The sequence below is a fragment of the Homalodisca vitripennis genome, chromosome 8 (assembly GCF_021130785.1).
Source record: "Homalodisca vitripennis isolate AUS2020 chromosome 8, UT_GWSS_2.1, whole genome shotgun sequence".
NCBI classification, from domain to species: domain Eukaryota; kingdom Metazoa; phylum Arthropoda; class Insecta; order Hemiptera; family Cicadellidae; genus Homalodisca; species Homalodisca vitripennis.
The window spans coordinates 22791969-22864057 of NC_060214.1; the positions used below are offsets into that span (position 1 = coordinate 22791969).

The following is a 72089-nucleotide window of genomic DNA, read 5'->3' on the forward strand; positions in this document are numbered from 1 at the left end:
TGACAGCATGAGGCCAAAAGACCTCAACAAATCAGACAAACGTTTTGTGGATGGGTGGCATCTGTCCAAGGCGTCAATATTGAAGTCACCCATAATGACAAATTCCTGTTTGCGATTTGTTAGGTCATTTTTATTTTGTATCTAAAATTCATTACTGACCGAGCACTGCATTCATAACCTACAGTTGAAAATATATTTTACTGAAACTTTTAATTTTCTTATCTAATTAACTCTGTGCTCAACAGCGATTTCAGGACAAATAGAAAAAAGAAGTATTGTTACTAAGCATCTTACCCTATGCCTTAAAGACTATAAATGTTAACTAGTAGAAAGCAGCGATTAAATTAATTAAACGTATGGTTGTGCTGTCATAAAGCAATGTTTATATAGAACAGTTGCTTAAATTTAACAGGCTCTTTCAATCTATATATATATATATATATAAAATTGAATGTTTGTGTGTTTGTCCTTTATGGAATCGTAAACTATTTAATCGACCATTATGAAAATTTGTATTTATATGTATTTTTCCACAGAAAAGGGGTTATATACTATGCCCATTGATGTAATTCGCCACCAGGCAGTGCTGCAAAAGATACAAGTTTTCAAAGCGCCTGCACACTAAAAACTGCAATTACGAGACAGTTATGTATATTAAATAACCAAACACTATATTGAAGTTATGATGTATATTTGACTTGAAGATAAATTTCTGATTGAACTTAAAGTTTGAGTGTTAGACCACTTTGTAATAAATTACATGTAAGTGTATGATGGCTATAAACATACACAGATTTTCTTGATCGTGGCAACAAGGCAAACTCGACATCGGCACTGGAAATATAATTCACTTGAACCAGAAGTGCACATACACGGGCAAAGCTTACGAAAAGCGTGTGAAGCCGCGGGATACAGCTAGTTAGTAATATTTGTTTGCTGTTGCAACTTTAGAGACCAGTGGGGCGTAGTCCGAGGGATTTTTTAAATAGTTATAGGCCTGCACGTTAACAGGGACCACGAGATTGTTCATGTAAAATTTCAGTACAGTCGGTCCAGTAGTTTTTACGTGATAAGGTAACACGCCCAAGAACACACAAACAGACATCATTAGATATTTATATAACGGTATAGGTTTTAAATCAAAATTTAAAAACAGTTTTAACATTAAGTGCAATAAGTACAATTTTACCTCAACAAAATAAAGTCATTCTGCTACGAGAATCTCTTTCAACTGTCCGTAATACAATCACTTGCTGATCAAGAAAACTGATCATCGCTAACAACCGGTCTTGTGTGGATAATACCGAGCTGATCCTTGATCAATGTTAACTCTACCACTTCTCATAATACCCCTAACAGCCTGTACAGCCTATATTATAGTCTAATAGTTAAACATAAATGCCGCAATTATTCCACTTGTTTTGGTGTGTCGACAATAGCAGCATTGTGAAGGCGTAGCTTTGTCAGAACTTACGCCTTTGTGAAGCGCCTCTGAAAGTTTTCCTTTGAAATCTCAAGTTGAGCGACCTCTACAGTAGAACAAAATGTTTGTATTCGAGTGTCAAATTAACCTTGCCGACAAGTAAATAGTGTTGAATTTTTTATTTTATTTTCCCCTTCTGCGCGATAGTACAGAAGTCTGTAATGTAAACTACGTAAAAGTATGTATTAAGAATTACAGATAACAACTTTTAATTATAAATTATTCATAATAGAATACTTAGCTTTCTTCATAAACCCAGAATTTTTATCTTAGGACTACTTATGTTTCTTTAGTAGGCCACACCATGGATGGTTCCATCAATGTGAATATAATGTAAATAGATAAGTCTAAGTTAAACAACACAATCCACGTACAAAGCAACTGTGAAATATAAAACCATATATTTAAAATATGATTGAAAACATATAAAACAAACTTTCTGGACAACCTAACGAAACCAATCCACGTTTATATTCTGTATTATTAGAGGGAGGTCTTGAATTCCATTGTTATTGTAATTGAAACTAGTTAGGTATCCATATGGGTTTTGGAAAGCCAATTTAAATTTTAAAACTGTCACTGTGTAATTAATTATTCAAGAATGTACTAAAAATGCATTAGTATTTGTTTAGTAAATGCGTCTACTTGAATATAATGTCCTTGGTTAATATTATAAATTGTAAAATACTTCATAATTTTAATAAAATTTCAAGGTGCATTAGGTTCAGAGCACCCTAATTTTTAAAAATGATTTGGAGAAAGTACGTAATGTAAGTAAGTGTGTAAGTTTACACTAGATTGTAATTTATTAGTTCCAATAAAAAATATTATAATTATAAAAATATCAATTTAAAAAATGTAATGAATGTTTGCCACAAAAGCAATAGGCAGGGAATTGAATAATTAATTGGATGGTAATATTGTCTAGAAGCCTGCCCTTCCGTCCACCTAAAGGTAAAATTGGATGTCAAACTATTTCATATGACTAATTAATTATTTATATATATATATATATATATATATATATATATATATATATATATATATATATATATATATATACACACACTACTTTGCCGATACATGGATGTTTGTCCAGGTGTAATATATTGTCAGTATAAAGTCTGTACGTGTGACGAGCGGCGAGTTTGCAGGTTTTAGCACGGGTTGGCCAGCTGAGCTAATGTGGCGTGTACTGACTGATCAACATGAAACAGCTGATCAGTTGGCACTCAAGTAGAAGAGAAGGTTCAACGCCGGCGACCACAAACTGAGACCAACCCCTCGCAACCCCTTCCGGACAGGGGCGTTTAGGGGAGATAAAGCAAATAAAATATAAGAGGAAGTTTTATTTTTACCCTTGCTTAAGACTTTTTCAATTAGTCCTTTTATATTAGTAGTTCTTTTAGTTCCTGGGCAGATCGCTTACAGGAACAGGATGTTCTGCGGTAACTCCTGGAGGAGCTGCGCTTGATTTTCGCATGATGCTATAATAGTGTTAATCCTTGAACTTTCCCGTAAACGTCACGTCACACCTGCGTAGAATACATAATCTCAGAATAAAAGTACATCTAAACAACTTTTGTAGAATTCCAATGGACTAAAACATTTCGGACGTAATGTATGATATAGGTGGATGGAGGCAGTCATTATTTCTCATAATGTATGATTTGAAAGAATTAATTGGGTAATTTCAATAATGAATAAAATATCGACAAAAGTAACGGCATTTAAGAAAAAAGTTATAAATTTCTGATAAATTTGCAACTAAACGAAGTTTAAAGGATTAATCGACACAGCAAAACAAGTTTGGAATAACTGTAACCATAATTATTCAAATTATAGTGAAAAATGGTGAACGTTTTTAAATGTTCTTTTGGCATAGTTATAATGTTAATAATAATAATGAATAATGGTAATAATATCTTGAAGTGCATTGTTAACCAAAAACCGCATGGTAGACTGAAAATGAGCTTTATAATATGAGGAGGTAACAGCGCAGCAATATTTTAGTCCTTTTAAAGTTTAGAAAAGATATTTTCTGGGAAAAGTTGATATAAAATCCATATTAACGTTAAATTAAGGAAATTTAAAAATAATAGAATTTATGTAAAGTATGTTTGATACGGTTGGAGTGTATAAATCAAAATAACTTGTACAAATTAAAATTGAATATTAACAAAGTTAAATTGGTCTAGGATGAATGTACAATCTTGCCATTTTTAGAAGAGTTCTACTTCCAAATAATTGGAAAAGTTCTGTGCTAGATATAAGTGATATCTAAGTTTACAGTCTGTGAGTCAGTGGGATTTTTATTGTTGTATTGTTTGGGGAGTGTGGCAAAAATAACACATGGATTTATTTGTTGTATTTTTAGTTCTCAACTTTAAGATTAAACAAAATCAAATTCTGTGGATTCACATAATATTTCAGCATTTACCGCGCAACATCACAGCGCCGCGTGTAGAAAGTTTGTAACGTTAGTGGAGCGAACTGAAAGTTCTGTTGTCCTTGCTAGCGCTCTTTAGACGTGGCGACAATAACGACCAAGTCTTTTGTTATATTTTATAATTCTCAACCTATGATTAAACTTTTTATCAAAACACGTTTGGAATTTCAATATAAAATATGTAAAATTTACAAAGCTATATCGGAACAATATTTATTTCTCTTTAAATGATATAGGAAGTGTTTTAAACGAAAAAACTGCTGTTTTTAAAATTAGCTCTGCAAAGGTCATAGGAATGTTTCCAAATAATGTGTTCATCCATACAATGGACCAATTCTGAAACAAATGTATTCTCTTTTCTTCCAAAAACTGTACTCCTTCTTTTGGCAGGCGCTTCGGAACTCCTTTCGAATTTAGTGGGAAGAGGAGAAATTTTCTTTTTATTTTCCAATTTCCCAAAAATTCTGCTGCTGGATGTTGGAGTTCTAGGACATATAACACATCTTAATTTTAGGCTAAAATATTAGTATTTTGCTTAAAGTTGGTTTATTTCCTTCTACCGCCAGGATCGTAGAAGGAACAATTCTACTCTCCAGAAGTTTACCGTCATGATACAAGAAATCAGACAAATAACCTAACACATAACTGGAAAAAAATCATACCAGATTGTTTTGACATGCTCCAGTCAGTAATTACAAAAAAGTTGTGTCATCTCCATGCACACTATCTCAAAAACACGCACTTTATCAAAACAAAACACTAATTATTGAAAACTGGAAGGGATCCACCTGAGGAAGAGATCAGATTGCAGATTGCGAAACGTGGTTTTACCGATTCTTGTACCACGGAACGATCGATGAAAATGTCCGGAAATTCCAGTCTCAAATATTGGCATGGACAAGTTTACCATTTAACGTACGCTGAAATACAAACCCACGCTAAACAAAAGCAATTTCCATTCCTAAAAAGAGAGCCGTATCGTATACAACTCTACTCTCGTGTTTTTAACAATGAACATGAAAAGAAATCTTGCTTGAGGCCCAAAGTCAGTACATTGCACTCTGTGCTCCTCAGCCTTCCTTGTAAATAACTTCAAGTGTACAATCAATATTTACACATTTTGAATACGGTTTTTTTTTTTTTTTTTTTTTTTTTATCAAGGAGAGGCCGATCTCCTTTTAAGCTTTATTCTGTCCGTCCTCATGGGCCACAGGCCTGTGCGAGGATCTTATCAAACAGAATAAAGGGGAGAGTCGATACAGTACGAGGTTGATTGTACTGATAAAAAGTGCAACGGTCACAGACAGGATTTGAACCTGCGCTATCTCTAACTCAGACTCAAAGTCCAACGACTTAGACCGCTCGGCCATCGGCACTCCCAAAGCACAGGAGGACTATTTAAAGCACAGCTTTTTATAATAAAGTCACTAGTTTTGATTTATCACTCAATTTTGAAACCCGATTAAATTAGAATGCGGATATACGATGTAGAGGCATGCCTCTGGAGCATTCCGGACTTAAGATTAAATTCTTAGTATTTTTCAGTCGAACAGTGAATTTGCATTTTGAAACTTGTTACGCAAATATATAAAATTGTTCACAGAAACATAACATTTAGTTCAATCCGATATCAGTTGTGTTTCTTCGTATAATAGATAAATAGTGTTTAAGCTGTATCTTTAAATGATAAATTTTAAATGTATTTGTCACATCCAACAAGAATTGTCTTAACAGCCTATTAGTCATGTTCTGTACTATATCACTAACTGTTAAAGACTTGCTTTTATATGCAGGTCAAATTAGGAACGTTTAATTCAATAAAATAATGTATGGATAAATGTATCAACTATAAAAAGCCCATTATCCAAAAGGTATTAATACCTCCCCCACCTGACGAAGAGGATAGATTCCAATCCTCGAAACGTTGTGTTATACCTTTTGTAACCATAACGATGGCAAATGTCCGAATTCCTCTATCAAATTGCTGACATAAATTTGTAACACAATTCGGCAGTAATGAAGTATTATTTATGATTATTATGTTTATCAATATTTTGTGTAATATACTCGATTTGTTGTCTTGGTAAACAAGAAGTTTTAATAAATTATTCTCTGTAAGACAAAATATGGTTTTATCTTTCAGTTGAATGAAAATAGCAGGACAAAAAAACTAAAAGGGCAGTTAAACAATATTTTCTAATATGAAAATAATATTTTATAAAATATTTGAGACTACTTATTTCTAAAAGTGATTTATTGTGGTGAAGTGAATGTTCATTAGACTGTTTTTGTTCTTCGTCATGCCTAGTAGAGATCACCCTAAAGATGTTGTTAAGAGTTCAGTAGAATATAAAATATATACTCGTAATATTTCTATTCCTTGTTCCGTACCAATGTGGTTAGCCACTCGTATGCATTTACTTGTATGCCTTTAAACGCCAACCACCCGTGAAATTAACAATTATCTGGAACTTCCTGTTAAGAGGAGGCTACTGAGTATTTAATGAATCATAGCATGTTCTTGTTGGATTAATGATTCTGTACAGAACATGGCTTTGATACGTAAACTCGTCATGTGCATTTTTCGGTGAAAATTGGTAAAAATTAAATATTTTGATTACAATAAACATAGATTGTAATTTAAAAAATAATGCATTTTACTGTTTATTTTCTCACTACGGTAAAGTATTGGGGCAGAATTTATTTTTGTAGTGAAATCTTGATAAGAAATCTTGTTTTTAAGGTCTTATAATACAAAAAATGTCTTCGAAATAGATACATTTTGGGTAGAAGGAACACTTTTCCAATAATTGCACGATTATTTTGTAATATTTAAAAATTATTGGTCATTAGTGGTATCTTATCAAAAATGAAAATAATTGAGTCGAATGCGAAAGAAACCACTCAATCTGGTTTTTATTTTTATAAAATCAAGTTTGTCAGTTTTATAATTTTTAAAACAGTCCGTGAATTTTTAACTTAATATTTAAATAAAGGTAAATATTTGTATACTATTTTAAGATTTGCAATGCAAAGCAAAAAGCATTTGAAATGAAATTTGTAGCTCAATAGGTTTGACAAAATCTCTCAGACGCTATCAGGAAAGTTTAGGTGAAATTTTAAGAAATATAAAAGTGTTATTTTGAGGGAAAATACAATTATTGAAACCAGGGAAGGAACTTTATTGTACTAAAATTTGATTTTCATCATATTACAGACAAGTCTAATTCGTAGGAAGAGGACCTTTTTAGTTTTAAATAATGTAAGATAAAAACTTTGCTTTTGTAGTAAATAATAATTTATATATAAATAACAACGGTTGGTGCTATAGAGCTCTAGACGTCATGATCGGTGAAGTTACTTTCTTTTTTCCTTATAGAATGTCACTATAAGGACAATTACAATAGGTCGATTTAGTATAAAATCTACCTAAAATTGTTTTATTGCTTTCTTAAGGGTTTAATTTTTTTAATAAGCAAATGCATAGTGCTGTGAGCTGGGAAAAGAATTTAAAATTAGCCATTTTACAGATTATTGCTGATGGGGTCACGAAATAATCTGTTAGCCATTGTTAAATAATGGCTCATGACCCATGTGTGGTCAAACCTTCCATTAGTCAAGCACAGGGGAATCGTATATTACCCATAGTGTGCCATTGAAAGAGAAATCAGAGAGAAAGAGAAATAGAGATGGATATGTGATTATATTAAAATGCTTGATCTGTGTGACTGTAAATACAAAGTCTAGTCCGAGAGTAGTACACGTTTTGTCGATCACTTACTAAGTTAAGTAGTAATGTACAAAATTGTAGTTAGAAAGTAATTTGTAACAATTGAAATAATTATGATTGATCATAAGTAAACCCTAGATTTAACCTTCCTTAACCTTATTAAACCTTACTTTAATTCGTATTTTTGTTTTAGAAGAGTTCCAAGTTTTAGAAAAATTATGACTAACATTAAATCAATATTATAAGAATTACAAATAGAAACATTACTGTATCAGTGTTGTTCATAAGTTTTCCAGAGCTAGACTTAAAAATAAAAAAATCCCAAAAGCAAAAATCTACCGCACCACGTTAAGTGAGTTTGCATTTTATTTAATTTTCAACAGTGTGTAATAAATGTTTATTTTCAGTTTTGATTATAGAAGTTATTTCATGCGTTAAATCATTTAGTTAATTTTTAAAACTACAATAAAAGGAGTTGCAATAAAACTACAATTATGGTGAGTGAGCCACGATAATGGAAGTAGACACAATCTAAGTAGGATACGAGTACATGTTATTTTAGGAGTTAATCAGTTATTGTGATAGGTAGTCTACCTGTTATTGATAAATACAATTTGAGGAACACTGAATTAAATTAATTCCATCGTTAGTAATTCAACATTGACCTTTAAGTAAGTTAATTTTCAAAAACAAAATACCATTAACTTATTATGTTTGTTTATAACACCTTTGATTATTTTCTTTATAACTAAGTATTTCACTAAAGTGAAGTATTACTTTTGGGTGAGAGATAAACAGCAAAAAACCTTTACAACTTATTTGTTTAATTATTTAGTTGTTATATATATTTTGAAGGATTGATTGCCATCCTAAAGCAGTATGAAGGATTAAAAAAATAAAAATGAAAAAAAACTTGGAAAAATATTTATTTTATAGTTGGATGTTTACAATTGTTTTACACACAGGCAATTAATTTTATTCATTAGAAATGTTTTTGTAAACTTGTAATAACGCAGCAGATCTTACATTAAAAGTTTCACGAGTGTAGAAAAGGAGATTAATATATATATATATATATATATATATATATATATATATATATATATATATATATACACATTTATACAAATTTAATACAATAAAAGTCATATGACAGGTAGTTGGTCTTCCGATCATATGTTAGTTTGGTTATTTAAACGCATATGTGACAGATACGGCCAAATACAAAATAATTGAATCGTAAAAAGTGAGGGCTCTGTGGTGTAATGGTAGCACATTCACCCGGCAAGTGAGAGATCCGGGTTCGACTCCCGGCGGAGCAAGTACTTTTTGCGATTCAATGTTTATTGAAATTATTTATATAATTATAGTAGATTTGAAATATGTAATCAATTAATATTAATAGAAGTATTCATTTAGAATCTTCATAAGAGTATGATTATACGTCATAATATAGGCTACAACGCTTGCATGTTTATGAAAATATAACCTGCTAGACAAGAAAACTGCGACAGTCATTTCATAAAAGTTTGTTCCCTCAGGTAAACCCACATCCAACTTTGATGCATTTTCAACACGTTGTTAAAAGTTTCCTCACAACTGTTATAACAAACTAGTCCTAGTCATACACAGTCTACTGCCCTCCCTCATCGTATTTGTATTCTATTCTGTTTTCCTGAAATTTGGAGATGTTATAATGTACAATTTTATTTAAAAACACAGCGTTTTGTTTTAAACACATTGTTTTGTTGAACATCCCTGAACGTGCGTAACATTGTTATTGAACACATTATAAACTGTCTTTACTGTAGGAAAGTAGTATGACATGTTAGTTTATAATTTATAAAATATACTATGGAGAACACTATACGACTTTTATAAAATTCTCTTTAAGCTAATACAAAATTATAGGTGTGCGAGAATGTGTAAATCCTTTGTTATTAAAATCAAATCAAATTATTTATTCACATACACAAAACAATAACATATGAAGTACACTTCCATAATTTCAAATGAAAAGTTGCCTATATAGAATATAGGTCAGAGTCCATATATCAGTCTTTTCTTGTTTATTAAGTTTTTTTTAGGATGGTTTTACATTAAAATTTACAAAAGGTTGGTTTAAGATTGTATAAAATATATTATTATGAAAAGCGTAAATATATATCTATATCTATTCAGTTTAGGTACCACTTAACTAATTTATTTACTGTTAAATGGGTGAAAACAATCCAACACCACCACCAAACCAAATCCAATAATAATAATTCTTATGTAAACAATATTTCCAAATTACTTCCCGGTAGCAGGCTTCTACATAATTTATTATACAATCCAACACCACCACCAAACCAAATCCAATAATAGTAATTCTTATGTAAACAATATTTCCAAATTACTTCCCGGTAGCAGGCTTCTACATAATTTATTCTACAATCCAACACCACCACCAAACCAAATCCAATAATAATAATTCTTATGTAAACAATATTTCCAAATTACTTCCTGGTAGCAGGCTTCTACATAATTTATTCTACAATCCAACACCACCACCAAACCAAATCCAATAATAATAATTATTATGTAAACAATATTTCCAAATTACTTCCTGGTAGCAGGCTTCTACATAATTTATTCTACAATCCAACACCACCACCAAACCAAATCCAATAATAATAATTCTTATGTAAACAATATTTTCAAATTATTTCCTGGTAGCAGGCTTCTACATAATTGATTGATAACGCGAACGAATCAGCCCCTCTGCAGCAGCAACACCCAGGCTGAGCAACCACTGACCCACCCTACGCTTGTACTCGGCTACAGTTCCGCCCTCGGCCTCCAATATATGCTGTGGTAGATTGTTATAAAACACATGAGCTTTGTACAAAGAGTTAAAAGTAAAACATTAAAGATTAAAATGTAATTAAATATTGCTTTTATAATCACCAAAATAATCCTTACGTGTACAGTAATAAACATAAAATTGAATCGTAAACAAATGGAGTGATCAAACAATTTTTGTCTTAAACAAAAAGATTCTTTTCGTCAGGTGGAGGGCGAGGGTTTATTAATATATACATAAATAAAGAACAGAAAGAAGAAAGAATAAACACTAACGTCTAGGACCGAAACATAGTAATGGAAGCGACTTATTTTTACCTCTTCCCCCTCCTGACCACCGTCTTCCTGTCCCATTGTCTCAGATGACACGTCGGTGTGTCGAAGATAGAGCCGACATTGATTTTTTTGTAAGTATCGCACAGTAGCCTGTGCTAGTGTGACGTGTGATTGTGATTCTCGTGCTTGTGATTTGTGCTCGGGACTTGCATCCTGTGCAGTGACACCGCCTGGACTGGACTCCAAGCAGCTTTTGGGTATGTTTGACCCTTTTCTTTCCCTTCTTTTCTTTTTTCTGTTCTTTATTTTTGTATTTATTAATCCCCCTCCCCCCACCTGACGAAGAGTACAGATTCCAATCCTCGAAACGTTGTGGTATACCGTGTGTAACATATAACGATGGCAAATATCCGAAATCATGTTATCCTTTTAAACCTTCCATCGTCAATAAAAATCTTACCAAATCATCAATTCTCATCATAATAGCACATGAGACAAATAAAGGTCACCTGAAAGCACTCACTTATGCAATTTTTTGGCGTATAGGTAAATGTAGTTAAAAGTTTGGTATTTTAATTTTAATGATGCAAATGTTTTATAAAGGTCTTGAAATTAGTTACTGAAAATTACTAAAATTAATTAAAAATTACAGTCATATAATATATATATATATATTATATATATATAATTAGATATATATATATTTAATTATATATATATATATATATATAAAATTACATTCAGACTAAATTAAAGGAATGTTCTTATCCCTTGCAGGACGGTCCAGGGATGCAGCGGCCTTTGGAACATAAGTAACCTGGTGGACAGTGGATGACGTCACAAGTCGGTGGAGGTCTACAAGAGGGGTCTGGAGGACATGGAGGTTGCCTACAAGAGCTCTCCACAAGGTAACACTCTTGTCCTGGAGGACATTCGAAGTCCTGGCAGGTGGCTCTAGTGACACAGCGTCCATTTATACATACTCTACCGTAGTTGCAAGGAGAAGAAGGACTGCACATTCTAGGTCTGCAGGATGGTAGTGGAAAACAGGGGGCTTTAACACACACGACCTCCTCGAGGTAACACTCTTCTCCAGGAGGACACTCATACCCTCTGCAAGTCGGTATAGTTACGCACTCTCCATCCGCGAGGACGGTTCCCTCGGGGCAAAGCGGCGCCGAGCATTTGTCAGGTCTGCAGACGGGCCTCTGGGGACAAGGAGGTACCAAACAGGGTATATCCTCTAGATAACACTGTTCCCCTGGTTTGCATTCCACGTTATCACAAGTTAACTCAGGAATACATTCACCATCCTGGCAGATGTAGCCTCCCTTACAACGTATTATAGCACATTTGTCAGGTCTGCAGACGGGCCTCTGGGGACAAGGAGGTACCAAACAGGGTATATCCTCTAGATAACACTGTTCCCCTGGTTTGCATTCCACGTTATCACAAGTTAACTCCGGAATACATTCACCGTCCTGGCAGATGTAGCCTCCCTTACAACGTACTGTAGCACACTTGTCAATGGGTCTGCAGGAAGGAACTCTGCAAGGAGGTTCTGTACACGGAACGTCCTGTAGATAACACTCTTGATCACAAGGACATTGATAGTCGAAGCAAGGATCTAAAATGCATTCTTTGTCGACACATGTGTATCCTATGACACAGTCAATTGAAGCACATGTCAACTCCGGTATGCAAGTGGGTATGCCATCCAAAATAACACACTCCTCCTGCTCTCCACAGTGAATACCCTCACAAGTCTGTTCCTTGACACATTCCTCATCCTCTGAACTGTCAAACTTGTCAATGGGTCTGCAGGAAGGAACTCTGCAAGGCGGATGTGTACACGGAACGTCTTCTAGATAACACTCTTCACCGTCTGGGCATTCATAGTCGAAGCAAGGATCTAAAATGCATTTTCTGTCTACGCATGTGTATCCTGCAATACAGTTAATCGTTGCACACGTCAATTCCTGTACACAAGTGGGTATGCCATCCAAAATAATACACTCCTTCTGCTTTCCACAGTCAATACCGTCACAAGTCTGTTCCTTCTCGTCTGGACAACTGCTACTGTTGTCTGTAGGGGTGCAGGTAGGAATAGGGCAACAGGGAGGTACGAAACACTGGACAACCTCGAGAATACACTCTTGGCCTTCTGGACACTGCACTCCTTCACACGTGGATGACTGAAAAAAAGAAAACGATAAGCATATGCAGTTCATATTGTACATATATAGTAGATATATCCTGTTAAACTGTAATCATTTTATATTTTAATCTTATATATATATATATATATAATAAATGGCAAGATGTTTTTTAAATATCAACTTTAGAAAGATATTGTACTTTAAATTTTAATGAAATAAATAGATGAAATGTCTGAGTGTGTCGAGTGTTACGGTTAAAAATGTAATTAAATAAATGTGTATACAGTTAAAAAACTAATAGGAACATTTTTTATGTCATCTTAAGAGCAAATATTATGCGTTGTGAATTATTAAGAGCCTAGGTACTTCTAAAAAATTAGTTTACTGTCTGTACGTCTATCCGTCTGTGCGTTAACTCATAGTAGAACGATCGTAGGGACTCGACACTTTTTTATGGATTCTTTTTGGCCCGAGGAAGAACTGTATTGACTTTTTTGATCAAAATTTCTGAGAACAGTACTTCCCACTATCTCTCCGTTCGTACGATGATTCTTGATAAAAATGTTCTTGAGTCTCGAAACTAGCTAGGCACGTTTCTTCATGGTTCCAAACACAACTGTAATAATTATGTGGTCGAAAGTTCTTCTGTTTCTGTGTTTATCTTTCCATCAATGCCTTTGATAGAACGGTACTTGAACTTGAAACATGGTACATAGAAGGAACTCTTCTTGGTCCAAGGAAGTATTTTACTGATTTTAGGATCGAAAGATCAAACTTGTCCGTCTGTGCGATAATTCTTACGTAACGTTCTGTCAGGTTCTCCGATACTCGTTGTATTGGTTTATGATTTCTAGGAATTTAAATAATTATATAACATTAAAATAATATGTATTAGTTGCTGACTTACACAGGGTCTGCACGTGGGTTCACCATTCAACAAATAACACTCCTCCCCGTCTTTACAATCATTAAAATCACAGCTCTTTTCCTTGGCGCATCCTCCATCCTCAGTGGGTTCCTGAAAGGAGGAAATGACATGCTTGGTTAATAATGTAAATAAAATTGGATTTAATACGAAACCTTGTGGAATACCTTATTTTATATTAAAATGGTACGCTAATCTGATGCTGCCAACCTTCACTTCACAAACTTGGATTTTAGTGTCCAAAAATGAATATTGTTTAAAATAGATTAAATTTTAGTAATAATAGTTTATAATGTTTAGTGTGTTTTATTTATTTTACATATGAAAAAGGAACTGAATATTAATTATAAATAATAATTATTAACACGCAATCATATTTGTAACAATTTTTAGTATTACGACACTTAAATATATGTTTTTGAAGTAAAATATATATGAATTTTTGAAAATGTCCTATTAAAAACACAGTTTTAATCTTTATCCCCATGTTTAACCTCAGATGCGCGTCAGTAGAGAGAAATTGTATGTTCTAGGACAACCGTTACACGGCCAAGGTCACACAACATCAACACAAAGGTCAATGACCCCTCGCCCCCCTCGCCCCCCTCCACCCCCTCGCCCACAGAGGTCAATGACCCCTCGCCCCCCTCCACCCCCTCGCCCACAGAGGTCAATGACCCCTCGCCCCCCTCCACCCCCTCGCGCACAGAGGTCAATGACCCCTCGCCCCCCTCCACCTCCAGAGGTCAATGACCTTCAAGGTCATTCGATGACCTTGACTTTGGATTTCAAGGTCACCCGATGACCTTGACCTTGAACTTCAAGGTCACCCGATGACCTTGACCTTGGACTTCAAGGTCACTTAATAGCCTTGACCTTCAGTTGTAAGAACGTTTCGTCATAACACTTGAGTCGTCATACAACTGTGACAACACCCGGCTATACGTAGTTTACTTATTATGTACGTCATACAACTGTGACGTGTTAGCGTAATGATGTAATACTTAGGTGATTGCGCAGTGTAAACGCGCATGACTAGGAAATACCAGCCACGTGCAGTGCCAGGTTGTTTGTTGCATCAGCATAGGAAATACCAGTGTGATTAAGCCACGCGCAGTGCAAACTTGTTTGTTGCATCACCATATGAAATACATGTGTACTTTACATCCGCCAGAGATATCAGGTGAATAAAAATATGTTATTATATAAGTATAGGATTAATTTGATTGGTTAAAATTAATATAAATCATGATTCATAAGAATATTTTTTTTTATTGACGTCATAATTTTACTATAAAACCGAGTTATTTGTGAACGAAATCATTAGTAACGAACAACATTTCATATAGTGATTATTTAGTTTGTGTGTGTGTGTTAATACAGGTAATTAAATATGGAACTTCCTAAAGAAAGGCTATTTCAACTTACCAATGTTTTTAAAGTTTTTGTGCGAGAACATTTAAACAAAACAAAAGTTGTTTTAGAATTAAACAATCAAACTTTTATATTAGATATTGATAATTGGAAAAAGTTTAAAAAATATTTTTCTGTTATTGATACTGAATTTAGATTGAGACATAATAATTTCAATGATGATGATGAAGATATAACTGATTGACTTGATTATAGAACAGTATCATTTTCCAATCCTGTAGTCAGTAAATGTTATATGTTAGATGAGTATGAAGATAGAAAATCCGAATGGGAACAAATTGCAAGAGACAGAGATCGTTTTAGAAAAAGAATAGCTGAATTTGAAGAAGTGTTTAAATCAATTTTGAAAAAAAAAACCAAGTGCAACGTGAGTGGAAAACTTTCATGTGTGTGTTAATGAAAGACGAGTTGTGAAACTTATACCGTCTCAAGGTCGCCAACTTTGTGAACAGTAATGAGTGATTTAATAAACCATTATATTTCTTCACTTCCACTTGAGTTAAAATTTAAAATATTGCTTAACCTTTCATATGAAGATGTTTATTTTATAGAAAACGATTATTTTTGGTATCTATTTTGTAAAGAACACTGTATTGAAAAAAAACATGCAATATTTTCTTGGAAAAGTAATGTTATTCTTAATAAAACTTTAAATAAAGATTGTGTGCATATAGTTTCTTTTTATGCATCTAGATTGTATTTGGGTCAAATTTATTCACATCAAATTTCTTCAGATTTTGTAGCTTACGTAGGTAATCATTTACATAAATGGTTACATATATTTTATAAAAAGGGAAATTGTTATGTTGAGGATGGGTGTATTACAAATTATGCAATATTTGTAGGTGATACTGAATTTAGTCTTTCTAGATTATTAGATATTAATATATTACGAAGTGTTACAATAGATTTTTTGAGAGTCAATTTTTATGATAATCTTAGAATTATAGACTTTTCAGAACACAATGATTATTGTTATGTATCAATATATAAAAATCTTCCAATAAATAACATCACTTTTCAAAAATTTAACGATTTAATATGGTTACTTAAAGAAAATCAAAATGTAGTTGGTTTTTTAGTTTCAATGAACTGCTACTGTTATTGGTTAAATATGCTTGAGTGATAATATTCAGTTCATATTCATTCTACTTGTTGAACTGAACAGGTAATATGGAGTATTCTTACAGTAAAACTTTTATTGTTACAGGAGATATGAAAGTAGTTGTTAGCGGCTGGCAAAACCAAGTTCAAATTTGTATTGTAAATAAAGATAATAAACATAATTTCGCTTATATGGATCTTGATAAATGGACTGAATTTAAAAAACAAATTAATACTATTGATGGTGAATTTTGGAAGAGATTAAATTACCAATATAGTACTTAAAATATATTATTTTAATTTTTTGTTTTATAGGATGGAGTTTATACTGGACTTTCAAGGATTCAAAAACATTATCAACGATTTTGTCATAAAAGAGCTTGCTCTAATATCAACGGACGAGCAAGTGTACCAACTGCAGTTGTTTCAACCACCGTGTAATTTTAACAATCTCCCTACACATTTACAAAAACAAGTCAACTGGTTAGAGAAACAACATCACGGTTTACAATGGAGTTCTGGTGTTAAACACTATTCTGAATTGAAAGACGTTTTTAAAAATATAAAAATACAAGGTAAAATTTATGTAAAAGGCACTGAAAAAGAAACGTTTACAAAAAAATTGCTATCCGAATTCAATGTTGAAGTAATTAATCTTGAAAATCTCAATTGTCCTAGTTTATGTAATTTAAGAAAACAAATGAATGTAGATATATTGAAACCATGTGTGTTTAGTCATAATTCATCAAATTGCGCATATATAAATGTACATGCAATTTTAAATTGGTGGAAGAATACAAAATATGTTAAGGAATATTTGGAAAAAATTAATACAGCAATCAAACTTTGTTCCACAATTGGTTACACAAATTTGTCAAAAGATCAATTAGAATATCTACCAAAAGAATATATATTAAATCACATTGTTAACATTGATTGTATTTATGATAAGTTACCAGTTTATTTGAAAAACGACAAGGACATATTAAAATCACTACGTTGTCAAGAGCATTTTTTCCCCAGACTTTGTGAAAATGATGGTCCACAACCGAAAATAAAGGACTGTTACTTTTGTAATTATGGTGAAAATTGTGTATAGTAAATAAATAAATGTGTGTGTGCTTTTGAAAAAAAAAATGTTTTCTTTTTATTTACCTTGCACTTATTCTTTATAAATATAAAATAGTGTTATTTACTTTTTCATATCAGCTATGAGTGTAAAAGAGGAAATAGCAAAAGAACTGCACAGACAAGCGCGTAAAAATTTTCCTCGACGATATGTAGAATTGAAGGGATTAAAAGACTTATATCAAGCGGATTTAGTTGAAATGATACCTTATTCTAAATGTAATAAAGGTTATAAATATATAATGACAATGATTAATTGTTTTTCCAAATTTGCAATAGCTGTTCCGTTAAAATCAAAAAGCGCTACTGATGTTGCGCTAGCATTAGACCCGATTTTATCCAAATTTCCAATGAAACATATTCAAACTGATGCGGGAAAAGAATGGTTTAATGTGAAAGTTCAATCTTTATTCAATAAATATAATATCAATCATTATAAATCTTTCTCTGATTTAAAAGCAAGCATCGTAGAACGTTGGAATCGCACATTGAAAAATAAAATGTGGATTTCGTTTAGTGTACAAGGTAACTATTGTTGGCTAAATATTTTACCTAATTTGGTAAAACAATATAATAATACCGTACACCGTACAATAGGAATGAGACCAATTGAAGTTAATAGTAAAAATGAAAGAAAAGTATTAACTAGAATTATAAATGCAAGAAAAACATTTTACCTGAAACAATCATTTAAGGTTGGTGATCGAGTCAGGATAAGCAGAGTTCGTAATATTTTTGCAAAAGGTTATTTACCAAAATGGAGCAATGAAATTTATACAATATGGAAAGTACAATCCACATTTCCTGTTACTTACATTTTGAAAGACGATAGAGGAGAAATAGTACAAGGTGGATTTTATCAACAAGAATTAAGTAAAACTAAATTTAACGATATTTATTTGATAGAAAAGATAATAAGACGTAAAGGTGATAAAGTTTTAGTACGCTGGCTAGGATTCGATGAATCACACGACAGTTGGATTAGTAAAGAAGAGCTGGTAAAATGAAATTTATTAAACAAACTGTTCAGTTACCGATATTAAATTTGGATAAGTTAGTAGAAGGAAATTCTGGTGAAATGCAAAAAAGTAAACGACACGGTGATTTACTACCTGATACAATAAGATGTATAATATGCGGTCCTTCTAACTGCGGTAAAACCAATTTAGTTTTAAACTTATTATTTTCGTCAAAAGGATTATTTTTCTCTAATGTTTATATTTTTTCAAAATCTTTATTTCAACAAAAGTATAAATTTTTACAATGTGTATTGGACAATATAAGTGGAGTAGGATATTTTTTCTTTCTCTGATAAAGATGAGGTTCCATTTCCTAGTGAAATTAAACCGTATTCAATTATGATTTTTGACGATGTTATTTGCGATGGACAGAAAAACATAAAAAATTATTTTGCAATGGGACGTCATTGTAAGATTGACACTTTTTATATTTGTCAAACATACAGTTTTATACCAAAACAATTAGTACGAGATAATGCAAACTTGATAATACTATTTAAACAAGATGATAAAAATTTACACCATGTATATAATGATCATGTAAATATAGACATGTCATTTGAACAGTTCAAAGAAATGTGTATCAAAGTATGGAATCGAGGGAAAAATAAATTTGTAGTGATTGACAAAGATAGAAGTTTAAATAATGGACGTTATCGTTCGGGTTTTGATATTTTTATAACAGGATTTTAATAAAAGCTACAAACTAGCAAGAATGTCATTATTGTAGTCACACGTTTTGTTGAGTTAACATCATGGAGAAATTTGATGATTCTTGGTTTCAAAACAAAACAAAAGACGATGTGGTTAAAGAAATACATAAATTAAGAAAAAATATAAAAAATAAACATAGATCGATTGAACGAGAACAATTTGACACGGAAGAATTGTGGGAAAAACAATTGAAACCTGTATCAGAACCGTTAAAACAACTAATAAAAGAAGAACAACAAGAACAAGAACAAGATAATACTAAAAGAATTGAACGGAAACGAAAATTATTTAAAAACGAAATTGAATCTGATTCGGTTCCTGTAAAATTACGAGTTGTAAATCCTCCTCAGGGTTTAAAAAGAAAACAGAAAATTAATCTACCAACAAAACATGATTTTGAAAGTGATTATGAATACGATGATGGTACTTTAGACATTCCAAAATCTAAAAGAGGAGCAACTCAAATTCCGAATGATGATAACAGTGATATGGAAACAGTTGGAACTGATGAAGAGGAAGAAGAAATGGAAACAACAACAACAACAACTGCTGTTACTCCAGCAAGATCAGACGTTTTTGAAAAAATATATCAAACCCGGCCTACGGGTGAGGAATTATTAAAAACACCCGAAGGAAAACAACTTGCTAAATATTATATTGATAAAAATTTTACAGGTAAAATAGCCAAAGAATATTTTTCTAAATTAATAACAGGCACTAAACATATAGATCATAATTACGGGTTACATGTTGAAGGTGATTCTTGGAAAATCGGTGATAAACTTGTAGATATTGACGGTGATGATTTAATTATTGATGGAATACGATATGAAGGAACACGAGGACTTTATGAATTAATATTTATGAATAATCCTAATGCATATATTTATTCTGAAGATGATTTAGAAAACTATTATTTAATTATAATGCAAACCAATGTACATAAATCTAATTATTCGTCTTCAGGAAAAATAAGATCAAATAGAGGTATCAAGTATAAAAATATTATTTCTCGATTATTAAAGAGAAGAAAACCGAAATCTACGAAGACCACTAATACCGATGAAAGTGGTAATCAACAACAACAACAACAACAAGCGGCCTCAGGTAGTGGAATAGTATTGTCTAATTTTTCTTCTTTAGAAAAAACAAAATCACAGTCAAACAAAGATAATAATAATAATTTTCCAATACTTAACAAAAGAAAAGCAAATTCTGCGATGATGATGATGAACACTTATACAGATGAAATTAATCACCAGGAAACGGCAGCAGACAGTGGAATAATATTATCTAATTTAAAACCAGATGTAATTTACTATGATGATCCTAACGAACTGGTCGATAGGTTGAGAATACTATTGGCTTCTCAAAAGGCGGGCAATACAGCACATTCAAATGAAATAAATTCAATATTAGAAGAGTTATATGAATTAAGGGATAAATTATTTTAATAAATAATGATTACAATACTTGTATTTTTCATTTTTATTTCAACCTTTGTATCTGATAGTAGCTATGAGTGTTGATAAGTTTGGTCACTTTTCGAATGGTAGTGGTATTAGTTCTAGTAGTAATCTGAGAGGACCTAAGGGTGATGGATTCCATATCGACGGTGATGGAAACTATGATGTATTAAATAAGAGAATTTGTAATCTAGGTGACGCGGCAAAACCTAATGATGCAATAAATTTTAGTATTTTCAGCGATGCTATTCAAAATTGTCTTACAGTAATAAATGATAAAGTTGAAGAATTAAAAACTGATTTTCAGGGAAAAGTTAGCGGTTTAATTAATCATCTTGAAACTAAATTGAAAAATGAAATAAAAAATAGAGAGCAATCGATTTTCAATATACAAAATTATTACATCGCGCTGGTTAAAAAAAGAAGGATCGTCAATGTTAGTGCCAGTATTAATGATAACGATGTTGTGATAAGACAAGAACTAAACTCAACTAGAGAAAAATTAGAGCAAACCGATAGAGAAATAAAAATAAACACTTTAGATTTAAAAAACGAATTCGAAAATTTTACTAAAAACGATTTTATAAATTTAAAAAATGATTATTTAAATTTTAAATCACATGTTCGTGATACGATTCAAGAAATATTAGAAGAATTGGAAGACGATAAAGAAGACGTTTAGTACAATTATATATTATGGCTAGGAGAAAAAACAGTTGTGCTAGTAGTTATCAAGGCTCGGGACTGATAACATCACTTGCCAATGCAGCAGGTTCAGTTTTAAATAAAGCAATCGATATTTTACCAACGGAAATACACTTACCAAATTACCAGTTTTGTGGTCCAGGAACTAATTTGAATAAGAGACTTGCATTAGGTCAAAAAGGAATTAATAAACTTGACTCTTTGTGCCGTCAACACGATATAGCGTATGCAAAGTATAGTGATAATAAACAGAGATCTATTGCGGATCGTATATTAGCTGAAGGCGCTTGGGAAAGAGTTAAAGCATCTGATTCAAGTTTAGGTGAAAAAGCAGCCGCATGGGCAGTTACTAATATCATGAAAGCAAAAACCAAACTTGGAGGAGGAGGAGGAGGAGGAGGAGGTGGAAAAAAGAAAAAGTCAAACAATTGCTTTAAATGTAAGAAAAAAATAAAAAGGAAAGTTAGTAAAAAGAAAACGGTTAAAAAAGGTAAAGGTCTATATTTAAGACCGTATAAAGGTTCTGGTCATTCAAAAAAAAAATCACAATGTACTCGTCAAAAATAATCGATCGTTTAGCTAATAGACCATTAACGAATAAAGATATAATAAAATGTGCAAAAAAACTTAAATTACCACATTTCAGAGGGGTTTTTATGCGTGATTTACTACCAATTAGAATACGTAATAAAGAATCTGCAATTATAAATTTAGACAGTTATGCAGGACAAGGTACACACTGGGTATGTTTTTACAAAATAGGTTTAAATGTTGAATATTTCGACAGTTTCGGGAATTTACGTCCACCAATTGAAATTCAAAAATATTTAAAAAGTGTTGATGGTAACAAAGTGAATATAAAATATAATTATTTTCCTAGACAACGAGCCGGCACAGTGAATTGTGGTCATTTGTGTTTAGACTTTCTAGCCGTGCGAAGATGATTTGTGTTACTGGAAAACATTCAAATTTAAAATGTTCTCTTTTTCCACCACTGGATTTGAGTTCGTCTGATGAGTGGGAAATGGGATTTTTAGATTTAATGACATATAATTCAATTCCAAATGTTGAAGAAGATATAAATAATAAAATCAAAATTGGTACAGACGTGCTGAGTTTACCAACTGGTGCATACGAGATAGAAGATATTAAGAATTATATTATAAAAGATTTAGAAGAAAAAAAATCTTCTACCACTTTTAATCTTGTTGCAAATAATAACACACTTCATTGTGAAATATTATGTAATCAAATTGTAGACTTTACAGTTCCAAATTCTATAGCGAATCTATTAGGATTTACAAATAGTCAAAAATTAGAAGCAAATAAATGGCATATATCAACTAATCAGGTCGCCATTAATAAAGTGGATATCATTCGAATCACTTGTAATATTGTTAAAGGATCTTATAGAAACGGGATAGAAGGCCATGTGCTTCATGAGTTTTATCCTGCTGTAGCACCTGGTTATAAAATTGTTGAAAAACCAAACATTGTTAAATACTTACCAATTACAAAACAATCAACATTAGGTGAATTTTATATAACATTAGAGGATCAAGAAGGGAACTTAGTGAACTTTAGAAACGAAGAAATCAATTTAAGAGTTGATATAAGAAAAAAACAGAAATAAATAATAATGGGTATTGTATTTCCGATTAGAGAAAATAACAATAACAGTATTACAACTAGCGTTTCTAGTATAAGAAATAATAAATTTAAAAAAGATATTACTCATGGTCGAACTTTGAAACCGTTAACATTGAAAAATTTAATTTTTCTACAAAATCTTCCGGAATTTAAACGAATTAAAAATGAGTAATATATTAAATGTTAATGAAAATATAGAAATTGATGAATCGCTTATAGAATGGGAATGGCATTCTCACAATCCATACACATCTAATTCTTTTAAAAATAGTGATGAAATTCGTATTCCTGTTCATCAACAAGACGCATATACGTGTCCTAATAAAAGTTTTTTACTAATTGAAGGGAAAATTATTAAATCTGCTGATTCAAAAGATGATACTACTTCAAGTCTAATTAATAACTGTATGGCTTTCTTATTTGATGAAATTAGATATGAAATTTGTGGAACGGAAATTGATCGTGTAAAAAATGTTGGTATAACTAGTACTATGAAGAATATACTTACACTGAAACCGGGAGATGAAAACTGGATTAAGAATGCAGGCTGGAATCCACCGTCGATGGACGTTCTTGCAGATAAAACTAATTTTTCATTTTGTGTACCGCTCCAATTGTTATTGGGGTTTGCAGAAGATTATAAAAAAATACTTTTGAATGTAAAACAAGAATTAGTGCTGATACGCGCATCAACTGATAAAAATGCAATTTTTCAAGCTACACCAAGTCTTCACGATTGTTCATTTCAAATAAATAAGATTGTTTGGAAAGTTCCTTATGTTCGTGTTGATGATAATATAAGATTATCATTACTAAAGATTACTGACTCTGATCAGCCCATAACAATGGCGTTTAGAAGGTGGCAAATTCATGAATATCCCTCACTTCCTGTTTCTAAAGCTCAGACTTGGACTGTTAAAACTACATCTTTGGTGGAAAAGCCTCGATATGTAATAATAGGCTTTCAAACAAATAGAAAAGATAAAAATGATAAAAATTCATCACATTTTGATTTTTGTGATTTGGAAAATGTAAAACTTTATTTAAATAGCAAATATTATCCTTATGATAATTTCAATGGATGCACAGCACTGATGTATGAATTGTATTCAAGATTCCAGTCTTCATATTATGCAGGAAGTGATAACCAACCTTGTCTGAGTAAAAATGAGTTTCTACAAAAATTTCCACTTTTCGTTATTGATTGTTCAAAGCAAGTTGATACAATAAAAACCGGAGCATTGGATATAAGAGTTGAATTGCAGGCAAACAAAGACTTTCCAGCTGGAACTGCAGTTTATTGTTTAATTATAAATGATGCAATTGTACAGTACACACCATTATCAGGAATTGTAAAAAAGATTATATAAAAAAATAAATATGATTTTTTTTGTAAATATTGATGTGTTATTATTTTATCCTTATATTTAAATTAGGAAATAGGAGGTAAAATAAGTACAATAGTATATGGTAATTCAATTGTATGTAAATATATTTGATAATAATACATAATATTAGTACAATATTTACAAAACATTAGTATAATATTAATAAAAATAATAACAAATATAATATAATATACAGAAATGGATATGTAAAAATTAAATTTTCAATTTTGTGTGACCATACGCTAATGTGTGTACTCCGTCTGTTTGAATACATCTTTTATCATCATTTCCATTTAGAGCCAACTTGTTTATTGTTACTGTTCTTAGAGTATGTTTTTTTGATTGAAACATTCTCATTTCTTTTCTAATGTTACATGATGAAAATAAACAATTTTTATAATCATAAAAATTAATATGATTTTTTATTACAGATTTTGTTACACCTTTAGCTTTTTTTAATTTCATCTTTTTTTCTTCTAAATACAAATCGTTCATAGTTCTGTAGGTATAAAGTTTGCTCCTTAATCCGATAAATTCTACTATAGGAATACCCATACATTCGTCTTTAAAACAGCCTAATTTTTTTTTATTTTCTACAAAATAACATTTATGATTTTTTGGATAATCTGACATATCAAAATATTTTTTTATACTTAAATTATTGAAATCTTCATATAAATCTTTAGTGAATATCTCATAAAAAAATGAATCAGTATCAATATAAAGTAAGTTTATTTTATTTGGATAAAATGGTTTCATTATGTTATAATGAAAATCGTACATGTGAAATTTGCTTAATTCTAAGACTGTAAATCCAATATAAATAGGTTTATTAAACAATACAACATCTTTACTACATTCTACTGCGCTTAAATTTTCTGAATAAACTATTCGGTTTTTAAAATTAGGTCTGGAAATCAATTTGGACAATCTTTTCTCAGTATTTACTAATTCTAAATTAAGTCTGTCTCGAACATTTTCTATTGATTTGCCAAACATTGCATTATTAAGTAATTTATAAAAGTCTTTTTCAAATTCATTATTCGACTGTTTCCTCTTTTCAGTGTTAAATAAAATATATGATTTAAGCCAAGGACTCTGATTGAATTGTAAGATTCGATGTATTCTTTTTAAAACTAATCCATTATCTAGTGCCTGTTTTAAGTTGACATAATGACACACATAATATTCTTTATCATTAAGAGTTGTGAGTAATTTAACTTGTTTTGAATTTGGCGGACATTGTTTTTCAGGTAGAAATGGTAAATCATTATGATAATCGTGTAAATATGATGGATAACCAATATTACATTCAATAATATATCCAATAGGACTATCATTTGTTATTGATTGTACATTGAATCTTTTTATTTCTTTATTTGTTAACCATCTAAATCCATCTTTTGGCATAGGTTTGATCATGGCCCAGCCATATAAATTATTTGCATCTATATATGTCAAATAATTAGAGGGTTTATTACAATCAAATAATGTATCATTTAAATCTTTATTGTTTGCTATAGCGTGTCTTTTTATACAACTAGTAATACCGCCACGTATTCCTTTTTCAATAAACATATACATGTCATAATTGTTTAATAATTCCAATTCTACTTCTGTAAATTTTAACATCGCATCAAATGTTAAACTAGGAAGAGTTAGGTAATTAGCTGGATCTAATTCATAATTATTAAGACATATAATGCGGAAATTTTCAAATATATCTGCTAATAATAATACATCAGTTTTTAGATAAAAATCAGAATAATCACCTAATGTTTGACAGTTAAATCGTGACCAAACTTTTTTGGCATGATCAAATTCTTCATTTGAAATATGTTCTTCTGACATTTTGTTAAAAAAACATTCTTTTGCAGGTAATTGAGTTTCTTCCAATTTTTCCCACGAATCTGTATATTCATAAGGATACACACCTTTTCTAGTAACAAAGGGTAAATCATTTTCATTATTAAAAAATAATTTAGTATGATAAAATCTTTCTTTTGGTAAATTATTTGCTAACTGAGCTAGACTGGTATTTAAAAATCTAAAACTATCAAGAAAACGTAATTTAATTTTACCAGTCGTGTTTTTAGAAAAACTAACATATTTTTCTGAAGAATTCGGAATAACATTAATTTTTTGTTGGTCACAACCTAACTGTTTAACAATAAAATGTGTGTCATAGTTAGAACTTCCATGCAAAAATATTGGTAAACATGTTTGATTTTTTCTTTTCAAATTACATTTGTTACAGAGTAAATTTCTAAAACGTCCAGTAAAGTGACAATGATCTTTTACAGGTTGTTCAATCATGGTAAATTCTAAATTACACAATTCACAATTATTAATAGATTTAATTCTATTTCTTTCATAATCACTCAATGGTATCATAGGTCTATTAATATCAATTAATTCTGCTAACAAATTTGCAATTGAAATTAGATAATCCATAAATTTTGAAGCTGCATCAGGACCTCTATAAAGATACGGTTCATTTGGCAATTGAGATGTCATATGTTCCGGAAAGTCTTTATCAATAACTAAATACACACAAAAACTCATTGGTTCATGTATTTCATTAATGGTTGTGTACTTTGATTGTTGTTCATCAACTTTTTTCAAAATACATTCAAAATCGCAGTAAGCAACAACTGGAACCTTAAACTTAAAATGAAAATTTGTAAATTTTAAAATTGATGGATTATCCGGCATTTGTGCTTTTAACGGCTTATTGATTTTACAGTTTAATTTGTGAGCATTTAATTTTACTTGTTTATCAATTCCTGAATAATGAGCAAAACATCTTTTACAAAATATCATTTTTTTCGTATTGAGTGAAATTTGTGTTCTAATTAATCTTGAAAAATCATTAATATAACAATAGTGGTTAATACCTTGATCGTTGGACAATAACAATAAATCAAAATGATTTTCAGCTTCTTCTTCACATACTCTGAGTGGATAAATTTCGAATGTTTTATTTATACCATAAACATTTACACTTATTCCAAAATTATTTTTTTCGAATTTTTTAATTTGTTTTAAAGTGCATGGATAAACTAAATCATTAAAATTGAAGTTATTAATTATAGATGTATATCTTTCATCTACACGTTCTCTATGCTCGCCTTCTACATAACGAGCTAGAATTGACCATTGAAAACATTTATCATCATCTAGATTTTGCGGATTAATAATAGCTTTTTTATTTTGAATACACTTTGGAAGAGTAATGTATGAAGAGCCGGCTAATGGTCTATACTTACTACATCGTACAAGAATTCCATCTACAGAATGTAATGTCCAACCGCTACCTTTTCCTAAATAATCATTTTCTTCACCACAAATTTTTGTAAACATATTTCTCAAGATATTATTTAAAGAATTTTCACGAAACACTGTAAAATTAGAGGTTTTAAAAGCCACTTCTTGAGTCTCCTTTGTAAAAGGTTTCATATAAGTACATTCAACAACAATGTTAAATTTTAATGCTTCATATTCATTTAGTAAATTTAATATCAACTGTTTTATTTCTTCTTTAGAAACTTGTAAAATTAAACAAATATCTTTTAAATTTTTGTCTTGGTTTTTCAAATAGTACGTTTTTAAAATACCTTTAAACGCATTTTCAATTTCTATAAATTTATAATTTGGACATACTAATTTTAATCTGTGTTTTTTTCGTTTTAAATTGGGAACTTCTAATAATTTATTTTCATCAGAAGATAATGATGATGATGATGTAGATGGTGATAGAGAATAATTATTTTCCTGTTCTAATTCCATGAGCTCTTCTTCTTCATTATTATCAATGTTCATTGGTTCAGAAACAAAAGTATGTTTTCTTTTTTTAAATGGTAGAAAAGATTCCATTATTTATGATCTGAAAAAAAAAATAAAAATAATTATTTTAATCCTGTTGATCCAAAACCATTTTCATCTCTACTAGTTTTTTCTAACACACTGTTTTTAGTAACCTCCTCAATATCAGGCCAAACTATTCGCTCGCAAATTAATTGAGCTATTCTATCACCAATTTCTACACTGAAATTATCGTTTGATAAATTGAACAGCACTATTCCTACGTTTCCTCTATAATCTGGATCAATAACTCCAGCACCTACATGTATACCGTTTTTTAAAGATAGACCTGATCTCGGCGCTATTCGACCATAACACTCGTCTGGTAATACTATCGCAATATTTGTTTTTACTAATTTACGATCCCATTTTTTTATAACTACATTTTCTCCACTTCTTAAATCAAAGCCCGCAGCTAATGGTGAACAACGTTCGGGTGGAAATCCATTTTCCGACAGTCGAATAAATTTTAGAGTGTTACTAGCTGAAAAAATAATAACTAATTAATTAATATAGAAAATTATTGTAAAATCAATAAGACATAGTAAGCCTAAAAATATTTAACAAACTCTACTTAACATTTAGTACGATTTGTCTTTTTTATCAAATGTAACTGTTTCTTGTTTTACACTGTCCATTTTTAACATGTTTTGACCAACAGACGTTAACACATTGTTAATTACTTCAAACTTTCTTTTGTCTTCTGGATTTTTTTTAACGTCTAATAAAAAATAGCCTTTTTTCGATACTTTTTGCCAGTATTGTTTTTCACTTTTACATTTTTTCAAATCTTTAACATCGGTGATTTCAATTTTAATTAAATGAGTACCAGTCTCGCCAGGTGTTGATATTTTTCTTTTTTGATCGCCAGACTGGTACTGTAAATGTTGTGATATGAATAAGGATTTATTATTTTTATGGTTAAATAATTTAGCAAATTTGTCAACCTCATCATCGTCATCATCAAAGTTTAGTTGATCTGAATCAGACGAATAATCACTTTTTGGTCTTTTAACTCCTTTTCTCAATTTTTTACTCTCTTTTTGTTCAGTATTACCTTCTAATTCTATTAATCTACTTCTTCCGATATCCTGAATCTTTTGTACAATATTTAGTGGAAACGAAACATTAGTAACATTTTTTAATACATCATCAAAAATACTTAATAACATGTCATACGTGTGCTCTTCTAATAAATAATAAACCTGTTTATCTGCAGATAAGTCATTATTTTCTACTAGGTAATATTTAGTCAAAGAATCACATAAGTTTTGAAAAATAAATAGCAGTTGTACTGCTATAGGGTTCATGCAAATGTCTTTTGATTTTTTCAGTTGACTAACCAATTGTTCCCAACTATCCAAACTTCGAAACCCAATCATCCATAAATTTTCTATAATCTGTGTCAATGTTAAGAAACTCATCATTGCTGACGTACCGAAAGATGAAGAAGTAGACGGTTGTTGTGTCAGCTGCTGTTGCTGTTGCTGTTGCTGTTGCTGTTTCTGTTGCTGTTTCTGTTGCTGTTGCTGTTGCTGTTGCTGTTTAAGTGGTGGAGGTGGAGGAGTACTTAGAAGCTTACGTAGTATTGAAGAATGCTCTTCGGATTGTGTCAAGTCAACGACTGTTTCAGAATCCATTTCTAAAACACAAAATTAAAATCGTTAATAATCAATACAAAAGAAATTTAATATTTTTTAAATTACAAAATTTAAAATGCACTGTTTTCATCTATTTAATAAAACCAAATTAATACTAGTTTAACACAATTTGTAAATAATTTACCAATAGTTAGTTTTGGAAAAACAATATATTTTTCAAAAAACGTAGAAAATAATGGAACGTAATTGTATGAAATACATACCTGTATATTAGAAGTGTCTTGGAAAGCATGAACAGAACACTGTTGGGTAAAACTTCCTCCTCAGCTTATAAAGAAACCTCAAGGCTGTATCACACGTTGCATAACTACACTTGTTTACTTTACACGCACTTCGTTGAATCCATTACCATAGTGAATAAATACTTATTATTATACTGTTGCAACAAAATTGCACTGCGCGTGGCTTATTCACTCTGGTCATCCGCTTTATTAATATTAATGAATCAAAAACTCCAGAAGGAAAACTACTTCCTGCGCATGTCTTGTGCCAACATACAATATCAGTAATACCACAAACTATTACAATGATCTCATATTTACGTCATAAATATTACATCATAAGTAAACTACGTATAGCCAGGTGTTGTCACAGTTGTATGACGACTCAAGTGTTATGACGAAACGTTCTTACAACTGAAGGTCAAGGCTATTAAGTGACCTTGAAGTCCAAGGTCAAGGTCATCGGGTGACCTTGAAGTTCAAGGTCAAGGTCATCGGGTGACCTTGAAATCCAAAGTCAAGGTCATCGAATGACCTTGAAGGTCATTGACCTCTGGAGGTGGAGGGGGGCGAGGGGTCATTGACCTCTGTGGGCGAGGGGGTGGAGGGGGCGGGGGGTCATTGACCTCTCTGGGCGAGGGGGTGGAGGGGGGCGAGGGGTCATTGACCTCTGTGGGCGAGGGGGTGGAGGGGGCGAGGGGGGCGAGGGGTCATTGACCTTTGTGTTGATGTTGTGTGACCTTGGCCGTGTAACGGTTGTCCTAGAACATACAATTTCTCTCTACTCGCGTCCGAAAAATGACTAGCGTACACTCGTAATAGTCGGTTCTACAAGCCGGCCATCTTGACTGTGGGGGTAGAGTACGATAAGCGGACCCGGTTTTTATATCGAAATTGGCAAACGATATTACTTAATCATAACCATCGATATAACCAATCGATACTGATTAATTATTTTGAACAATTAACTCTTAATAATCTGTATCAACAGCTGTAAACACTTTCAATTAATACTCGTACTGTAATATTTCAACTTTATATAAGTAAAATTTGATTATTAAAAATGGCAGTCAATTTTATAAAACTACACGACATTGCTTTGAAAGATGATAAGACATTTTTTCGTGACTTCAACATGTACCGAAAAACCCATTATGGGAAATTTGTGGGAAAGAAACAACTGTAACTGTGAGAGGAGCAAATATGGTCGTTTTCAGTTTTCCTAATTTTGGTTATACTAATTTGTTTGGTCACTGTAAATACTACATTTATATTTTAATTTAAAAAATATGATTGTTATTGATGACTATAGATTCTTTTATATCGATTGATAGTCTAGGATTTAAGACGCGAATATTAGGTATCGATGATTACATTCTTCGATGTAAAAAACCGGGTCCGCTTATCGTACCCTACCCTACTGTAGAACAATGTAAAACCACGTAAACGTCGTATATTTATGAGAGATGTCTAATTGTAAATATGTAATTAATACGCATTCAAACAGTTTTTATTTTTGTCGATATTTGTCCACGTTGTTCAGAATAAATCTTTTTGTATTTGTTATTTCATTTTTTAACTATTACAAAAGTATACTTTACAAAAAAAAACCTAATTACAAAATTTTAATTAATTACACCTTTGAAATCATACATTCCTAATAACGCTATGATAAATAATAAAGGCACAAAATTGCGTGAATTTAAAATTGTTACTATGGGAGAAGCTGAAGACAATTTCAGTACAGTCGGCTATGTAAACCTCAGATTTTGGTAGCAAATAGATTCGAAAAATAATCGAAATTAAAATTTCTGGGTTATCATACAAATAACCTCTAAAATTTCCTAATTTTTATAAAATAATTTTATTACTATTTTTATGATTACGCATACATATGATTTTATATTCTAAATTAAAGAAGTAAATTTTATGATAATTGCATGTTTACTACATATTGTTTTATATTAAAGTATTAGTATTAAATGACCAGTCCTGCAAAATTGTTACAAGTTTAAAAAGGAAATGATAGATACCTTTCGAAATCAGGGATGACTTAAGAAAAATGCTTCCTTATCATTACCTACGCTTAAATGGTATCTGAGTATAAAAACCAACCCCTTTAATAAAAGTTAAATCTTTCCCAGTGAAAAATTTTATAACATGACAGGATGAAAGCATGAGACAGGGAATGAAGTCTAAATCTCAGAATATTAAAATGCGAGGTACATTGTTAAAATGTCTTTAAATGCATTGTGGTATTCACTGACTACTTTTTTATGGCACGACAGTTCTGGATTAGTAGAATTGGAAAATGGTTTGAACATTTACAATTTATAATACAAGCGTAATATGATCATTATTGTAGGTAAGTAACTCTAGCAAAACGGTAAATAAAAGCCAACAGCTGCCGTAATCCGCAGAACCGGACTGAAGAGATTGCTACTTGAGATATTTAAATTATGTTGAGGCTGATTTATTCTGACAAACATTACGTTTCGAGATTTGCAATCTGATCTCTTCCTCAGGTGAATAACTAACCTAACACATAATTAAAATCTAGGTTAAAGTAAGCAAATCAACCCAGAGAGTTGTGACGCGCATGTCAGGAACCACAACGGTGAATGTTCTGTGTGTCTACTCCAGCACAATATCTCTAAAACATGCTCATAATTAAAAACCAAACACAACATTGATTTAACGTAGTGATACTGTATCACTGAACAATAAAACATGTCCGGGAAAAGCCTGTTTCCTTCACAACTCTTACACCTTCAAAAACAAACTTCCAACGATGAAATTAAGTTTTAATTTGGTGATTAGCATTACAGTTTTGTAATAAGAGTGTGAAAAAATGGATTGTGTTATACTGGGATGGTAATTGTAAAGGGCGTAAAAATGTTTTCGGGCATATTTTTAACAGGTAAAATATATTATTCCTCTAGCGTTTGTTTAGCGTATGTCTGAATTTTTAATGAAAAATCGTAACTCAGAAAGTTTGTATATCTTAGTAAGATATACATCATGTTAAAAGAAAAAAAAATCAATAGTTAATATTTTTAAATGTAAAGTAAAATTTTATGAAAACGACTAGAACAGAAAATATTATTAAGAAACATAAAATATACTTTGTCACAAAATTGTTCTGCCTGATTTATTATGATCTGATTATAAAAAGCGGAATAATTACATGTTTAAAACTATCTGCAATCTATTTCGGTTAATAAGTATAGAGAAAATTTGTTCTTCAGTATTTTTAAAAGGTGCCATTCTGAAACTAATAACGATACCTTTATTCCTTCACCTTTAAATACCAAAAAAAAGAAGTAAAAAAATTACAGTCTGACCTGTTTCAGATTTATATTTTGTTTTATTTAGAACACAGACAGACAGACGCTAAACGAAGCAAAATAATTTACGCCATAGTGTTAGAGGAGCTGTTTTTGTTTCCACATTTGTAACCATATCTCAAAATATTTCTCATACTTTTTAGAAACGCCTGTACATAGTATACTTAATTAGTAGAGTTTTCTAAAACACAGTTTACATTCTTTCAACGCATCTTTCTAAGCACAAACTATCTAAGCGTTCTACAAAAGTAATTTAAAAAGACGAGTTAAAATTGTTAGCACTTTAAATCTTTGGTAAAATTTATTATAATTTTTAACTTTAATTAATTTTGTAAAAACACTTTCTAGTATTGTTTAGGTCTAGTCTTATGGTTGTTTTCTCGAATGGTTCCACCGAGCTGATAAAACCTCATATTTAACGTGGGATCCGAACCTTACAGACATGGAACTGACCTTCACTGCCACAGCCTGCTGTATCACACACAAGAGTAACAGAGGTAACACGCGTGTACTGACGCACATCGCTACCACTGGTACACCGCACAGTAACTACAGCTCCATACTGTACTATCTCTACAGACATGGAACTGACCTTCACTGCCACAGCCTGCTGTATCACAAACAACACTAACAAAGGTAACACGCGTGTACTGACGCACATCGCTACCACTGGTACACCGCACAGTAACTACAGTCCATACTGTACTATCTCTACAGAGTGTGCAGTAAATCATTAGTTCGTTGCACATGGAGGTCGTGTACGCTTTTCCTTATTCTGTTCGTGCCAACATATCACGATTCTAGTTCAGATACGCCTGTAATGCCTAGACATAACGTTTTATAGGGCTCTTTATTTTTTTATTTTCCTAAAAATACGAAATTTTCCTGCTCCTAAACCATGAGATTGTTCAGTTTGGATAACATTGTAGTATCTATAGATCGAAGTTCTTAATAGGGTCATTAGTTTTTTAAATTATCTCACGATTCTCACCTGTACATGTCCTGATATACTATGTCTAATGCCTGTACTACTATACCATATTGTCTAGTCTAGAAGGATCCTCAAAAAATAAAAAAATCAACGTTTTTATTGGACTGTAACATTAACGAAATATAGAACGTAACGTAACGTTTAAGAAATATAGACAAACACTCTGATAAATTGCTCAAATAGTTATTTATGACATCCTATGTTAAAGTAACAGATCGTTAGTATTTATTTTATTGTAGCATATGTCCGGGGATAACTGCCATTTGGGAGTCACTTTTATTTCGCGTCTGTTTGTATGTAAAGTTTCCACAAATGTAAATGCCCGCCATTTTGAAAATTTGTATTGCTAAGGCTGGCTGAGGAACTCATCCAAGCTATGTATAAATAATGTCTATTTGGTGAGAACTACGGTGGTTACCATGTTCACAATTATTCCCACAATGTTTTATACAGAAATTTACATTTTTACGTCTCTTTAAAGAATTATCGATGCAATGTATCTTAACACATGTAATTTGCAAAATAATACCAATCCATCAAAACCTTTCTGATAGTAATATGTATGTTTATTACAATATATATTTTGTAACGACATAATTTAAATAAAAGTAACTACAATAGCTCAAATTAATTACAAGTAAATTACGATTAATTTAAACAAAAACAAGTAGCCCGTAATCGAAGTGTTATTTGTAATATGGGCGAACTGTCTTTTTGAAATTGCAGCAGTATTAGTTATTAAATAACTTTGATTACGTTATACCAAATGAGTTAAAAAGTTAAGAACAAATGATTCCAACAATAACTAATAAGAGCTCATGTGGTTAGTTAAGAAAGTGAATGAGTACACAGAGAGAAAAATTCCATTCCTTTATTTAATTCCTATATATGTTAAAATACCTTGATATTGTTTTGTTAGTTTTTTGTTTGTTTGTATATTACTTATTATCTATTGTTGGTTTCATTCAGATCTACTTGTAATATTTGTAAAATTGGTGTTGTACCGTTGAAATAAAGAAATAAATGTCAGAAAGCTTGGTATCCTGTAAATTAATCATCGCCAATAATAAATTTTTAATTAAGAACTCTTAAATGGTGTTAGTTGATGGTGGGCAGAGAGAAAGAGGTCCGGAAAATAATGTTTTATGGTACATCAGAGTAGCAACTCTTGGATTTCCCGTTAAGATTCTCAAGAGAAGCGTAAAATGAAGAGATGTACATTATCATAACACTTTATATGGTTTGACAGGGGTTTTACATTTATGTTTGCTCAAATATGCATAAATTATGTTTAATTAGTTACTTAATCGTTATTTTTGTAACAAGTTCAAACCTACGAACTTTATTTCAGGAGTACGGAAATAGTACATTTCGCTACAAAGGCAGTTGTTTGATGGGCGAGCGTACAGTTTTGTGCGAGAAAAGTTGAGAATGGTTCATCACAAGGTGAAAGTGAGAAGCTGCTTCCCGTGCAAATAAAGTGCAAAGCTCTTAATTTATTGCTTACATCACATCACACGAAACTAAAAGTTTAAGAATTGGAAGCACTGCTTCCTTCAAGTAATTCTAATAAGAAAATTATTAATTTAGAGATTATAAAAAATTAGCAATAAAGAGCAATAAGTTTATTTAATTTTAAATTTCATTAAAACCATCTTTCTCATCGCCCTTTTAAAAGTATTTCAGAAAATTTAATTGGAAACTATTTTGAAACACAATACATAGAGATATACTTTTAAATTCAGTAATATACATAACTGAATATAATAATTACGGACTATATAATATTGGCTTAGCTCATATACCGTAGGCTATATTAGTGAACGCTTTTAGGAAAACAGCTTAAAAATCAGATGTGTTTGTTTACTATTTAGTTCCTTGTTACTTAAAAGGTGGAAAAAATCTATTCTAACATTTTAAATTAAACATTCGAAGATGGTTTCACCTTCAATCTAAAGAACAAACCAGCAACAAACTAACCTTGGGAGTGCCGATGGCCGAGCGGTCTAAGACGTCCGACTTTTGACTTGAGTTAGAGATAGCGCAGGTTCTAATCCTGTCTGCGACTGTAGAACTTTTTATCAGTACCATCGACCTCGTACTGTATCGACTCTCCCTCTTATTCTGTTAAATTAGATCCTCACACAGGCCAGTGGCCTATGAGGACGGGTTGAATAAGGCTTATAATAGTATCTCTCCTTAAAAATAAAGTTTGTAACTTATAGATATTATGAATTGAGCAAGGGCTGTTGAATAAAGAATGTCATAATTTGTTATGGTCATAAACTTGTGCACTAAAAGTAAATCTTACGATATTACAACCACACAGTAGTAGTTATTTGTTCGGAGGCCTACACAATATCACAAGAGGCTTATGGAGAGTCTGATATTCCCTATAGCACAGCTCAAATCTTAAAGATGGGAGACAATCAATTTCAGAGGAATGGTGGACCTGGTGCTCCAGTTTATGCTCTTACGGAAGAAAACATCAACGCTGTAGGGTAGCGAATAAACTAAATTGAATTTCAATAATATCACACGTTTCATCTTCTAAAATCTGTAGCAAACCTTTTAAACCATAGTATATTTTAAGCACTTTTATAATTTCTATTGAATAAAATTGTTTTAGAACTAATATAAAACGTCCAGTATTGTAAACAACTTTAAATAATTAATGCAATTTACTTTGCATTACAGTGTAATTATATCTACAAGATGGACATTTATCTTCCTTTGGTTAATTAATGAGCAATTTCCTTTGGTTAATTAATGAGCAATTTACTGCTTAAAAGCTATCGAAACTCGTAATAACTGCCGCTGTTAAGGTTTATAATGGTAGAAGTTACCATCCATCGCTTACACAACTCTTAACGAAGTAAAGTTGTATTATTCCTGAAACTGCCTTTTATTATCACTTCACTGCAAAATACCTTGCTAAATTATACATCTGAACATTTAAAAATCTAAAATTACGTTTAATTTTACTTATTCACAGTTATAAAAATGGCCTGTTTCCTGTCCCATAAAATGTAATTTTCAAATGAATAATAATAAAATAAGCAATAATTAAATAATAATTAAGTATGTATATTCGCATTGAATATTTTTAAACTTCGGAATAATAATAATAATAATAATAATAATTTTTTTCCAAAATAATGATATTATTATATATAATAATATTATATTATCATTATTATATTATTATTATTTATTATATCTATATTATAAATATTATTTATAATAATAATTGTTAATATTAATTATAATAATTAATTTATGAATTATTCAATAACTTAATTAGTATAAGTCATATAGAGGTCCTTTTATTGGAGGTTAAAGAGAAATAACTGTTTATTATTGGTTTGTATTTTAATAACCAAATCCACGGATTTAAAATTGTGAAAAGGGAGTTTCAGTAAACCCAAACTGAAACGATCATACATCGAGTAATGCCCTGATCAAACTAACTCAATCTAAAAAGAAAGGTTCATTTGAGGCTAGAGGGAGCCAAGTAATCAGTGAGACCTAAGCCGAGGGTTGTTTGCTCGTCCCTGAAGGGCAGTTTACTCCGGTGATCTCCGCTGTGTTGCTATTGGGGGTTAAAGTTGCTACTCCTGGCGTAGGGCTTTTTACACTAGTGTGTGTGTGTGTGTGTGTGTTTTGGCAGATAGAGGTAAATACAGTCCCTGCTGCAAAACTAATAATTACACCGTTTGTTGCTTTATAATTTACAGACTGAAAATTGTTATAAATAATTAGGACAACAGAAAACAGTAAAGCAGATGTTTCTATCTATCGCCAAAGCAAGAGTCACGGTGCAGACTTCACAGTTTTAGAAACAACGGACGATTACTAGACGGAGTATGGAAATCACCTCAGACCTAAATTCCACACAAAAAGACGCTTTATAATCATCAGGCTTGAATCATCATTTGAAGGTCAGGAGCGTATCCTTGATGACATGCTGGGTAGATGAGTGACATCAAGTTCGATTTTGCTTATGAAGAAATAATAGTTCACAATTTAAAGTCCATACCTTAGTTCACTTTGCCATTCCAACCGTAAAGGCTTTATACACATCTAGTATCCAATCTGCATGCTCTCACATAGAGGCAAATGGTATAATAGTAAAACTAATGATGATCTGTTAATTATTCAACGTAAAGATTTATTGTATTATTCATTCTAAAGTGGTCGATCCCCACATCGAGATCTTTGTTATGTATTAAACAAAGGTGAGCTTAAATTGAAAAAATAGAGCAACATTAAGATGGATGAATAAAAGGAATGATGAATTAAATGAACGAGTTTTGGAACCTCATTTTTCAACTTGAAATGGCCTATTGGCTGGCTGTTAAATAAAGGTGATATAAAATGTCTTATGCTTAAGCTACGTGTGGATTAAATTATAGTAGTCTTTGGGTCTCCAGTGAACCTCAGGAAAATAAAAATCAGGTGTTTTATTATGAAATGCATAAATTAGTAAATGAATTCAACAGCCAGGGTACTGGGTACTGCAAAAACGAATGTCTATCACATGTTACAACCTAGTGTTCGACCACGAGTGGGTTATAACCGCTAATGTTGAAACACTGGAATAAAAGGGTGACACAATCTAGTTTACTGTGAAGGATGATTTTGGGAGGGGGGGTTGTTACGTTGGTGTCTCTTTACATTTAACACTGATTTCAGACACTGCACTAAGCAACAAGTGAAATGAGCTTAATTCAATATTCGCATTGTATATTTTGAAACTTCGGAAAATTAAATTAATGATTTAAACACTAAATTTAACGATCCTCAGGGTTCTACCTTGGGACCTTTTCTATTTACCATGTATGTAAATGTATTTTTACACCGTTCTTTATATTAGTACTGTACTTTATATAGTTTCAAATTATATTATTCGACTTAATTTTTCCCTATTGTTAGTAATTATTAATTTCTGTTATGTCTCTATTTACCTTTAGAAACAGTGTTACTGCCTTATTTTTAATGGCGATCAGTTCACACCAACTCTTATTAAACAGGATTTTTATATCCGGGCGTCACTTGTGTGTGTTCTCTGGGGACATCGATCACGACATCGGGGACCAGGTGGTGCGAGAGCCACTCCAAATGATGTTCTCACAATTGCATCAGTACTTTCCCCCGTTTTGTAGCGTCACTCGTGTGCTCTCTGGTGACATCGATCACGACGTCGGGGACCAGGTGGTGCGAGAGCCACTCCAATGATGTTCTCACAATTGCATCAGTACTTTTCCCGTTTTGTGTGGAAGTTTGTGAGCTAAAAGCAATGTAAACTTGTGTAAGTACTTCTTTTATCACATTGCCGGCTTATAGTATAACCTTCAAATAGTAGCGTAATGCGATCATAGTTTTAATTTACCTCCTCACCACTGTCACAGCAGGTTTATGTGGATAAAGCAATCATTATAATTGTTAAAGAAATTAAATTTCTTTCATTTATAAAGATTTATGATGAATATATGTAATCAGTAGGGATACGCAATACCCCTACAAGTGTTGTTTCATTTTCGTTCATATACAAAATTTAAACTATTAAAAATTTTCGCACATGCACACTAGTACATATTTACGTAATTTTAAATCAACCTGTAACTAAATGAGTTCTGAATAGAGTTGAAATAAGCATGATTTGGCCTATTTATTTTATGTTAAGAAAATAACAACTATCACAAAATCAAGCTTCTTTTCAGGTATCCTGTTTTTGTAATTTTAGAAACGAGTGTGCATTTAGCAATGTTACCACAGCTTAACTACTTTTTAGCAAATATTATTCTATGCTGAAAAGTTCTAACTTTATACGTCATTGTCCTATGTGAAACACTAATCATGAAATGTGTTATAGTTAGTTTTTATTTCTAATCTCTTATATTATTAAAATGTTTGAGCTTATCTTGCTAATTCCAACACGTCCTTGGTAAATATTTATTATGATAAATTCTCTATGGAGAATGCTTAAGCCAATTTTAAATCAACTAAGAAACTCAAATCCACTTTAGTCAAATAGGCGCCGATAACGATTTGAATTACTATTGAATTAAATCAGCTTCAGGAAATATTGGTTGAATTCCATCAAGAGCACAAGGAGTGTACACTTTTTGTGTAGAAAATAGTCCTAGTCTGGAAATTCTATCGTCTTGCCTAATTGTATTACATTGCATACAGCGAAATGTTTCATGGACAGAAACTTGTTAGCAGATGCTAATAGTATCTACCAATTAAATATCATCTCCACCAGTGAGGCATCGTATCTGATCATTATTGTTATAGTTATTAATCTTACTATGTTATTGTTAAGTATTGAAATGAAATTTACCTTTATTAAAGAGGCGGAGTTGTATTGAATACTGAGTGACTAAAATATCCAATAAGAGAGTGTAAACGAATATATGTACTCAAAGTTGTTGTTGCGAATAATAAATATTAATTGCAATATACTTTCCAGCTTACTCACCGAAACTGTATCTAGTCCTGGTGTCCAGCGTGACTGTAACCGAGTCCTGCAATCTCCACGAGAGGTGTGTTGGTTCGTTTGACATGTCTGACCTGCGATAACTAGTTTACCTTACTGACGAGCCTACAACTTTCTTCAGGAGACAGAGGGGCATGCAGGTCACGTGACACTGTATCTTGTCATGGTGCCCTGTGTGACTGTAACTGAGTCCTGCAATCTCCACGAGAGGTGTGTTGGTTCGTTAGTCATGTCGGACCTGCGATAACTAGTTTACCTTACTGACGAGCTTACAACTTTCTTCAGGAGACAGAGGAGCATGCAGGTCACGTGACACTGTTGTAATAGCGATGGGTGGGGGGGAGTAATAAGGAACCACTGATTAACGAGATCCTGCCCCGAGCAGTTAGCCGAATCTGAAGTTTCACAACAGCCATTGTGTGGAACTTATACTTGGTATTTCTAATAATGGAATCAGATCGGTTAGAACAATTAGTATAAAATATCTTGAAAGTTATATCAATGAACTCCACACCTCTCGTGGAGATTGCAGGACTCGGTTACAGTCACACAGGGCACCATGACAAGATACAGTGTCACGTGACCTGCATGCCCCTCTGTCTCCTGAAGAAGCAGAACTTGCATTAACAAGAAAATATATATATTTATTTCCTATGGTATCACGGAGTGTCATCTGAAGCAATGACACGGGAAGGTGATGGCCGCGAATGTGAAGCATAGAGGCAGCTACCTCATGCCTTATTGTTTTCATCCAGATGTCGCAATATGTGCACGAACTTGGTGGGTTGAGAGTTGTTTTATTGTTAAAATCTGTGTAAGCTTCCTAACTAGTTCGTTTTTTAACATTGTACTGATAGTAGTCTAACCTCCACCGATGGTTTACTTAGTGATTGGTCTGCTAATTTTATTTATTAAGCCTTAATTGGTTCGTGTTTGAAGAAATTCTCCTAGTGATGAATAATATTTGCGTCATACCATTTCATGTTAAAAGTTTGAGACCTGTGTCCTACTTTTTGGTTCGGATTTTACAAGACTTCTTCTAAAATTGTTTATGTCTGATATTATATTTTATCCTCCTCTTTTATTTTTTTCTAATAATTCCAGCACATAAGGGATTTAAATTTACATATATTTTATTTGTTTTCAATTTCAGATTCTAGATGTTTTCTATTTTTACTTTTGTACTTAATTATATGATAGACTGAAGGTATCCAATTTTTATAAAATCAAACCTTCTTTCGATTTCTTCTTTTAAACCATCTTTGTTTGAGCACAAGTTCTTTGCTCTGTAAAGCAGAGAGTAAGCAACTCCTTCTTTAAAAGATTTTAGATTGTTTAATTGAAAAGTTAGGTATTGGCCCTCTTGCATCCTTGAGGGAGGGCGACAAAAGTGTTATCAACTTGTCCATCTGATCCTAGGTTTGAACTGAGATGAAGCTAGACCTTTGTGCTCAAATTGTTTCATTGGGATCGGGGTGATAATGATTGATAGAGGAGATCCTATCACTATTCCCTCATCTTGATTGTATCTTTACCATCCGACGTCTTAGACCGCTCGGCCATCGGCGTATGTCGGCTTGTACAGCCGCATTAAAGATAATAAAGCAGAAATCAATTAAAATTCAGTGGTATTAAGGAGAAAGCATTCTTACCCTTGTGGAGTCCTTAGTGTTTTCTGTAAAGGCACTTACGATCGAATAAATAATGACGCTATATGTAGCTTAGAAATAAGAATTGGCTTACGTGATAATCAGGGATTTTAAAAAGTCCACGTAAGAAAAAACCGGCCTAATAGTGTTTACTTGACTGGTTATCACACACATGACTACACAGACAGACACCACTACATGTATTTGTAACAGAGAGTATGTATTTATCAATATGCTAATGCGGGAAGTAATGTCTAGTGAATTGAATAATTGATTTTCCAGGTTCACAACCTGTGCCTATTTAAGAAAATGTGTTTAAAAAAAGTTATGTTTTAATTGCAGCTTACCCTCACGGAAATGAAATCCATCTTGACCTGTCTCCAGGCTGCTGACTTACCTTCCAACTAAGTGTTCACACTTAAACATGGTTCTGGCTCAAAGACCGATATTTCCAACAGCAATCATCGTGTCCTCATTGTCCGCAATCACTTCTTGGCTGATCGATAAATACATCCTAGAGAAACCTAGTGAATGATTTATTTCAAACACTTAAACACGTTAGGTTCTTGAATGATTAATCATGGATTAACAACTTGGTATAAGCTTTACCTTGACAATCTATCAAGTTATGAAATGTATTAGTGACGTGAGTACATCCAAAGGATGAAACCTTGGCGGTGTAGTAACGATGTTCCGGGAGAAATGTGATGTAAAAGTTGAATGTGGCGGAAGTCAACTTTGATGAGATAACAAACTTGATCAACTTCACCTGCGCAGATTTACCCTCCAAACTTCCCACACACTCTGAGTTTGCCAACGCTGCTAAATACTGCACGTAACTCTCGTGGTGTACTTCGGGTTATAATGTGTTGTTTAACAACGTTTTTCGGAAACATTTGCTCTGAGTATTGGAAAATTATATTATATATAAATATTCGCAAAATTAGTAAAAAATATGCTTAAATCAACTCAGTTACTTTATAAACAATACAGGTTTTAACATATTTATTTTTATTGTAACGGCCTTTTGGATTATTGTATGAGTAGCAGTACAGCTTGATATTACAAGGATTGCGACATTGTTCTAATATAAAACAAACAAAAAATATTTTTACAGTAGTCCTATGTCTATTTATTTATTTAAATTCCCATGGTATAACCATTTTGCAAATAATGTAGGCTAAATTAAGATGACTAACAAAAAAAAAAATTCATCTTGTATAAACCCATAGCATTATCCAAATTAACGGTAGAACTAATTAAAAAATTATTTTATGTACAAATTGTAATCTTAATTTCTTTCTGAATACATAAGATCTAATTGTTTGTGCGTGATTCGTTTTTTAATTAGAATTTAAACACATAATGTAGCTAAAATAAGAATGTACAAGTGTTTAAAATTATAGTAGTTTTATTGAAGGTATATCAATTAATTTAATTTCTATTAGATTTTTTCAATTCAGAGATTATTTTACACACAATTTAGCTGATAAGGAAACCAGCCCTCTTGTAGCGTTTATTACGACTTCGTGAGTAGCTGAGCAATTTAAGGCTGAACCGGTTTTAAATATACAGTAACATTAAAGTGTAGCCTGCATGTGTCTTGCTAATGATTTATTGGGACGGAAATAAATTAATTCCAACATAAAAGTACGTTAAATATTAATCTGTATATATTTTTGTTAAAACTCAAAAATGATTCTGACCCTAACTTTGAAACCAACTTATACAAAGAAGATCATATGGCTGAAAGGTGAAATCATAGCAAATTTCAGCAATACTTACTGAATATACCTTTTTTTAAATAATTTTGAAATAGATGAACTCTTTTGGTTGGAGAATGTTTTTAACTTAAGCAATTTACATTATTCATAGCTCTTTTAAATACCTTTTATGATTATTAGAAATTGTTTTGTTCTTCCAAGCGAAATTGTAGGCATTCAAAGCAGACTTGGAGATCCTATTTGTTTGTTAGTCTCACCGTTAAATAGCTGAAGATAAGGATATCAAGTATTGTAGCGTATACAAACATATCTAATTTTCTGTTTATATTGGATTCAAACTATAATTACACACAGTCATAAAAAATATTTTAGATTGATTTCTGCGGAAAACTGCCATTATTCTAGGATTCAAGAAAGAAGTAGAAGTGTTATTTGTCTAAACTTGTCTGATAACTTCCAGAAAATGTGAGGGATATATTTTAAAATTAAATGTTTAAAATTAAATGAATTCGTAAGCATTAGAATAAAGTGAGGAATGTTAAAATGAATCTGAAACTCAAAGCACTTGGCGCGGTAGCTACACCTACGCATTGACAACCAATACAAGGAATTACCTCACAGTTAATCTGCAACACGATCCTTACAAGGATGTGAAGGTCTGTTCTCTTGCAAAGTCAAAGGTGCTAAAAAAATCCTTAATTACAGCAATTCTAATTTATCCTCTGTGAATTCACTAATAACATTATTTCCAATATTTTGTAGCATAAAAAACATTAACGCGAAATAGAATTAGGTTATACACGTGTTATGGAAACATCAATAATACCATATAGATCTTATAGAAAACTATATCAAAATTTAATGTATTATCTTAGTTAAAATCTTTAGGTTTCATTTAATTCTCTTTAACTCATTTAGGTCGAAATATGTCCTCAGTGTTTTTTTATTATTTTAACCAGTTCAATGTCAAAATTAAAAGAATTTTCAGGTTAAAAATTTGAAGTGATCACTAAAATCTCATTTCTTGTGCTAGTGTATAATGGATGCCCTTTTTACTAATTCATAATTTGTAACCTGACAGCAGGTCACACATCTTAGTAACATTGTAACTTTGCTCTTGCATACATTTAAAATTCATTAGAGTACTTTATGTTTATCAATTCTCAGTGTGATGACAGTAGGATTTTCCGGACATTTGCCATCGTTCAGTGAAACAAGAAATCAGTAACACTACGTTTCGTGATCTGTAATCTGATCTCTTCCTCTTCATCTTACCTAACACATTACTACAATCTAGGATAAAATAAAATCATATTAAACTGCATGACAGGAATCACAGCCATGTTTGTAGTATCAGCTGCATGTACGCTGTCTAAGTGCATAAAACTAACGCTAATCTCCGTGGATAGTTGCAGCTAGATGAGTATTTTCCAGGGGTCTAAAGAGGTTTCTTATTTCTTCTATTAAGTGTTGACTCATGAAGTCATTAGAGTACAGAAGATCCGTTGATGTGGTCATAGGCACCACGATTTAATCATCACTAACACTTCGACCTTATTAATGCGTTAAATCTTTGAGATTCGTATTTTTTTTCGCTAGGATTATACTCGTACTTTGTATTGACACTGAAAATTACTCTAATACCTCTTAAATTTGTTGTATATAAAAGATTACCTTCTGCTTCTCCTAATAACGTGTACAATATTTTTCTGGAACAGCGTAATTGTTATTTGACATAAATTATCAAACGTAAAACTAACATAGTCTACATCTGTGTTAGTATAATATGTTATTGATATCACAGTTGTTAAGAAGATAATTTTGTTGAATTAAAATAGAAGTATAGGCGTTTAAAGTTTAATAAAATGACTTGAATTTGACTTAAAATTAAAAAAAAATATATCTGAGAACTATTTGACTGTCTTACAAAAAGAGAAGGAACAGGCTTTTGTAATTATTTATTCATTAGACATAATATAAAAATCTTCCTCATCAGTAAATGTCTGTTGCGTCAACAAAAAGGAAGTTTCAAGTGTAAAATGTCTGCAGTTGGAGTTGACAAAGTTTGTTATCTCATAAAAGTTGACTTCCGTCACAAGCAGACTCAACTTTTGAAACTTTGCGAAAAGGGTGATAACAGCTTATAGTATATCAAATACACAAACGCAGCCATTTACTTTTGTTTTATTGTGTTACCTTTGTATTTACATTATCTTTCACTATACTAGAGTTTTATTGTAGGAAAAGTGTAGTAAACGAAAGATAAGTGTGGTTATGTATATGCAGAGTATGAGGTCAGAATGAATGATGAACTACAATCCTTGTATAGCAAAATTTCCTTTATGAGAACCAGAGAAGCTTTAGTCACAGAAGCGCTATTTGCGTCACTTTTGTTTTTGAGGACTTTCTGTCACAGAAAATGTAAAACAAGTCTCACGGGCACAGAGCCTCAGCCCGATCTTACGGACAGACCTAGTAACTACAATTTACTGGTTATAGTACACCACTTTGCGGCATACGCCAGAGCAGTCTGATGTTGGTTGTTGTATTCCTCCCCCCACTAATCTCCGCGTCCTACATTGTTGCCATTTTTACGTTTATGTAAAATACTAACCCAACTGACATCAACAGCTGATGGTCAACAGCGATGTGGCAAGATCGCCTCAAGTATCATTGGATATATTTGGTGGAGCCTGCACTATTGAATTCTGTTTACTGTCCAGCACAGATTCGGATAACTTTTCAGGAGAGGTCTATCCTCTTTTAAGCCTAATTTTGTCCGTCCTTATGAGTCACTGGGCTTAGCGAACGACCTCGTCAATCAGAATAAGGGGAGAGTCGATACAGTACAAGGTGTATAGTACTGATAAAAAGTGCACAGGCCACAGACAAGATTTGAACCTGCGCTATCTCTGACTCAGACCTCAAGTCCAACATCTTAGACCACTCGGCCATCTGCACTCACTATTGCCTTTGCTTTATATCAACCTGCAAACTTACTGACTTCAAGTGACAATGTCACTGCACTTATAAATATCTGATTTACAAGGTTTACAATTATGTTTAGTCTGAATAGTGCAACGGTCATGCTGGGTTTCAATGACATGATTCGAGAGTACAGGTTGACCGAATAAATAAATTTAAATTGTATCTGTTAACTTCAATCTCAATCCCAAATAAATCCATCTCAAACAATATTCTTCATCGCTAATCCATGTGCTTTAATATGTGAGAAATAAAATACATTCTTGTTCTAATAAATAAATTTTTTCAATTTTAACGTTTCTAACCGCTATTTCAAAATGAAATTTAGTAGATATCTCTCAAAAGCAACTCGATTATTGAAGTTGCTTTAAGTCTGGATCTGAACATGTTACGATATCTAGAGCAACTGAATTACAATAATATTCTACCCATTGTTGTCTTGCCGTCTGCTGAGATTAGGTCACCCAGGGGTTTATTCCGGTTTTATAAGATTCCCTTTTCTCTCAGCCTCTGAATCATTTACTTGTTAAATGTTCCTCTTGGGTTGGAATCAGTGGACCACCTGAGCTAGAAAATTGTGAAAAAATTTATTTATTGAACAACACATATTATTGTATCTCCAGAGTATAAAAAATCACCTCGAATTTTCTTTTAGATGGTTTCAAACGCCATATAGTAGTTTTGTAGAGAAATAATCTCATCCTGAAGCTCTGCCCCTTCGATTGTACCCAACAACGAACTTGTCCTTGCCATTCATTTGCAACACTTCCATATAAAGTTTCATAAGGATACTTTTAGTATCTCTGCTGAAACCGTGATGATAGAGAAAGAATAATTGAATCTAAACATAGAAATAGAAAGATTTTTTATATTAATTTCGCAAGTAACAATCATAAATTTATCTGTTACTTGCGAAATTGCGATTTACGACACTGCATTGTCTGAAAAGAACAAATGCAAATTCTTACTGTGGATTTTGGATGGAACCGCCTCTCAAAGACGTTACTACAATGTAAGTAAGCAGCGCAAAGCTATTCATTGTTATCTCTGAAGTTTATTGCCCTGAATTTGTCACATTCAGTCGTTCAGTGTTACGTTTGTTTTGTTGTTTATTTATATTTGATCGTAGGCAATATACCTTCTTGTTGCGTATCTAGAAGTGTATTATTCTTTTGTAGCAATAATTATTAGCATTAATCCATTTCAATAATCTTAAAATTTGTTACGATGCTGTAATTACTATGGAAATGTATTTAAAATTTTGTAATGTTGAGTTCATAATCTTTATAAAAGATTATCAGCTGTTAGCTGAGATTTAGCGAAGACTAGCATTTTAGGGCTGGAACATTCTATATCTGACTGTCTGTCTTTCTCAGACGACTGACATACCTGTATAGACTTGAAATTGTGCATGACGCTTTATTTCTATACGAGAAACATTGAGTTTGAATATGGTGCATGTCCCTTATGATGGATTTGGTTGAGTGATAGCGAATATTTTAACTTTGGCGTTATGGTTAACCGTGATGGTAACAAAAGAATAGCAAAATATATAAATTATAAAATGAACTCAATATACCCATCTGAGACACTAACACCTAAACTATGCCAACATATATAATATTATTTTATAGTGACTGGGTGTAATCAAGTTTATTATTAAACACTGATATGAAACGCAATTTAATAAATAAAGATGATTTTAAGACATACGAGAAAGATTTCAAATGCACCTTGACCAACGGACGGGATGTTCACTCGTACGAGACAAGAGGCAGAGAAAACTACCGAACCAGGAGACACAGGACGGTAGTTCATGAACGTTTGCCCTCACAGGCAGGAGTTCATCTCATCAACAGCTTGCCAGATGCAATTAAAAATTCACCTACGCATAAAAAATTTAAAACTAGTTTGAAACGCTGTTTAGTGTCCAACGCTTTTTATAGCGTGAACGAGTTTATGACATATAACTGGGAGACCGCACAATCAGAAGACTTGCTCTCGAATTGAGGTGGGTAAAAAATTGGCGATGAACGGAGCAGAGTGAGTGTCAAAATGTATGTATGAATGAGAGTTCGATGTAGCACGTGTGTCAAAATTATTAGATACTTGTCGTTTGCTATACAAATGTACTATTTGTCTCCGCAATAAATGCTTGACTATTGACTACTATTGATTTCATGTGTAGGATGTAAATTTTGCGTAAAACTTCATTTCTACAAGAATGAGTTCTGCGATGTGTCATTTTCGTGTCAACTTCTGTTTTGTATGATTGTCTGTCTGTATATCTGTCCGCAGGTCATCTGGAGAGTGAAATAAGCCGTATAATTGGAATTTTTATGTAGCCTTGTGAAGCCTGTTCCTATGTTGAATTATGTATAAGAAGATATTTTAGAATTGCATGGATTATGTTGTTGGGGTAGAAGCAATAGTGAATATACAATAATCTAAAAAAACTTAAAAGAAGAAAAGTGTAGGCGTTAATACAGGGGAACATAAAATATTATTAAAGTTAGCGTCTATTTTCAAATACCAGGGAACTACATCATGAAGCTGGACTTCTAGGAGAGGACTCTCCTATAGATTTTATCGCTTTTGAGAAGGAATGAGGTTGTGTGGGGAATTGTGGAAACTGGTTAACCCGTTCCTAAGTTCAAGTTCACACTATAGGATCGATGGCAATGTCAGACGAAAGACCGGTCGATGAAAAAGTTAAGTTCTTGATAGCAATTCGCCATTTCTCTTGAATCCACTTCCAGTCGTTTTACGCATCATAATAAATAACTTTATACATTACATACTCGGGAACTGCTTTCTTATTCTCATTTTGTGAACCATTCTCAATATTCCTCGAAAGAGACTATACACCTACCCATCTTAGACCCTCCTCCAACTCTTTTAACGTAATATACTATTTCCAGACATATGAAACAAAGTTCGCAGATTAGCTGTCGATACAAAAATAACGATAGCGAAACTAATAGTAAACTTCTTTATTCTTTATATTCCAGCAAATATAAACGTTAAAATACTGCTAAGCGAAATGCATTGTTATGATAATGTTCTTCTCTTAAGAGTCGCTCGTTTTACGCTTCCCTTGAGGATTTTAACGGGAAGTCCAAGATACCCGGATGTACGATAAATATTATCTCAGATGCTTCTTCCCCCTCCCCATACTCGCCATTCCTAAGCAACTTCCGGTATTGAGCAAATTTTGTTACTTTACAGGTCCTACACCGGTAATAAAACAGGTGGTAATTGTCCTGCCAAACAAATTTACAAAGCACAAAACAAAAAAGTTTTCTTTGTTTAAATCATTGGAATAACAAGAAAACCGAAAAAAATTATATATTTGTTTCATAATTGTCATTTTCAATAAAAGGTTTATTAAAAAACTGTTTAATGAACATGTGCAAGTTGTCATACCACTTTGTTACCATAATAACAGGTTGACAAACTGCCAATAACTATTGCCAATGGCCGCATATAATTTTGAGTTGTACACCAAAGAAAGAATATGATTTTTACAGTAGAAAAAAATTCAGAGCTCACGAGTTTGATTAAATAAACAGGGTATTTAGACATGTATTTTGAAGTATGAATTATAATTATTATTACTACAAAAATCCGTTATAATCTCAATAGTTTTTAGTTAGGGCAAACCTTTGGTTATTATAGAGATATTAAACAGTTTTCAAATTATTTTGTTGTTACATAATCACTTTATACATTTGCAGTCGTTTTATGAAGACTTTTGCGTTTAGCTCAAGTTTTTATTATCAGTGATTTAACAAGCAAGAATTTAACATACAAAATTACAAAATCAACACGCGTTAAATATTTATTGTTAATGTTTTGCACATAATAAATCAAGAAGAGCAACTCCTCCAAAGGAGTGGAATTTGCCATGGAAGGCAATTAGCAAATGCTGCTACAAAGTAATTGCTCTAGTTTAACATTGCCGGTTTTAATACAACATCCCATTGACCCCATTACGTAGCGCTTAAGGTTTCATGTCCTATAATATTTATTAGACTAAGGTATTACACTGCGAGCACATTAGCGGTAGAGCTATTAGCTTAGCATTTATTATTTATGAGATTAGATAGACAAAGTATTCAATAAGATGTTTTAATATTATCGCAATACCCGTGGAACTGTGTGTTCTGAGGGAACAATCTAAAGGTAAAGGAATCTAGCTCCTCACTTTGTGAATCAGCATCAAGAATTTAGAAAATTGTTAGAATGATTTCTTTCACTAACTCCTTTAACTCCTAACTTTCAAGAGCAGGGCTTCTTACTATTAATAAATTCAATAATATCAACTAGAAAAATCAGACTCAGAAAGTATCTGTATTGGTACCTGAGCACTATTGATCTAATTTAATATCAGTCTATTAAACTTGGAGAACCCAAACACAGGCTCCTCTATAAAAAGTCATAACTGTTAAATGTAACTAGCCTATATGCAAAATATTTTCAAACCCGTATGCCTTTAATGAGAGTCCGTATCAATAAAAATGTTGATTACTTTTTATCTGACTACAATGAAGGAATATACAATGTCCATGAATAATGCCAACTAAATAGTAATAAAGAATTGTAATAAATTGTGTAATATATAATGGATTTCCCACAAATTTGTGTTCTTGAGCTATACTTATTTACAACATAAACCTGTGGCGTTTGCCACTTTATCTTTGTTGGCCGATGGACAGTTTCCCTACAGCTGGTCGAGTCGTCTGCTTTTCCAGATGGTTAACCTCTTCTTCTAGATGTTTCTTTGGAATTCTGCCTGTTATGGTTTGTTCTAGTGTTCAGGCTTCTAGATTTCTGGAATTAGGTTTTTCTCGCGCTCTTCTCTTCAGGCTTCCGTAGGGTGAGGACGTTCTGCGAGTTCCGTGGTCGGAGTTCAAAATCAAAGCTGGCTGCCCGCTCCCTCGACGAACCGGTATGGTGTTTTGGTGTTTAATATCGTGGCCTGCCTTCCAATCAAAGTTCCACGACCTCATTTAATTAATTAGGGCCCAGTCATTCAAAATTCAGTGTACGTGACAAATATCAATTTGCCACAAACCCGCACCGTATATGAAATAATTCTTAAAATATCCTATTTTGGTCAGATGAAGTGCCTATAGTGAGCACTCAGAACTTTCCATGTGTGTTCAATGCTCTGTTTAACTGAGGCGAACAATGGCTAATTTAACATGGGTGGTAAAGAGATTTTCCTGGTAAAAAGAATTACCATTGGAATATGTATCGTGACCCCAATTCCAGTACTCAGTACCATTTAGTATCCCACGAGTACTATTTAGCTACAAGTAGGTTAGGTGGGTTGCTCAGCTAACTAAAGGACATGGTGTTCAGTAAATGCGACGACCTTGAAGGTTATTACTCCAGAGATTCCTGTACTGATTAGCCGGCCTAAAGTTGCTACTTACCGGATACGAACTTTTATAACATCGCGTTATCGTCGGATAAGATTATTTGGAGCGAATTTCGAATTTTGGTACTTTTGGGGCTCAGAGTTATTTAGAAGTTCAGTCTTACTTAAGTATTCTTACGGGAATCTCCCCAGAAGACTTTACGATGTAGGTTCAATCCACGTCCAAGTAATTAAGTAGTGCAAAAGAAGCCTGTATTTCGAGTGTTAGCAATCTTCTTATCCTTCCTGTTATATCCTGATATAATTTACTTTCCTCTTTTGTACGCTTATTTTCCGGACAATGTAAAAAACAAGTTCTGGGCTAAATTCCTCTGTGTTGTGCTCATGCAGCCTTACTACCTCTTTAGTAGCTCACTATTAAAAGAGTCTGCATTACATCAGACCACCACCTTAGTAAACTTATAAACGTAATACTCAAGATGTACTAAATTTTCTTAAGATTATGGAAGAGACTAGTTCTATTACTAAAATTTGCAGGTTTAATCGCAAATCGTGTCCATTGTGGCAACATAAATAATGAAACACAAATTGTGACAGATGCTATGTAATTCTATGCGATTGCACTCTCTTAAATATTGCACCTTAATACAAGATATGAATACACCAGAGCACAAGTTCCATTTAAAATTTTAAGCCTATAGTTCATATCATTCTATACACAGGTATTAGTATAGAAGAGAATTTTTCACAGCGCTTAGACATACAGAAGATCATTTATACCAATCAGGTTTTAATGACCGTCATCAAATCCTATGCACCATCATCGAAATTAATTAATGTTGTTTTTACAGAAATAAGGTTTCATGCAACATTTCCAGACTATGGCTCAGAACGTTTTCGAGACTAAGAGCGGATAAACAGGCGAAAATGAAATTTTCAGGCCCTCGCGTGACGCGCTTCGCTAACACTCAGCCAATGAGGCTTAAGATTTGTGATAATAAAATATAAGTATGTGTAGAAAAGTAATTTATATTTCCTTAAATTACAATTTTAATTTAGTCAGCAATTATCTAGAGATATGAGTAAAGCGTTCAACCTGTAAAAAACAAAGATTCTGAATTTATATTCAGAAAATATATGATAAATATACCCTAGAGTTTTTTTTCTGATCTACTTATATTGGATATATTAGTATTTATGGAAACAGAAATTATGTGTAGGTTCACAAAGAAAATAATGTGTCTTAATAATTTTGAAAGGACATAAAATTGTTTAAATAGTATAATTTTCCACCGAAAAAATTAAATGTTCAAAACATTTTCTTACTATTGCAAGAAATAAACAATTTTCAATATATATTTTACTCAAGTCTCCTTAACTAATTAAATTCAACTTAATCGAACTTGAATTCAAAATGTAACGGATGAATAAACTAAGATAAAGACAGACGTAACTAAAAACAGACTGCACACAAATTAATGACTCATAAAATATTATTCTCTACCGATCCAAAGACACTCTTTCTGTTACGCGACAAACATTAGTTCCACGAATAACGTAAAGTAACCCAGTAAAGCGCTCTTTCTAAGGCAATAAAAGAAGCGGGAGGTTCTGATTGCATCTTTTATAATGCTTTTAGCCCTTCCTTGGCTGATTCCAACCTTTACCTTCCATTTCGTTTTATATGTGACGCAGAACTTGACAGCGTAGAAATATATTTAAATACTATTCGGAAATGTAAAAAATATAAAAACTAATGAAAAGTCATAAACGAAATAATTCTATAACGTTCTATCGAAAATTAGAATTAAAATTACCTTAGCGATAAATAATTTGGATTTCTTCGAGCAGCAGAACTGTCTGGGAGCTGAGTGCTAAATTTTAATTTTCAAGGAAACGACTTTCGTTTTTTCTTGAAATCGATAAATGAATCTTTCCTAAGAAATCTACTGTAAAACCCACGAGTTTTGTATAGGTCAAAATGGGAGGGAATCAAAAGGAATAATATTTAATAAAAATATGAAAAGATAATTTTTATCAGATCATATTATTTTAATGTTATACTAGTACATAGACACATAGATAATAATAGTTATTTCACCGTCAGTCAAACTAGATAGACGCTGAAAGTTGGCTCTTAAGAATCATACCTTATATCCTTAGCTGACACTGATTTAATATGTATTAATATTTATTATGTATGTATGTATGTATGTATGTATGTATATGTATGTCTGCTTTTAAGGGTCGCGGGCTAAAAAATATGGTATCAAAAAACAGGATCATTTCATACTTTTAACCCTTTTGATAATGTACGAGTCCTACCTTCATCATAACATTTGTTTGGGACAAATTTCTTTCTCGAGGATATTTCTCCATCCATTTCCAGAAAGCAGGTTGTATGCTTGTACAATACAGTTTGGCTGTCTGCTCCTGAACTGTCATACTCGCTGTTGTAAAGGATAGGAACAGTTTAACGCCGTTCTAAACATCTATTCTTGTTTCACAGTGCAGGGAAACCTGGAAGCCAATATGGGTTGTCCTGACAAAGCAACGGATGACAGCTTGTATGTTTGGTTTGGTTTGGTCTCATCATGATATCGCTTCTAAGTTTTATGGAAAATTATTTATGGGTTCTATATTTAAGTATATCTTAAGAAATATTCTGTATAGTATAAGTATGGCATTTCTAACTGTTCTAACTGAAATTTTTAACCTCAGGGCTTCAGTATTCACAGACCTTAAATGTTTATCATATAGAAAAAATAAATCAGTGTATATTAGAGTGATTATGAATACGTTTCCAACGATGACCTACATACAGTGATTCTGAAATATCCATTTCACCTCGCATCTCCAATACTTCTATCCCTGTAAATTACTATTCAACACTTCAATATCTTACGTAATAGAATGGGATTTAATTTATCCAAGCAAAATTACAAAGGGTTTCAAGAAATAGTTACCGTGGAAGCTTCTAACAGGTAATTCTAATTGGATGTAAAAAAATGTAGTATTATAAAAACTTGTAATATTAAAAGTTCATTTCCTTGTTAGTAAATGGGTAAAAAATCCATAAATGCTTTTCTGGAAATACTAAACACTAGTAAAATGGTGTCATACAATGTAATAAATACTAAGGCTTTGTTTGTCACAAATGTACATTAACATTGAGTAATTGTAAGTTTTCAGTATAAATTAAAACTCACTTGAAAATTTGCACCCATATTTTTTGGTACTTTTAAAATCATAAAATTGCAAATTAGCCTATAAAAAAGAGTAAACAAACAAAGATAGAAGATAATATGGTGCCAAACCCGAATTATAATCGGTACATCGCAGTCAGCTGGTATATTTACTCTACTACGATAGCCTGTCCTTATGTATATAAGGAACATAAATAACTCGTATAAAGGCGGTAAAACACCTCAAGATAATAAAACCAGAATCGATTATTCCCGCGGCGGAGGCAACTTTCATACTTTCACACGACTCGGCTTATTTTCAACTCGGCTTTCTGAAACAAAATACGAGAATTATAATAAATATTAAAACAAAATACTGGCAACTAATAATTATATTCTTAATAATTATGTTTCTATTATTGTCAATAGTTATAATTTCTATATAGGCAATATCAAGTTCGTTTATGGTAAATGCCATTTCAAGGGATGAGCGTTAGCAAATAATTTTAAATCGGTCTTTTGGTAGAAAATGACAACAACGAGAAAGTACAAAATATATTTGTAAATAAGCTGTTATTGACAACCATTGGGCATTTTAGTTAATTTCAGAGTTAAAAAATGCAATATACTAGAGTCAATCTTAAAAGTTGGTGACAATATTTTACTTCTTGGCACTATTGCGTTGTATAAAACGTAAATTACAGACTATACATGTGAATGTATCTGTGGCAGGATATCTCGAGAAAGATGATATCTGTACACTTAGAATTTGGCATGAAACTTGATTTCTAAATCGGCAAGAAATAGCTCTATGACGGTACATGATCTTAGATCATTTTTGTTTTTTACGCTACGCACACATTTATTACTAATATTGTAGAAGATTTTACGGAAATTGAATTTTGAAACTTTAAATATTCGTTTAAACATGTTTTTTTCTGGCCTGTTTAACATTTTACCTTATCTCTAAAGTATACATCTACTTTAACATATATATATATATATATATATATATATATATATATATATATAAGTAGATAGTAATATGGAGTTTCTAGCTCACTTTTGGAGCCAACCGAAAATCAATGGAAAATATAGGACAATAAACGAATCTGCAAAATCAAACAGTAAATCACGAATAAAAAATAACCGAATCTATAGCTGTTTGCTTCTACTTTCTTAAGCTGTCTATTGGAAACTTCTGCTTCAAATCAATCTATTGGAAATGTTGTTCAATCTGCTACGAATAAACGAAAAATCTATAACAATTGTAGTTAAATCTGCTTTACTCAATCGCTAGACCTCGAAGCAAGACCATGAAGCAAGACCACGAAGCTAGCTCACGAAGTTAGACCACGAATCAAGCTCACGAAGCTAGACCACGAAGCAAGCTCACGAAGCCAGCTCACGAAGCTAGACCACGAAGCAAGCTCACGAAGCTAGACCACGAAGCAAGCTTACGAAGCTAGACCACGAAGGAAGACCACGAAGCCAGCTCACGAAGCTAGAACACGAAGGAAGACCACGAAGGAAGACCACGAAGCCAGCTCACGAAGCTAGACCACGAAGCAAGCTCACGAAGCCAGCTCACGAAGCTAGACCACGAAGCAAGCTTACGAAGCTAGACCACGAAGCAAGCTCACGAAGCCAGCTCTCACGAAGCCATGAACTATGTATTAAAAATTATGTCAAATGCGCTTGAAATCAATGGACAATCTGTTTAGAAGAAATGTATAATCTTTTGGAAATATTGTCAAATCCTCTTCGAATCAATGTGAAGTATATTGTCAGTGTTCTTCTCTATTGTCTGGTCTAACTTCGTGAGCTTGCTTCGTGGTATAGCTTCGTGAGCTGGCTTCGTGGTCTTCTTTCGTGGTCTAGCTTCGTGAGCTGGCTTCGTGGTCTAGCTTCGTGGTCTTGCTTCGTGGTCTAGCTTCGTGAGCTTGATTCGTCGTCTAACTTCGTGAGCTTTCTTCGTGGTCTAGCTTCGTGAGCTGGCTTCGTGGTCTTCCTTCGTGGTCTAGATTCGTGAGCTGGCTTCGTGGTCTTCCTTCGTGGTCTAGCTTCGTAAGCTTGCTTCGTGGTCTAGCTTCGTGAGCTTGCTTCGTGGTCTAGCTTCGTGAGCTGGCTTCGTGAGCTTGCTTCGTGGTCTAGCTTCGTGAGCTTGATTCGTGGTCTAACTTCGTGAGCTAGCTTCGTGGTCTTGCTTCATGGTCTTGCTTCGAGGTCTAGCGATTGAGTAAAGCAGATTTAACTACAATTGTTATAGATTTTTCGTTTATTCGTAGCAGATTGAACAACATTTCCAATAGATTGATTTGAAGCAGAAGTTTCCAATAGACAGCTTAAGAAAGTAGAAGCAAACAGCTATAGATTCGGTTATTTTTTATTCGTGATTTACTGTTTGATTTTACAGATTCGTTTATTGTCCTATATTTTCCATTGATTTTCGGTTGGCTCCAAAAGTGAGCTAGAAACCCAATATTACTATCTACTTATATATATATATATATATTATAATAAATAAATATATAAATATATATATATTATAATAAATATATATATATATATATATATATATATATATATATATATATATATATATATATATATATATATATATATATATATAATTTCAGGGGGAAAATGTAACTATTGGGACAAAGCTTAATTTTGCATTGGAAATGTAATTATTTTCAACTATGAGTATACATGCCCCTACAAGCGCTAAACCTGATGTAAGGGCCAATCGAAATTTCACTAAATCTCTGATCGTCTTAATCATGAACACTAAAATATCTAAACCTACCTAGTATTAGTATTATATGTATACTTCAGTTTAAAATATGTTTACTCGGAAAGCTACGCCCTTTGGCTACAGAAGCTATGGAACCCTTCTCCACATTAGTTTTACGTTGCTTACGTGTTGCCGAAAATATGATAGTAGAGCTTTTAATTAAATATATTGAATTTATAGATAAAACTCGATTTAATATTTAGTTGGCATTTATGATCAGTCTCTCTCTCTCTTACTTCTCCCCAAAACACGATTTCTTAGCTTTAAGAAATTCTGGTATGGATTATAAGATTGGAATATTTTTAATGACCATTAATTATATTTGCGTGTTTTGTACGCCTTTCAAAAGGGATATGCCTATGCCTTATTTCCAGGTTCAATTAAGTAAATGAAACATGAAAACTGCGTTCAAAGCAGAAAGTTGCATTAGAGTAATAAAATTAAGCTAAAAAAACAAATAACGTTTTGAAGTTTGGTGAGTAAAGGTTTCATATAGTCCAATCGTATAATTTACTTGACAAGGATGATGTATATCTACCCGAGTTCTTCTTTGACTTCCAATATGGAAATAGCGACTCCACTTTTACCATTTCATATTTTCAGTCTCTTAGGTTGGTTGCCATGTTACCTCTGTCAGGTTTTATTGAAATCTAAATATTCAATTTCACCCATGTGTTTATTCTTAACACATATTATATTTAATATTAATATACCTATAAAATCATATCTATGTTATACAAATATTAGATTTTATTTTTTATTTTAAATCTATCTTATTCCTTTTTGAACATTTTCTTACGCGCAAGTTGGATGGTTATAGTACAAAACTTCTAGGTACATATGTTTTAACAAATCTAATTATTTTATTGCAAGCGTGTACTACATAAGGGAGCTTTATTATTATCACGAGAATATTGTATCATAATTAGGTCAGTAAACTTCCAAGGAGTAATAAAGGTATAAATCTAGACATATGTACATTGAGAAAGCTACGGACTTCGAATATGGAAGTACTTCAAGTACAGATAGTATCTAAAATATATAGTTCAATGAAACACAAAGTAATCATGTCAATGTTTTATGCTTTGGTATCTAATATTTATTATTTATGACTCATTATCAAATCAACCTTGAATTAACATAGAAAAATGTACTTGTAAGTGTGCATTTAACTTTTTCGCTACCAGAGATTAGTCAAGCTCAGCGGCGTCGGGTCAATACATAAGACTCGCTGCTTGGTAGCCATAATGATAGTCAAGGTCAGAATACGCTATCCTACTTGTGACGTAGCAGGCTTCGTTAAGGTTACATGTAACATTTCAAATCTATATTAATTTGATTCTTATTTCTTTCTGTAGAAACTGCGGGTAAATGTATACAATAATACAGAAAATAAATGTTTCACCGGCATACAAAAGAGAAATGTTGTTAGCTTACTGAGTGATAGACGTCAATGACGTTCAGTCAGATGGTCAAAGAGTTGGACACGCGTCATCAAGAACTCATTGTTGTTAATATAGAAATAGAGTGTTATCCGAATTGTCAAGTATATAGGTCTGTTCTTTTTGAATTATCGTGCGGACAGACGGAAAGAAGTGAAATTATTCCAGGCCCCTGGAGTGATGTACGTGTATTTTTTCATGTAGAAGGTTTATATGCTATGCCCATTGATGTAACTCGCCACCAGGAGGCGCTGCAATAGATAAAAGTTTTCAAAGCGCCTGCACATTACAAAATGCAATTACAAGACAGTTACGTATATTAAATAGCCAAACACTATTTGAAGGCGCTAAATTATGATATATATTTGTCTTTAAAATAACTTTCTGGTTGAACTTAAGCTTGAGGTTTGGACCACTTTATAATAAAGTACATGTACGTGTACAATGGCTGTAAACATACACGTTCGACAAATTTCCTTGGTCGTGACAACAAGACAAACTCTACATCGGTATTGGAAATATAATTCACTTGAACCAGAAGTGCTCATTTACAGGCAAAGTTTACGAAAAGCCTGCGAAGACGCGGGAAATAGCTAGTTTACTTTATAAATTAAATAATCCAATTTGGTTATTTGCAGCCTGTAGACCTATGGAAAAGACGCAAAACCAACTGTTGTCAAGAATTACGCAAAATCAGACATTTATTAGCTATTATAGATCACAATGAAGGATTTTTACTATTACAAAATTATTATAAATAAATAAATTTATTGTAAAATTTTCTTGGTCAGTATACTGAATTCAGTTATACCAAGGGGGAAGGTAGCTCTGGATGTACCACGATCCAAAGAAGATGGGAGCTCAGTCTAAAGTAACCCCAGAAGGCGTTAAAGTAAGGGTTCGAGTAGCCAAGAGTACAAACTGACGATGTGTCCAAGCAGATATAGCTGGAAGACCTATAAGCCATAACATGTAAAATCTTATGGGATGAGATAAAAAGAAGAAAAGATAAAAAGTCCGGTGGCCAAAATTCATAAATATAAAGTACATCCCCAATACAGGGATAAATCCAGAAGCCGCGTGATTTTAGAGCCATGGGAATCCCAAATGTCTAAACTGGAAGGGTTCAAATTCAGGTAATCTGGATGTTGTAGAAATTAAGGGGCAGTATATATCGTTGAATATTCCTCATTGAAGAATCCCCAAACTTATTCTCATATATAGTAAAGATATTACAATTTTAAAGGTTCAATTTTACAACTAAATTTAAATGTAATTATAATATCAGACAACAATGAGACACTGATATTCTTTCATCAGTACAACATAATTACACTAAAGATTTTCTAAATCGATAAATGTTTTTAGGTTGCAAGCACTCTCGGTTCAATCAGTAAGTGAAGTGTGTAAATAGAAAGCGTGACTACTACGTGAGGCACGGCACGCGGCCATCAGCCTAATACACCTCAGGCCATCCACAATACACGCCACAGCGATTGTCGTCAACTTTACCCAGACAGACACGGAACTTGAGTCCACTCCTACTACGTGAGGCACGGCACGCGGCCATCAGCCTAATACACCTCAGGGCCATCCACAATACACGCCACAGTGATTGTCGTCAACTTTACCCAGACAGAAACGGAACTTGAGCATAGTCCTACAACGTGAGGCACGGCACGCGGCCATCAGCCTAATACACCTCAGGGCCATCCACAATACACGCCACAGCGATTGTCGTCAACTTTACCTAGACAGACACGGAACTTGAGCATAGTCCTACTACGTGAGGCACGACATGCGGCCATCAGCCTAATACACCTCAGGGCCATCCACAATACATGCCACAGCGATTGTCGTCAACTTTACCTAGACAGACATGGAACTTGAGCATAGTTCTACTACGTGAGGCACGGCACGCGGCCATGAGCCTAATACACCTCAGGGCCATCCACAATACACGCCACAGCGATTGTCGTCAACTTTACCTAGACGAACATGGAACTTGAGCATAGTCCTACTACGTGAGGCACGGCACGCGGCCATCAGCCTAATACACCTCAGGGCCATCCACAATACACGCCACAGCGATTGTCGTCAACTTTACCTAGACAGACACGGAACTTGAGCATAGTCCTACTACGTGAGGCACGGCATGCGGCCATCAGCCTAATACACCTCAGGGCCATCCACAATACACGCCACAGCGATTGTCGTCAACTTTACCTAGACAGACATGGAACTTGAGCATAGTCCTACTACGTGAGGCACGGCACGCGGACATCAGCCTAATACACCTCAGGGCCATCCACAATACACGCCACAGCGATTGTCGTCAACTTTACCTAGAGAGACACTGAACTTGAGCATAGTCCTACTACGTGAGGCACGGCATGCGGCCATCAGCCTAATACACCTCAGGGCCATTCACAATACACGCCATAGCGATTGTCGTCAACTTTACCTAGAAAGACACGGAACTTGAGCATAGTCCTACTACGTGAGGCACGGCACGTGGACATCAGCCTAATACACCTCAGGGCCGTCCACAATACACGCCACAGTGGTTGTCGCCAACTTTACCTAGACAGACACGGAACTTGAGTCCAGTCTTACTACGTGAGGCACGGCACGCGGCCATCAGCCTAATACACCTCAGGGTCATCTACAATACAGGCCACAGTGATTGTCGTCAACATTACCTAGACAGACACGGAAATTTGAGCCTAGTTCTACCAAGTGAGGCACGGCACGCGGCCATCAGCCTAATACACCTCAGGGTCATCTACAATACAGGCCACAGTGATTGTCGTCAACATTACCTAGACAGACACGGAACTTGAGCACAGTCCTACTACGTGAGGCACGGCACGCGGCCATCAGCCTAGTACACCTCAGGGTCATCTACAATACAGGCCACAGTGATTGTCGTCAACATTACCTAGACAGACACGGAAATTTGAGCCTAGTTCTACCAAGTGAGGCACGGCACGCGGCCATCAGCCTAATACACCTCAGGGTCATCTACAATACACGCCACAGTGATTGTCGTCAACTTTACCTAGACAGACACGGAACTTGAGCCTAGTTTTACTACGTGAGGCACGGCACGCGGCCATCAGCCTAATACACCTCAGGGCCATCCACAATACACGCCACAGTGATTGTCGTCAACTTTACCTAGACAGACACGGAACTTGAGCCCACTCCTACTACGTGAGGCACGGCACGCGGCCATCAGCCTAATACACCTCAGGGCCATCCACAATACACGCCACAGTGATTGTCGTCAACTTTACCTAGACAGACACGGAACTTGAGTCCAGTCTTACTACGTGAGGCACGGCACGCGGCCATCAGCCTAATACACCTCAGGGTCATCCACAATACACGCCACAGTGATTGTCGTCAACTTTACCTAGACAGACACGGAATTTGAGCCTAGTTTTACTACGTGAGGCACGGCACGCGGCCATCAGCCTAATGCAACTCAGGGCCATCCACAATACACGCCACAGTGATTGTCGCCAACTTTACCTAGACAGACACGGAACTTGAGCCCAGTCCTACTACGTGAGGCACGGCACGCGGCCATCAGCCTAATACACCTCAGGGCCATCCACAATACACGCCACAGTGATTGTCGCCAACTTTACCTAGACAGACACGGAACTTGAGCCCAGTCCTACTACGTGAGGCACGGCACGCGGCCATCAGCCTAATACACCTCAGGGCCATCCACAATACACGCCACAGTGATTGTCGCCAACTTTACCTAGACAGACACGGAACTTGAGCATAGTCTTACTACGTGAGGCACGGCACGCGGCCATCAGCCTAATACACCTCACGGCCATCCACAATACACGCCACAGTGATTGTCGTCAACTTTACCTACTCAGATACGTAACTTGAGTCCAGTCTTACTACGTGAGGCACGGCACGCGGCCATCAGCCTAATACACCTCAGGGCCATCCACAATACACGCCACAGTGATTGTGGTCAACTTTACCAAGAGAGACACGGAACTTGAGCATAGTCCTACTACGTGAGGCACGGCACACGGCCATTAGCCTAATACATCTCAGGGCCATCCACAATACATGCCACAGCGTTTTCGTTGTCAACCTTACCTAGACAGACACGGAACTTGAGCATAGTCCTACTACGTGAGGCACGGCACGCGGCCATCAGCCTAATACATCTCAGGGCCATCCACAATACATGCCACAGCGTTTTCGTTGTCAACCTTACCTAGACAGACACGGAACTTGAGCATAGTCCTACTACGTGAGGCACGGCACGCACGCGGCCATCAGCCTAATACACCTCAGGGCCATCCACAATACATGCCACAGCGTTTTCGTTGTTGTCAACCTTACCTAGACAGACACGGAACTTGAGCATAGTCCTACTACGTGAGGCACGGCACGCGGCCATCAGCCTAATACACCTCACGGCCATCCACAATACACGCCACAGTGATTGTCGTCAACTTTACCTAGACAGATACGTAACTTGAGTCGAATCTTACTACGTGAGGCACGGCACACGGCCATCAGCCTAATACACCTCACGGCCATCCACAATACACGCCACAGTGATTGTCGGCAACTTTACCTAGACAGATACGTAACTTGAGCATATCCTACTACGTGAGGCACGGCACGCGGCCATCAGCCCTAATACACCTCACGGCCATCCACAATACACGCCACAGTGATTGTCGGCAACTTTACCTAGACAGATACGTAACTTGAGTCGAATTTTACTAGCGGTAAGTTTGTGTCTCGTGACATTATAAAAGGCTGTATATATTTCAGAACTTAAAATATTAATAGCACGTGGATTAGCGATGACTAAGATTTTTCGAGATTGATTCATTCGGATTGATTTTGCGGTTAACAGATAGAAGTTTATTTTTTTGATCCTGTTAACCTGTTACTCTCGACTCTTAGAATTGAAACCCAGCATGACCGTTACACTATTCAGACTAAACATTTGTAAATCAGAAATTTATACGTGCAGTGACATTGACACTTGAAGCCAGTAAGTTTGCAGATTGATAAAAAGCAAAGCAAAGATTATTGAGTGTTGATGGTCGAGCGGTCTAAAAACATTGGACGTAGGGTCTGTGTTAGAGATAGCGCACGTTCTAATTCTGTCTATGACCATTGCACTTTTGTCAGTACTATAGACTTTGTACTGTATCGAATCTTTCCCTTATTCTTTTTGATAAGATCCTCTCACAGGCTAGTGGTTGATGAGGACGAACAAAATAAGGCTTAAAAATAGATCGATTTCAAAAGAGGATTTTTCAAAAGCCTGCATAAAAGATATCTCGAGAAAGATGATATCTGTACACTTAGAATTTCGTATGTTGACCATCAGCTGTTTCTTGATGTGGAAATCGGTTGGATGCGTACTTTAAATACACGTTAACTGGCAGCAATGATGGGTGTGGAGTTTAGAAGGGGGATAGTTAAAATGCAGCGACCATCATCAGACTACTTTGGCGTGGACCGCTAAAGCTATGACCAGAAAATTGTAGTTTTAGGCTTGTCCTTAGAATCGAGCTGAGACTGTTCCAGTGAGACTTGTTTTACATTTCTGCGTCAGAATGTGCTAAAAAAACGAGTGAGGCAAATAGCGCTTCTGTGACTAAGCTCCTGCGTTCTCGCAAAGGAAATTTTGCTGTGCATGGATTGTTGTTCATCAAGTCATTCCGTCCTCATACTCTAAATATACATAACCAAACTTATCTTTCGTTTAATACGCTTTTTGTTCAATAAAACTCTAGTATAACGAAAGATAATGCAAAAACAAAGGCGTATAATGAAACAAAGGTAAATGGTTGCTTTTGTGTATTTGATATACTATAAGTTGTTATCACCCTTTTCGCAAAGTTTCAAAAGTTGAATCTGCTTGTGACGGAAGTCAACTTTTATGAGATAAGTAACTTTGTCAACTCCAACTGCAGACATTTTACACTTGGAACTTCCTTTTTCTTGACGCAACAGACATTTACTGATGAGAAAAGGTTTTTATATTTTAATGTCTAATGTTATGTTTAAGGTATAATGAATAAATAACTACAAATCTAAATTTTCTTTTTGTAATACAGTAAATGTGTTTTCAATTATATATTTTTCATTTTTAGTCAAATTAAAGTAATTCCATTAAACTGTAAATGTATTCAATGTATTTCAATTAAATAATTATCTCTTAACAATAATTGTGGTATCAATAAAATGTTTGACCAACACATATGTGCAACATCATCACACGTTAATTATTACAAATAAAATAGACTACGTTAGTTTCATGTTTGATGATTTATGTCAAGTAATAATAATGCTGTTTTAGAAAAATACCGCACACAATATTAGAATAAGCAGAAGGTAATTTTTTATAGGCAACAAATATTAGAGGTACCTTTGTACCTTTTATATTTGTTGTCTACAAAATACCTGTGTATATAAAACATCTTTCAATTTCAACCCAAAGTACGAGTACATTCATAGCTTTTTATCACAGAGTTGACATGGTAAACCGTTATTAGGTCTTATACCTTTATTCTACCGAAGCTCTAAATTGACTCAATGGTGTGGTCTGAGACTTCTATGGGGTGCCAGTGGCCGCAGTCTGCTAGAGACATGCCGGATTCTGGGAGGTTCTAATAGCCAAGGTCTGCCAGACAGTAGCGACTATCAAAGGTGAGTAGCTGCCAGTGGCCGGAGTCTGGTAGAGACAATGGTCTGACGGATCCTGGGAGGTTCTAAAAGCCGGGGTCTGCCAGACGCTCGTGACTACCAAAGGCGAGGAGCTGCCAGTGGCCGGAGTCTTGTAGAGACAATGGTCTGACGGATCCTGAGAGGTTTTAAAAGCCGGGGTCTGCCAGGCGCTCGTGACTACCAAAGGTGAGGAGCTGCCAGTGGCCGGAGTCAGGTAGAGGCAATGGTCTGACGGATCCTGGGAGGTTCTAAAAGCTGGGGTCTGCCAGGCGCTCGTGACTACCAAAGGTGAGGAGCTGCCAGTGGCCGGAGTCTGGTAGAGGCAATGTTCTGACGGATCCTGGGAGGTTCTAAAAGCCGGGGTCTGCCAGGCGCTCGTGACTACCAAAGGTGAGGAGCTCCCAGTGGCCGGAGTCTGGTAGAGGCAATGGTCTGACGGATCCAGGGAGGTTCTAAAAGCCGGGGTCTGCCAGGCGCTCGTGACTACCAAAGGTGAGGAGCTGCCAGTGGCCGAAGTCTGGTAGAGACAATGGTCTACTTTGAATGCCTACAATATCTGTTGGAGAGATAAAAAAATCGTATTTCGTAGTGAGAAAAAGTATTTTATATAGGAATGACTATTTTTGCAGAAGTTAAACAAATTAACACATTAAAAGAGTTTATTTATTAAAATTATAGGTATGTTTAGTAATTATTGCTGATATATGCTATGATATCACCTCAGCCATATATCCTTTTTTGCATAAGTTACGTCCAAAAATTAAGGTTTCAATAATTTTTCACTGGGTTTTAACAAAAAGGTATACTAATCCCACGTAATTTAAATTAAAAATTATTTTTCAATTTTTCGAATTAATTTTTTTTATCCCAATAAAAGTTAGCGAGACAAATGTAGACCGCAGTTTAATGCTATATTTCAAAACCGGTTCAGCCTTACATTGTTCAGCTACTCACGTAATCGTAATAAACGCTCCAAGAGGGAAAGTAATCTTATCAAGTAAATTGTGTGTAAAATATTATTAAAATTGAAGTAAGGCAATTAAAAAAATCATTTATAAACCTTCAAGAAAAAACCAATATCATTTTAAATTCTTGTAAATGTTAATTTTAGCTGCATTATGTGTTTAAATTCTTATTAATAAAAGGAAATACAAACAAATAAATGTTATATATTCAGAAAGAAGATACGATTGGAATCTGGAATGCCTTATAATAAAAGGTTGTGCTGCTATTCACGAAATCCAACAAGCCGTCACAATAAAAATAAATATATTCAAAACTGTATTGGTTATAAAGTTACTAAATTACTTTTAAAATATTTTGTATTAATATTAGAAATAATTAAAAAATAATGTTTTAAAATAAGGTCTAGAATATTCAGTGTATATGTTTCCGATAACATTTGTCAGATAACATATACATACCTACTAAAGTATATCACTAGAGTTACGTGAAGTATTTAGCAGCGCTGGCAAACTCTGAGTGTGTGGGAAGTTTGGAGGGTAAATCTGCGCAGGTGAAGTTGATCAAGTTTGTTATCTCATCAAAGTTGACTTCCGCCACATTCAACTTTTACATCACATTTCTCCCGGAAAATCGTTACAACACCGCCAAGGTTTCATACTTTGGGTGTACTCACGTCACTAATACATTTCATAACTTGGTAGATTGTCAAGGTAAATCTTATACCAAGTTGTTAATCCATAATAAATTATTCAAGAACCTAACGTGTTTAAGTGTCTGAAATAAATTATTCACTAGGTTTCTCAAGGATGTATTTATCGATCAGCCAAGAATGATTGCGGACAATGAGGACACGATGATTGCTGTTTGAAATATAGCTCTCTGAGCCAGAACCATGTTTAAGTGCGAACACTTAGCTGAAAGTTGACTCAAGTGCCTGGTGACAGGTCAAGATGGATCTAATTTCGTGAGGTGAAGTTGCAATTAAAGCGTAACTATTTTAAAGCACGTTCGCTTAAACTTGGTATAAGTTGTGAACCTGGAAAATCAATGATTCATTTCACTAGAGTAACAGGAAGATCTAAGGACTTCACAGAGGTAACTGTTAGTATTATATACAGTTTTAGAAATTATTTCTCCATCTTATTACTGGGTTTTAATTGAATTATATCTTATTACCTTAAACGCAGTTCTATACAAAGTGACATACGCTGTTGTTTCATTTTCACCTGTCTGGTCTTTAAAAGTTTACGGGTAAGATGCCTTCTTTAATTTCTTAGTGGCAGTGCACTGCTGCACACTGTAGGTCTTAAGTATATATATATATATATATATATATATATATATATATATATATATATATATATATATATAAAATGTCATTACGATTGACCAAGATGGTAGATTCAATTCTAAAACGAAGTGTCATACATATTTTAACATATGACACGATGAAAAATGTCCGATGCCCTATCAAATGTTTTGAACACACGTTTTAACAGCTCCAAAAGAGTTTATACCAATTTACGTTTGATTATTGTTGTATTAAGTAATTTATTACTAAAGAAAATATTCTAAGATACGTAATAAATTATTTATAGTAAAATCGGGACTATATGGCTATATACAACACATATTATATAAAAAACACGTGATCCGTTTCGTCTGTTTTTTAAAATTGTTCATTAGTGATTATAGATGTCTTATTATAATTATCATTGTAAATGTCACTATACTCCGCAATACAATGTCTATCTAGGTTCGAAATTGAAAAGCCAATTGAGCGTACATTTGAGAGCAACACAACACTTCGGAATAATGAACACATCGGAAGAAGAATGCTCGTGGAACATTTCATACATTTGTTTGGTTGCTTTGTAGCATTTGCTCTAACCCATGAATTATTTTCCCGACATAAATCAATATTTACCTTTTTAACTCGAGCTTTGTTTCATATAATGTTATAAACATGTATTATATGTTGTATATATATGTTGTATATATATTGTAAAAAAATTTTAACTCCATAATACGTAAAATATATATTAATATTATTGTCTGGATATTTCGTTATGCACTTGTATACCAATTGTGTAGCTAACCTGAATCATTTATAAGAAACTAGCTGTTACCCGCGGCTTCGCACGCAATTTTTAGAACCGAAGTCCTTATAAAAAGCAATTATGATGTAATATGATGGGAGTCCTACAAACATTTTAAAACGTAAGTAGGCATACATCAGGAAGATATTATAGTTCGTGGTAAATAGTATCAGATTTTAACTTAATTATTATACCATGTTTGGCACGTGTAGGAGCATTTCTGGTTCTAATTAATTATATACATAACGACACAGCTGAATCTGCCTTGTAATCCCGATCAAGAAAACACAAATCTCGGATCACACAGGTTTCGGAAATTTACTTTGGTCAAAAAGCGTATATTTCAAGTCCTTGTCATATATTCCAGGTCTAAGATATTTCCAGTACCATAGTAGAGTTTGCATTGTTGTTCTGACGAAGAAAAAATATATATACTTACATAGGACCGAGATGCCTACTTCGGTTAAAAAGTGCCTACTTAAGACCGTTTAAATTCACTTACCTACTATTTCACATGTTAGCTTGCCATATTGCCTCGATTAAAATACTATATACGTTCGATTATATAGTTCTCTGAAATCTATTTTGGTCAAAATCGTGTTGGCATAGTTGAGTTTGGTAGGACTGAAAATCCTATTACGACCAGGGTGGAAGTCTTACCTACTTCTTATGTACTTCCGGTATAAGGGGAAATTGGACTGTAGCCAGGGGAAGAATGAATCGTTAAGGTATGTTAGTATTCATTTCTCTGTTTTTCTGTAAGCCATTGTTAAAATGTAATATCATAATGTCAAGGAAGCCCACCAGTTTAAAGTAACTTATGTGAAAACATTCATAACTTTGTTCATTAAGGTTGGTTTTATAACAGTATTTAATGCATTAGATGATTTTAATTCGTCACTGGCGCAATCTGGAGTAAAATTTATATATTAATGTTGTATTTACTACCGATCAAGCATTGTTTAGTTATTATTGATAAAATTTAAATTTAAACAGATGTTTCAGAAAGTTTGTCGAATTATAGCTGTCAACAGCGGTTTAGTGCCAGTTTAATTTGAATTATGGAACGACATCACATTAGAAACCTCAAAAATAACAGTATTTCTCCAATAGTTCATGGATGTTATCATACATATAAACCTTCCTTTCGAATCACTCTATCTATTAAAAAAATCGCATCAAAATGCGTTGCGTAGTTTTAAAGGTTTAAGCATACAAAGGGACATAGGGACAGAGAAAGCGACTTTGTTTTATACTATGTAGTGATACTCGGTATAAAATTTATACAATAACTGTTGTGAAACTATAGATTCGGCTAACTGCTCGGGGTAGGATCTCGTTAATCAGTGGTTCCTTGTTACTCCTCCCCTCCGCGACAGTGTCACGTGACCTACATGCTCCTCTGTCTCCTGAAGAAAGTTGTAAGCTCGTCAGTAAGGTAAACTAGTTATCGCAGGTCAGACATATCAAACGAACCAACACACCTCTCGTGGAGATTGCAGGACTCAGTTACAGTCACGCTGGACACCAGGACAAGATACAGTGTCTCGTGACCTGCATGCACCTCTGTCTCCTGAAAGCTCGTCAGTAAGGTAAACTAGTTATCGTAGGACAGACATGTCAAACGAACCAACACACCTCTCGTGGAGATTGCAGGACTCGGTTACAGTCACGCAGGACACCAGGACAAGATACAGTGTCACGTGACCTGCATGCCCCTCTGTCTCCTGAAGAAAGTTGTAAGCTCGTCAGTAAGGTAAACTAGTTATCGCAGGTCAGACATGTTAAACGAACCAACACACCTCTCGTGGAGATTGCAGGACTCGGTTACAAATCCCCAGGCAAGGGTTATTTTACACTAAAAGTGTAGACTCCTTGTGCTTTGGATGGAATTCAACCAATATTTGCTGAAACAGATTCAAATAAAAGGCACGGTTAATTTCGTTATTGGCGTAAAATTACTTACAAAATAAAATTAAGACATGGATGTATGAAATTAGCACATTTAAAATAAAATTATGTTTATAAATAGTATTTAAGCTTCCACCTTTTAGTGGTACC

General features: G+C 33.5%; 2 protein-coding genes across 3 annotated transcripts; both read right to left on the reverse strand.

Annotated features, from left to right (window-relative positions):
* Positions 1–11527: 11527 nt before the first annotated feature.
* On the reverse strand, positions 11528–34125 carry LOC124367423 (prespore protein Dp87-like). Its single transcript, XM_046824228.1, has 3 exons — positions 34021–34125; positions 13849–13959; positions 11528–12977 (listed from the first exon to the last, which is right to left on the reverse strand). The coding sequence occupies exons 1-3, from the start codon at positions 34087–34089 to the stop codon at positions 11547–11549; spliced, it is 1611 nt and encodes a 536-aa protein (XP_046680184.1). The 5' UTR covers positions 34090–34125; the 3' UTR covers positions 11528–11546.
* Positions 28197–30395, reverse strand: LOC124367424 (deoxyuridine 5'-triphosphate nucleotidohydrolase-like). 2 transcript variants are annotated; one of them, XM_046824230.1, is made up of 2 exons: positions 29777–30395; positions 28197–28360 (listed from the first exon to the last, which is right to left on the reverse strand). In XM_046824230.1, exons 1-2 carry the CDS (start codon positions 29976–29978, stop codon positions 28350–28352), a joined length of 213 nt encoding a protein of 70 aa, XP_046680186.1. In that variant the 5' UTR covers positions 29979–30395; the 3' UTR covers positions 28197–28349. The 2 variants fall into 2 exon arrangements, with proteins under 2 accessions (XP_046680186.1, XP_046680185.1); XM_046824229.1 differs by having other exon boundaries at positions 28197–28822.
* Positions 34126–72089: the final 37964 nt, after the last annotated feature.

Excerpts from the sequence above, each read along its gene's own strand:
- LOC124367424 (XM_046824229.1), bottom strand. The coding sequence starts at position 29,978 with ATGGATTCTGAAACAGTCGTTGACTTGACACAATCCGAAGAGCATTCT. Across the intron at positions 28,823-29,776 it reads GTCTACTTCTTCATCTTTCG|CTAGTAACACTCTAAAATTT; the intron begins GTACGTCAGCAA and ends TTATTTTTTCAG.
- LOC124367423 (XM_046824228.1), bottom strand. The coding sequence starts at position 34,089 with ATGTGCGTCAGTACACGCGTGTTACCTCTGTTACTCTTGTGTGTGATA. Across the intron at positions 13,960-34,020 it reads AGCAGGCTGTGGCAGTGAAG|GAACCCACTGAGGATGGAGG; the intron begins GTCAGTTCCATG and ends TCCTCCTTTCAG. Across the intron at positions 12,978-13,848 it reads AACCCACGTGCAGACCCTGT|TCATCCACGTGTGAAGGAGT; the intron begins GTAAGTCAGCAA and ends TCTTTTTTTCAG.